Source organism: Carassius carassius, chromosome 17, assembly GCF_963082965.1.
Source record: "Carassius carassius chromosome 17, fCarCar2.1, whole genome shotgun sequence".
In the NCBI taxonomy this organism is placed as follows: Eukaryota; Metazoa; Chordata; class Actinopteri; order Cypriniformes; family Cyprinidae; genus Carassius; species Carassius carassius.
This window is the reverse complement of record NC_081771.1, coordinates 12,181,550-12,253,638: the sequence shown is the minus strand read 5'-3', so window position 1 is coordinate 12,253,638 and position 72,089 is coordinate 12,181,550. Positions and strand designations below refer to the sequence as shown.

General features: G+C 35.6%; 1 protein-coding gene across 2 annotated transcripts; it reads right to left on the bottom strand.

The window, feature by feature from the left end:
• Positions 1-19,540: 19,540 nt before the first annotated feature.
• Positions 19,541-50,377, bottom strand: brinp3a.1 (bone morphogenetic protein/retinoic acid inducible neural-specific 3a, tandem duplicate 1). 2 transcript variants are annotated; one of them, XM_059570913.1, is made up of 8 exons: positions 49,877-50,377; positions 48,936-49,210; positions 38,267-38,454; positions 37,392-37,576; positions 30,463-30,568; positions 29,466-29,702; positions 27,650-27,872; positions 19,541-21,439 (listed from the first exon to the last, which is right to left on the bottom strand). In XM_059570913.1, exons 2-8 carry the CDS (start codon positions 49,163-49,165, stop codon positions 20,323-20,325), a joined length of 2,286 nt encoding a protein of 761 aa, XP_059426896.1. In that variant the 5' UTR covers positions 49,166-49,210; positions 49,877-50,377; the 3' UTR covers positions 19,541-20,322. The 2 variants fall into 2 exon arrangements, with proteins under 2 accessions (XP_059426896.1, XP_059426897.1); XM_059570914.1 differs by having other exon boundaries at positions 48,936-49,207.
• Between the last annotated feature and the right edge of the window lie 21,712 nt (positions 50,378-72,089).

Below are 72,089 nucleotides of genomic sequence, written 5' to 3'. Positions count from 1 at the left end.
AAAAGACAGCTAATTTAAACCATTTGATAAATATCTTGAAATATACTCGCCAAACTGCCTACATGCAGAAAAATCAGTTAATGTTTTTGGTAAAAAACAGTTGTAGCTTGAAGACCGTGTCTGAAAATAGAGTACACATTTATGTTCGTCCTTTAGTTTTGAATCCTTTTTCCAATACAGAGAGCAAGATTCTGCCCTTGTATCAGAGCACTGAAGGCATGTGCGGACATGTGAGGACACAAGCCAGCGTGACAATGAGAGACTTGGCTGCTTCTACGTGGTCTGCTGGAATATTGACAACTCTGAGATAGATTGGTATAATGGTGAAATGATTGATTGGCATCCTGAGGAGGGAAAAATGTGCATGTGGTAGAAAGAGAAGGGGGATATAGAGAGATTTAAAGCTGAAGATGACATTTCTGCACCACTAGCGTTACCAAACTGAATTGAAAACATGAGGACTGTTTTTAATCCGGTTTCTTGAATGCTCTCCGTCAATCATTGTTCAGTTAACAGATAGCCCCGCCTCTCAAAAAAATTCATAAAAAAAAAAAAAAAGAAATTGACAGTGGCACTCAGCTATATGTCAGTGTAAAGTTTGATGAATGCAGTCATTGAATATTAAACAGAATCATTCATCTTCAGTGAGACTGGTTACATATAACTGAATGCATTTAAATTAGTGAGCCATAATCTATGATATGATTCCCAGAGAAGCAAGAAAATAAGTTGCAGATCTCTGATGAAAGAGAGATATATGTGAAGAATAGAAAGAAGGCTAGAAGTAGCTAGATTCCCATGACTCAAAACATTGGGTTCTTTAATTAAATGATGATGAATGAAACATAAGTTTGACTGCAATGTGACCTGATGTACTTCAGACGTTTGTGATTGGTTATTTGATTGCTTTAAAATTCAATGTCACCATCTGGGCAACAAGATAGTCCTCAAAATACACTCCTAACATTAGCATTCAATAATCGTATTCATGTCACTGAAAAAATGGTGAATTGACAGGGAATTTCAATCACTGTGGTTGTCAGATTACCTGTAAAGGTCAAAAGTGGCAGTGACAATATAGAAGTGAGGAATATATCTTCATAAAATGTATGTAAAATGATTGGCAAGAGGATGAGGGAAAAGTTCCTGTATGCCTTCAAAAAAAGCTGTTATTCTTTACCTTTGAAGCAGATCATGAGTTTTTGCTCTTTATGTGAAGCATATCAGCAGGCTAAGAAGTTAACAGTAAATCTATAGTGAGTTTGCCAAGCCGTTTGATATAAAGAGATATAAATATATTCAGCTAACCAAAAGGAATCATTTACTGGAACAGTGGGAAGTTTCCAAAAGCAGACGGAGTTTATATCTTACACCTCTTGGGACCTCGTTCTCTTGAAGGTAATGTTTTACAGGCATTACAACCAAGCACATATCTCCTGGGATTCCAGCACAGGCAAATATCACTTTGCCTCATCCACATTTTTTCATTGCATAAAAAGATGGAAATATGCACAATGCCCTGGTTTCCAAATGCACTTGTGAGTGGTCGTATGTTACAAACTGAGAACAGAATGTATGAAATAAGTAGGCCTCAAACAAAACAAGCTGCTTTTGTCTGAACTACCACTGTTCTTAAAATACAGCAAGAAAAATTATAACACAAATATAAGCCTCAACATAGGAATGGATATCCTGATCTTAGATTGTTCTTGTTTTTAGAGAAAAAATAGTTCATATCCGAACAGACGATCATAATGGCTAAGTATGGTTGGACCTTCCTTGACCTTAAATTATAGTGCAATTGGACTGTATGCTCTGAAAAGACTATTTGCCTGTTATTACGCTAACCCTTGAGGAAATAACTAATGCATTTAAGTGTGGCTGTGTCAGAACAAATATGAGAGCAGCAGTATACAAGTGCTGTGACAAGTCTCAGTTAATCTACCACAGTACGCATAGCTAGTTTTTTTATACATAGAATGGAATAGAATATATATAATATATAGGAATATTGTTACCTAGACTCCACTTTATCAGTGCTTTACACACCTTCTCCCAACAATTTATGTCTTCTGTGGCTGCAGCAAATTAGTGACTTGTGAGTTTGTCTCTTTGCAGTCACCTCCTGATTTCACAGTGTGACCAGATATGTGCTGTAGCCGTGTCTGCTGGCTGTCCTCCTCATCAGCTTCACCTTCCCCTGAAAAAACTGCCCTTACATCTGCTAATTACACACATAAAAGTACTGCACTGAAAACAAACTCATGCAATACACATCTCCAACTCATCTAACACATGCACCTGTATTGTAAGCAGAAACTGTCACATTATTTCACCTTTATTAACATATTTCATTTAAAAAAAAAAAAGCAAAGGGAGCTATAGAGAAGTAGACACCTTGAATATAATTTATTGACTTTCAGAGGGGTAGAAATTTTTGCCAGTTTTTTTTTTTTCAGTAATTGTGTAATTACTTATTTATTTGGTAACTCAACAGTCAGCTGTCTTAAATACATTAAAACAAAATAGTCATTTAAATGCAAATTAACTTTTGTGAATATTGAAAGGTTATTTGAAAACGCTGCATACTGGACAAAAGATTTCTTATGTTTTTGAAAGAACTCTCATACTTACCAAGACTGCAGTTATTTGATCAAATACAGTAAAAACAGTAATATTATGAAATATTTGGTTATTTAAAGAAACTGTTTTCTATTTTAATATTTAAAACATTATTTAATCCTGTAATAGCAAAGCTGGATTTTCAGCAGCCATTACTCCAGCCTTCAGTGTCACATGATCCATCACAATATATGTATACACACACACACACACACACACACATGTATGTATTTTAAATTTCTTAAAGAATTCAGTTTGCCTTCTGTATTTTGTGTCCTTTTATTGTTGTCAAAAACTGAGAAAAAGCCCCAAAACAATGTTTTTTTCAATATTGAGTTGAGCTGAATTTTGATATTTTGTTTGTTGTCTATGTAAATGCACTCCCTGAGCTGATTCTAAGATTGATAGATGAAATGTTCAAATCGGCAGTGACAGCAATCTGAGACTAAGGAGAATGTATTTTTTTTTTACCTCAGGTTTGTCTGCTTAACTGATTCTAAGGTGCATGCTTGTTTTTAGCCTAACAGTGTTGCAATGTAACCATGTAACAGCATCCACTAACAGTGGCAAAAATTTGATTCCTTCAATCTAACTTGAATGTTGGGATTCTCATTACACTGAAATGGAACAAAAAGAAAAATGAAATGAGACAAGCTGTCAGATATTTTATTTGACTGTCAACTCTTCCCTGTGGTACTAATCTCATACAGCACTGTATCAATTACCTCACATGGAGGAAAAGAGAACATTGAAAATGATGGCGACATCTTGGACTTTGGCGGTCTGGGATTAACTGAACTGTTTAACATTTCATTTCTGTTGCCTATATTCATCAGCGTGTTTATTCATCAAAGTTCATCACCCCCCTGTTTTTACATGTCATACCTTTTCATTCAGCTATAGATTCATCGACCAGAAGAGAGTATCTTAGATACGTAAACACATACAAGGTTTGTATACATAAATCAAGCTACTTTAGGAAGAAAATCACCATGTGCAAAGGTAAAATATTCAATACCCTCTCTCTGCTTACAAGCTTATATGCACCTCATCCAGACGTCTCATCCATCTTTGAAACAATAGAACTCTCTCAAAGACTGGTGCTCGTCCCCGGTGGATAATTGACAGATTGGCTGTCTATAATAGGTATAAAAAGTCAACATCCTCAAGCTGACAGAACAGTTCTGAGGAGAGAAAATCTATATTTATTTTGGTCACATGATTCTTTCTATTGATCTGTCTTTAACGAAAGGTAAGCTGCATTAATCAAATGCAAAATGGTTGACATTTGAATGAGACATTATGAAATGATTTCTATTTACATCATTAGATTCCTCAAATATCGTATTTGACTTGTCCTTTGAAACTTGAGAATATGGGGACCTGTTTATGTCATTTATTCCGCCCTCATGTTGTTTTTTTGTCACACAATGAAAATCAGTAGGGTCCAAAAGAACATACTCCGCTCCATTCCAGTGATGTTCATTGTAGAGAGAGAGAGAGAGAGAGAGAGAGAGAGAGAGAGATAAAGTTGTTTTTAAGTTGTTGACAGGTCTGGAATTACATAAGGGTGAGTAAATTATAGAATTTCCATGTTTGGGTGTAGATGCCATTAAGCTTCACTTCGCATATAGCTGGGATTTTGACATATGTTTGTTCCAATGTAGCCTTTTCAGAGAAGCTTAAAGAAAGCAATTAGTTTGATGACTGTTTTTTATACCCATCAGCAAAATGGCCTTTGGTACCTTTGTTTAGGAGTGCTATACCATATTTATGCTTCAATGAAAGCCTAACTTTGAATGTGTAGCAATTAGCCCACTGCATTCCTTCAGCTTAAAGATACGCTTCAACATCATCTTGTTTTTACTGTACATGTGCATTGTTAACTCTCTGGGGGCATTCTTTGCAGAAACAGGATTTAGTAAATGTACATTTGGGAATTTCCACAAACATTTATCTGGTTAGACATTAGTGCTAAATAAATTCATGTGAAACAAAAGATATACTGAGCCTATGGGGATCATTTAATAAATTAATTTGGATGGCAACTGCTGAATACTGAATTAATTGCACTGGCATGTAAATGGTACATTGGTATTTATTTTGTCCCCTTGTTTACCATCTTGCATGTCAAATTGGAACTATGTGAATATTTGAAATGTTTGTTGTTTATGAATTTAGTTATGTCATTTGTGTCGATGTTTATGTAGCATCAAAGTACTTGGACACTTAAGCGAAACAATTTACAAATGTATGTTTTTTTTTTTTTTTTTCATTTTATATGAGAATATTATACCAAGTAGCATGTATTTTAAAGAACAAGAAAATCAAAAGTTAACTATTAATATTCAGACATTTTTAAGTTTGTTGAAAAGTCTCCATATACATACACACTTATTATTTATTTATTTTTTGACTACAGTATACACCGTACACACACAGACACACATAAATATGTATAAATACAGACCCCCATTCCCTTAGGCTGAGTGAAGTTTTTGCATGACAAAAGCAATGGACAGTACTTGCAAGTGAAAAATAGAAATGGTTTAGAGCCATTGCTTCCAAGCCATTAAAGTAGGCACGCTGCAATCTCCTGCAATCATCTGTGCTATTTCTCTTGATATTCTGGCTATGCTGGTGACGGGTCACAGGAGAGTAGGTGTGTGATACAGTCTGTAGCCAACTCTCCAGAGACTCCTCTGATAGTGCTGGCACGCTCTGCGCCATGTGATTGCTAGTGTGCTATCAGGGTGAGTTGGGTATTCAGTCACATCTCTATCAAAAATAGCAGCTTTCCAATTTTGGCTAATTTGGCTGTTGTTTTACATCATTTTAAGCTGAAAGCGCATATTGCATCTGGATTAATGGTAAATTTGAAACAAGAATTTTCAATCTGGCCAGCGTAACACTGCACTTCCTTACATCAGAGAGAAGAACCCTCTGACATGCACAAAGAAACATGAAAGTGCATGAAGAGAATATAAGTATGAGCCCAAGTCTTTGTTATTGCACTTTGTACGTGCACAAAATACATTTTTCATGCCCACTGTTCTGTCATGAGGGTCCTTGTGAATCTTCAGAAATCTGAATTTTGAGTCTCTAACTTAGTTATTTACACAAAGACATGATTTTGTTAGCTGTTTAATTCCTCTGACTGCCGATTAACTATTTATATGACAAATGAGACAGTTTAAGTATTAAAACCTAAAAACAGGGATGGGCAAATCTTACAAAAATATGTCACATTTGACCTCAAAAAACAAGGAAAATAAAATATGTGATTTTTTTCACCCTACTCAGATGCATTTTATTATTATTATTTCTTATTATTATTATTTAAATCAGCTTAAAGGCATAACAAATGTTAGCTTAATATACAGTATGAAAACTTTATTTTTTATTTATGTGCTTTACATTTATAATATATATATATATATATATATATATATATATATAAATTATGTTTAACATTATTAAAAAAATTCAATATACTGCACTATAATGTACAATAGGTATACATATAACTATTTATTTTGGGTGCAAATATGACCTAGACGTGTTCTTGACTGGATTTATGAGATTTACTCATATGCATTTGAGTTTCTATATTTTCCTACAAAATCATAAATATTCAAGGACTTCCTTTGAGAAAAAGAAATCCCGGACATTGTCATGATTAAGGCTTGCTTGTTCATAAACACCTCAGCAGGGCATAAATCCACACTCCCCAAAGTGCTCATTTAAGAGCTCATAAATTTTACATTTCCTCTGTCTAAACCGGTTACTACAGGATTCACGCTATGTGAGGCAAAAAACAAAGCGATATTATCAAGTATTTTTACCCTCTAATTATTCTGCTTGTTATGCTTTACGGTACTTCAAGCTTAGAGTCACACGCACAGCAAGTGTGCTGAATATTGGCTTTTAACGTAAAATGCACCCTCCACACCAAATGGATATATAGCCTAGTACCATCACGTCCGAAACCACTATGTATTTATATAGCAAGTGGTATAATAGAAGATAAATTTCAAGGCATCTGTTTGTCGCTGTAAGCTCCTTGAGTGAAAACAACCTTGTGTATGATCTCGTTTTCATCAAAAGCTAGCAGGGCAACAAAAGGAGATGAGAGGAGAAAGAGTGCCTTCAGATGTGCGTAGACCACCTGAGGTGTCACCAATATCTCTCAACTTGTGCAAATCACCTAATGAAGACAGCTTTTGAAAGATACAGCTTCTTTCAGGTAATTAAATAAAAAATAAACTTCTTCCACCGAGCAAAAAGCAATGCTTTCACATGGTGTGCGGAGGATGCAAACTTGAAGGGTCTGATTCAGTAATAGAAGGCATTTGCTTTTGAAACCAATGTGAAGGCCTATGGAGGAATATTATGCAAGAACTGTTTGCCTACCCAAATTTTTGTCAGTGTCTTTTATCATTCTATGGATTTCAAGTGATCTTTGAACTTCTATTAATGCATACTCTATCCTTTTTGCCTTTTGAATGCCGATAGGTTAAGGAAAAATTAGGAGGGCTTCATCGATTTTGTCATTTTATTTTTTTCCCAAAGTGAATGTAGCACTATGGTCTCTATTGAAACACTATCAAAGAACACAGAAAATCAAATCAGAAAGAAGCGGAAGAGGAATATATCTTGCCGCTAGAAATGCTCATCTAAAGTTGGGGATACAACTGCTAATTTAGGTCCTCACAGGAAAAAGTAAGCGCTCTTCAAAGCCAGCCTGAAAGTCTTTGTCTGCTTTAGCGTCAACATTCCAGCATGTTTCTCCAAGGGAGAAGAAATAATTGGCTGCATTGTGCAAGGTATATGTGTCAGGTCTGATAAGCGATACGGCGATGATGTACATGAAGACATGAAAGAGACATTGAAGAAGACTCTCTTTTGAACCTTCAATGTGTTGATAAAATATGCATCCATATTTAATGTCTTGATATGAGATATTGCAGAAATGTGGGTGAAAAATCTAGTTTTTCAGACGCCTACACCTGCAACTTTTTCCCCTGGTGGCTGTCCCTGTTTGCGAGATGTGATTTGTGTGCTTTCCTCTGTTAACGTTTCTATTATGCTAATTAACTGTGGTTTAACACTTCTAAAGAGACTTCAAAGCTCAAGGTACGGAAAGTTCTGACAAAAGAAAGTGGCAGGTTGCAATATTTTTAATCCCTACTGGCCACTTTTTTTTTTTTTTTAAGAAACTTTTTTTTTTTTTCTGACAAACACTTTTTCTGTTTAATAGGAGAGATGTTAGTGTGACAACAAAACATTTTTGTAAGAGTTAGTGACATCCTGCAACATGAAAAAAGGATTAGAATGTACTTGTACATGTCTCTTATTTATCAAGAACAGATAATTGCCATGACAACTTGATATTTTTGGTTTTTGAGTAAAGATTTATTATTAAATGAAGCAAATTATACACATTCTGCATTTAACTCTTGGTGATAATTGTTTAGAGTAGTACTGTAACTTAAAAATCCTATAATTTTTAAATAATTAATCTTTTTTTGTATGTCAAAAAACGGATTCATTTGTTAAAATGATCTGACACATTTTTAACTAAAGTCAAAATATGATTATAAAAATTATATAATCTGGCCAACTCATCTTGAACTAACATGTTAGAAATAGAAAGTGTATCCCTGAAGCTAAATTCAGACAGGGCTGAATAAAAAGAAATGAAATAAAAATCTCCCTTTCTCACAGTCATGGCAACCTGATATTTTTGGTTTTTGAGTCAAGATTTATTTTTAAAAAGTAAATGATGAAAATTAAACATGTATTCTGTCTTTACCTTTGCGTGATATTTATTTATGCACTATACAAAGAGAGGGGATTATATGACACACACACACACACATACACACACACAAATACTGTAGACTTGGCTAACAAAATTTGGTGTTCAGAAATAGTATTTTCTTGCAAAATTTTCATTAATCATCAATCTAATGTATCTAACATTATATGTATCTTAAACCCCCCAAATTATCAAATAATTAATACTCTTTGTTTACACTTCTATCGAAGATGCATTGCCTACTGTATACATGTTTATTTTTTATTTTATTGAATAAAAAATATAGGGAAAATGATATAATCTAGCCAACTCAACTTGAACCAATGTGTTAGAAATAGCAAGTGTTGCCCTGAAACTGAATTCAGACAGGGTAAAAATAAATAAAAAATCTCCTGTTCACAGTAGAGTGTCAGAGAAGGTATTGGCCATAAATGATTAATTCAGAATTTAGCAACAGATAATGAGGATTTTGGGCATGTTTAAGAGCAAAGTGTTCTCTTATTGTTACAGTATCCTGACATAGCTTCATACCTACAAACACTATACCCAGCAAGCTCCAGAACATGTCACACAGAAAAGGAGGAATGGGCACTCGGTGCGTTCTGCAGTGACAGCTCAGAGTAGTTTTAATAGGCTGATAAAATGCTGACTTGAGCACACAAAGAAGCTGCGGTGGTTTCGCAAGTGCTAGGCTGACTGATGGAAACTGGTCTCTGTCACAGGTTTTATCACCTGATATGTTTCTCCACCGTATTTTTATGTTTCTGAGAGATAATGAGGAGCAGGCTGAACCTATACCTTGGCCTTATTCCCGCTTTCTTGAAACCAGTAAAAATGAAGTTTTGTCATTGAAAGTTGAAGTAAACAATGACTTTTACACTTGCAGGTTGTAATTGTGTTTATTTAGATGCTATGTTTAGTGTGCTAATTGAAATATTATTTAAAGTGTCACTCATTTTCTCTCCTGACCATAATGCTTTGAAACCTGTGATGAAGTGAACACCAGAGAGCTTTCGTCTGTAACGATAAACGGATCTAGCTGCTAATTAAGCTGTTTTCAAACAATTTGATATCCTCAGGAGAGACTGTCATCTATACATTTGCAATACCTCCAGGACATCAGCATAGCTGTCAGTTTACGTCCACCATAATGACTATAATCACGCCATGTGTAGCTATTGTTCAGAACCTCTCTTTGAGAATCTTTCTTTCTGTCTCCTTCCACCATTTTCAAAAAGAAAGTTGATAACTTTCATTTTTACTAGAAGTTAGGAATATTGCTTTGATTTGATGCCTGAAACTCCTTCTCCAGCAAAACTTGACTGTCTGACTGTATTACAACACTTTTCTTATCACGTTTGTTTGTTTAATTTCCAAAACTCAAATGAAGCAAAATTGGTTTTGGTTGAGGTTAATAGATAAGATAATAGTTCAAATATAGCATAATCCACTATTTGTTCTATAGTAACAGCCTCCAACAGTGACAATATATTACAATAATAGTACACACATATAAAGTTTATAAATACACACACATATAAGTTTTAATTTGTAATTATATTTATTAATTACAAAACCTAAGTAAGTTTTTACATTTTACAATGAGATTTTACAAGGGTAATTGACTTGATCAATAGTACTAAATTACTAAAAAAAAAAAAATAATTAACAATTTGATCTAATTTTTTATAATGTAATTTGTTTTCTATGATGGCAAATCTGAATTTTGATGACACATGTTCCCTGAGAAATCATTCTAATATGCTGTTTTGTTGCTCAATAAATATTTATTATTATTATCAATGTTGAAAATCAGTTTTATGGAAACTATTATTATATTTTTTTATTTTTCAAGATTCTTTGATAATCAAAAGGTCAAAACAGCTATTTTTGGTAACAATGTAAAAATATTCACTAAATAAAAAAATTTGCCTACTGATAAATGGTGTTACTGTGCACAAGAATGTAAACTCTGGATTAAATTCCAGCACAACAATTAACTAATTGATTCAGATTTGTGACAGAAGGCAGTGCTGTCATAGCCGTGTGATTGTGAAGAGTGTTGACATGTTCTGCCATTTGCTTTTAGAGCTGGTTACAGGAACATTGAAACCTTTAGCGCGCTACTGCATTGCTCCAGCTTTCAGGCATCCATCAGAAGCCGCTCATTAGGGGGCTTCCCTGACTCCTGTCAGCCCGGGAGTCTCTCTTGTGTGGTTGAGCAGCCATCACACCATCACCATCCTCCCACCTCCGTCTTCTGCTTGCTATCTTTCCTATCTGCACCAGGCTTGTTAAACAGAGCCCCACATTAGTCCGGCTTCTCCCTCCGTAGAGGCTCGCAGGCCTGTCAGCCCCGAGGTTTAGTTAATCACTCAGTGAGATCAGCCCTGTGCTCGGGCCCCGGATGCTAATAGAGCGACGAGTGAGACTCAAACACAACATGAGGGCCTCGTTAGCACAGCAGGTATTTAAGGAAACACTCCGTTTCAAATGAAAGGATCATTTGTCTTCGTGCAGAACCACTGGGCCCTATTTGAGGGATGGCTATGCGTCGTCAGCACCGGTGGCATTGGGAGGCTGGCTGGCACCCTTGACATCATCAATTTGACGTTTAATAAATATTTCTGTGGAATAGCTGTATATTTTATCCCCAAATACACAAGTCATTTTGTAGCGTTGAGGGATTTTTGCTGACTGCCTGTTTTTCCTTTTTTTTTTAAAGACTCAATAGTGATAAAATATACAGTAACTTCTCCCTGCAGTCCAATTTTGGTCCAGCTAACTAATTCAAACAGGTTCTCATAACTAACCCCATGGCTTTTTTTTTTCTCAGTAGACAATTAATAATATTTAATTTAGTATTTTACATGAATGATACTTTATGACAAATTATATATATGAATAAGAATTTTATAGTAATTTATACAGTCTTTAACTATATTAGCAAATTTTTCTGTTTACTGAGGAATTGTTTTCTAGGAAGAAAGTCTCTTTGGATAAAAGTATCTGCTAAATGACTAAAAGTAATGTAAATGTAAATTCAGTTTAAATGTTTGCAATTAAATAGGTATGTATTGATTTTCATGTATATATCATAGAATAAAAATTTTATCTTGTCATATATATATATATATATATATATATAATATATATATATATAATTTTACATATTTTGCTTTTACAAATACATTTCCAGATGATGTCTTTCCTGTCTTTCTTTCTTTCTTTCTTGAGGTAGAAACTCAATTGTGCTCAAATTTAACCTCTCCCTAAAGTCCAATATTATTCCAAATTATAGTGCTGGCCAACGATGATCAATGCAATTCAAACAGGTCCTCATAACTAACCCTTGTGTTTGCATTGCAAAATCAATACACCTGAATTAGAAATCAAATCTTAAAGTCAAGAAAAAAGTCGCAGGTATTCCATAATTTTTTTTTTTCAGCTCTCAGGCTCTGAATCTATTATTCTCCAGTCGAAGATGCCACAAACACACTACTTTATCTATTAATAAAGAGCCAGAAGTCGAACACTTTTAAATGCACATTGCTCTAAAAAAAGACAACGTGGTCCCCACAGGCAGAACGGTCCCTCAGGTGGGGTCTCAGTGGTCTTGGGTGTTTTTATTATGCCATATTACTAGATAGAGCATCACAGTGTTAAAATGTCGTATATGTGCCATAATGAACTATTCCCCGACTTCCCTCGCTGTTTCTTGGGCATTAATCCACCAGCTCTGTCATGGCAGCACCGGTCCCTTCTCTCATTAGTGCTGGCAGTTATCAGAATGCAAATAATGAGGAACTGCCCGCCAGTCAAACTACATATATAACAGAGCAAAAGAAAGGGGATTGGGAGTCCAAGAAGTGCCAAGAGGGAAAAGCAATCATAAATGAGAAAATGCCCAGGAGAGCACTCCTACATGCACTAACTGCAGGGGAGCACAGTGACAAGCCACACGCCTTCATTTTCTCTGGAAACGGTGCTGACTTTCCTTTCAGCGCAATGTGCCAATCAGCGTATAATGCCACTCTCGTCGATGATCAGAATTAGATGGGGACAAAAGACTGGAGAACGGTTTGTGTCAATAATGTTCACCGCTCATCCTCAGAATTCCCTTTCATTTTGTTTACTGTATGGAGAAACGATGACATGCAATACAAACAATTATTTTTTCCACCCTGTTGATTTCATCTGACACATTCTCTAGGGAGGGAAAAAGGCAATTTTCTGTATCTTCAAGGATGTCTCCGCATGGCATCAGGGTGTCTCTGTTGGACGATTGTGCGTCAAATCACTGCAGTTATCGCAGGTGGTATGTACAGCTGCTTAACCGATGTGCAGCTATACTATGTATGCATTATGAATTCGAGGCTTTGACTAACTTAGTGCAATGAAGCTTAAAAGCAAATTACAAAGTACATCAAACTCTTTTTTTCCCTCTCAAATTAAATGTTTCTTGGCTCCGGATGACATCCATAAAAGTGGCATTTAAAAAAGACTGCAAAGTGCAGACTGCTGCGCTGAAATGAATTAGATACTAGGACATTTTCCAATTATTACTACCTTCAGAATGTGATACACAATATATAAGCTTTATTATTGCAGTTCACATAAACCTTAAAGCCGCAAAGTAAAAAATGTCGCAGGGAAGCGTCTGGATACAAATGAGGTCTGTGCATAATTCCTCACGCTCCTAAAAAATGTTAATGGGGATTGTCTTAATTGCCTTCTGTGCACACTGGTGCATGTTGTACAGAAAAACACCAATCTGACAGGAAAATTAGAGTTGCACTAATTACTTATGAAGCACTTTTACACTCTCAATCTGAATGTGTAGGCAAAAAAAAATAACACTTTTTTTAATTTGAAAAATTCAGGTTGTCTACCTAAGAGGAACATTGTTCATCCAAAAAGTTAATTAGCCTAAACTGTATTTACCCTTTGGTAATCCAGTGTGTCCAATAAGAAAAGATTTGGAGAAAGTTATTATTACATAACTAGCTTACCAGTGGATCCTCTGCAGTCAGTGCAATGAATAGGTGTCGTCAGAATGACCAGTCCAAATAGCTCATAAAAAACAAAAACAAAAAAAACAATCCTGTCCATCAAATTAATATTTTGTGAAGTGAAAGCTGTGTGTTTGTAACAAACTAATTCATCATTACATTTTTTTTTTTTAAGTTCTTTATCCATAATATTGCTTTCTTCAGTGAAAAGGTAATCTTTCATGAGCCCTTTGACCTCTTTGAGTCAGTTGCTCCATCCATGTGCCTTATTTATTACATACTGCAGTCACATCTTGTTTGTGTTTCAATCCGTCACTTATTCTTGTTGAATTTGTCTTGGAAGACTTTTACACCTGGTCTTTTCATCAACGGATAGCTACCAGAATAGCAAAAATGCACAAAGTGTAAACAAACACCCTATGTTCTCTGTTATTATGACTCTGTCGCATAGATTAGAACTCTAGGCTTGGAATCTTCAGCATGTTAAACAGAGTATATAGGCAGACTTCATTTAGATTAATTAGTTACAGTACAGAACGTAATTGTCAGAAAGTGTTTATTGATATATATATATATATATATATATATATATATATATATATATATATTTATATATATATATATATATATATATATATATATATATATATTGGAGGGCTACAGATCAATGAGAAAACTCTTAATTTTCGACATGCCTGAGCGATTTTTCTCTAGAGCCTGTATCACCATCATTAGCCACATCTGAATGCCCTGCTTCCAGTTCATTAAATATGCTGAAACGGTTTCAACACTGGGCCAAATCTGTGTCTCTCTTGATCCAAATGGAGCTGATGAGCTTTGATTGAAACTTGGATAATTCCATCGAGACACACATTTATTTTTGGCCTATAAAATCATTACTTTTTATGAGGCCCTTTCCACAATTACATACTCTCGATGTTAATATAACTTTCAAACAGAATTGCTTCTTTATGTGCTCAGATGCTTGTAGTCCATTAATTTAGTTTTATTGCCACTAAATTAGTTTCACTTACCCCCTCAGGCAGCAAAATGTAATGTGCATAAATATAATTTATGCCCCTAAACATTTGCACTACAAATATGCAGCTCACACAAATGTCAATTACCTGCCATGTGCAGCAAGCGCTCTCATATAAAATGGATGCACTTTAGACCATTTCAAGTTAGGGGAGAGTTATTCATGTTAGAAATGACCCCACACTGCTAGGACACCTTGTGCTAGATAAGATAAAGTTACACAGGGAATGATTTTCATGGAGATTTTATTTTTTGTGTTACAGTGTCACCTTCACCAAAAAAAAAAAAAAAAAAAAAAAATTGTTCCTACGCTATTGCACTTTCATATTATCTTTTAGTGCAACCATTACATTTATATGGGAGAACATATTCCTTTCCAATAGGCTGGGGTTCAGTAAGGAGATGGTGTCACTTTGGGAGTTTTTCTTGATTGTGCTTGTGTGATGAACTATGAAGAACACAGAATGAGGTTGCAAAAATTGCTCTTCTGGGGAACATTGAGTTTTCAATAGAAGGAGTAAAAACAAACAGTATAGACAGTCCACGGATCATAGATATTTTAGAGAAGTTGTATTTGGGGGTTTCTTTTCAAATAAAAATGCATTTTGGCTTTATTTTTTGGTATGTAGTAATGGACTGTTGCAAAAACCTAACATTATGAGACCTTATAAATTAACATAAATGTGAAATGAATGTGGTATTCTTTTTAAATGGGCTATTTCTGTATATATACACTAAATGCTAGATCTGAGGAGACCATACATATATTATACATTTTAATAAAACCTATAAAATATTAAACCTTCTATTAGCTGACTTTAGTCTTCTTTAATTGTAGCTGTAAGTGCTTGAGTAGTAATTGTAGGTGGTGATTATTGTGCCATTGTGACGGCAGCTTTTCTCACTTCGTAACTGTGAATTTAACACCAATTTGCTGTAGAAGTGATGTAGAAAGACTGACCCTTTGTTCTGACCCCTTTATAAATGTGCTCGAATAAACAGCTCTAATGAAAGTTGAAATAGTAATAGTTACAAATAAAAATTACAGTTTGTTGTATAAAGTGCACACAAGGAGGAATAATAAGAGGCTAGTTCACTCCAAAATAAAAGTTCTGTCATTATTTGTTCACCCTCATGTCATTTCAAACCAAAATTACTTTCCTGTGTTGAACACAAAAGCAGAGTTGTATAAAGTACCTGAAAGTCATACTCAAGTAAAAGTACAGATATCTTACCAGAAAATGACTTTGGTAGAAGTTGAAGTCGTCGTTTAGAATATTACTTGAGTAAAAGTCTTAAAGTATGAGATATTTATTGAATTAAGTACAAAAAGTATGTAAGTAAAAGTACAAGTAAATGCAAAATGGAAAAGAAGCAAATAAATATATAAAAATGTTCATACACAGCTGGAGTAGCAGGATTGTGTTCAATTTGAACTATTTCTTCCATTTTGTATTTCTGGGTAAGAATAAGAAGCACTTTGTCCGGTACTTAGTATCTTTCCTTCCAACATAAAACAACATTTCTGGAATCTATTTCTGAAATGTATTTACACAGTTTATGTATCTCAGAGGGGACATGGATCATTTAAACTTCAGTTACATATGTATAAATAAGCCTAATGTTTTGTTTTTTAACATAAAACAGTGAATACTGATGTTTGAAGTAATTTAAAACATGAAAAAAAGTCGAAATGTGACATTAAAACCGCCAGTAGGTGACAACAAGTGAATGTTAGAAGGTTAGTTCACCCAAAAAGTAGTTCAACCATAAAAAAATTATGCAATTAAAAACTCACCCTCATGTCGTTCCAAACCTGTAAGTCCTCCGTTCATCTTCGGAACACAGTTTAAGATATTTTAGATTAAGTCCGAGAGCTCTCAGTCCCTCCATTGAAAGTGTGTTTACGGTATACTGTCCATGTCCAGAAAGATAATAAAAACATCATCAAAGTAGTCCATGTGACATCAGAGGGTCAGTTAGAATTTGTTGAAGCATCGAAATACATTTTGGTCCAAAAATAACAAAAACGACGACTTTATTCAGCATTGTTTTCTCTTCCGGGTCTGTTGTGAGCGCGTTCCCTGCAGTGTAGTGATATCCGGTTCGTGAACAAATCACTCGATGTAACTGGATCTTCTTGAACCAGTTCACCAAATCGAACTGAATCGTTTGAAACGAATCTCCATTAAGCATTAATCCACAAATGACTTAAGCTGTTAACTTTTTAATGTGGCTGACATTCCCTCTGAGTTCAAACAAACCAATATCCCAGGGTAATTCATTTACTCAAACAGTACACTGATTGGACTGCTGTGAAGAGAGAACTGAAGATGAACACGAGCCGAGCCAGATAATGAACAAAAGATTGACTCGTTTTCGAGTCAATATCTGGTTGCATCAGTTTTCGGATCACCAGTAATGATGGGAAGTTCGGTTCTTTTCTGCGAACCGGTTCTTTCGGACATTTCGATTCAATAAACCGGTTGAAGAAAACGGTTCACCGGTTCTTTTGTGCTCGATGTAATGACGTCATTGGTGATGATTGCCCTTGATTCAAGCCTGCGGTTTACCCATGCTCATAACATTAGCACAGAATCAGTTCAGAATCAATCACCAAAAGAACCAGTTCGGTTCAGACACGCTGTGTGTCAGTCTGCTTCACACTGAATCACACATGCGCAGTATCACCAGCTCCTTGCTTCTCGAATCGGACGCGTCCGACAGAAATGGTTCTTGACTCGAGAACGAATCAATCGTTTGTTCGTTATCTGGCTCGGCTCAGTGTTCATCTTCAGTTCTCTCTTCACAGCAGTTCAGTCAGTGTACTGTGAGTAAATGAATTACTCCGGGATATTGGTTTTAACTCAGAGGGAGTGTCAGCCACATTAAAAAGTTAACAGATTAAGTAATTCGTGTTTATTGGAATGCGAACCGTTTCAAACGATTCAGTTTGATTTGTTGAACTGGTTCAAGAAGATCCGGTTACATCGAGTGATTCGTTCGTGAACCGGATATCACTACATTGCAGTGAACGTGCTCACAACAGACCCGGAAGGGAAGACAATGCTGAATAAAGTTGTAGTTTTTGCTATTTTTGGACCAAAATGTATTTTCGATTCTTTCAAAAAACGGACCCTCTGATGTCACATGGACTACTTTGAAGATGTTTTAATTACCTTTCTGGACATGGACAGTATACCGTACATACACTTTCAATGGAGGGACAGAAAGCTCTCGGACTAAATCTAAAATATCTTAAACTGTTTTTCGAAGATGAACGGAGGTCTTACGGGTTTGGAACGACATGAGGGTGAGTCATTAATGACATAATTTTAATATATGGATGAACTAACCCTTTAACGGGTGAGTCATTGAGATTTAACCGATTCATTCAAACAGCTGATTCATTCAGGAACGAAGCATCTGACTTTGTCAATGAGTGAATCACTTAATCATTTATTCAGCTGATTCATTCAAAAAGATGATTCATTAAATAAGTAAACGCCGTCCATTGCTCAGAGACACAAAACAGTGCTGTGATCTGTTTGGAACTACTTTTGTTGGCAAATTGAGCAAAAACAAGCAATACTATGTCTAAAAGTGATGTATTGCTTTATTGAACTTGTATAAATTTATTATTTAATGTGTTCATGCATCTGCAGAAAAAAACGGTACTCTTTGTGTGATATAGATTAAATTAACTATGCCTACATTAAATAAAAATTTAATAGACTAATAAATTAATGTGTGTGCTGTGATTTTGTGATATAGCCTAATTGATAACGTCATATTGCACATCATTACAATAACAATTAACATATTATCGCAGACGATGCTGTATGTCTCACACCCCAGGCTCGACTTGAGTGGAAAAGTTAAATAATTTGCAATTGTGCGAGGCGCGCAGCCTCCAAGTCTCCAAGTTTTCCAAGTGAGTAAAATACCGAAATGTAAGTCATTATTCATGGATAATCTTCCACCCTGGTAGGCTGTTAACCATTGTGATTGGATCACTAAACCTTAGTTCTCATTCACCGCAATTGCACCAGAACATTGTTCAAACTTTCTCCTTTTGTGCAACATAAACAAAAAAGTAAAAAAAAACTATATGTTTTCAATGACACTGCACCAGTGATTAAATAGTGACAGAATTTTCATCTGTGGGTGAGCTAATCCTTTAAGAATGAAGACTGCAAGAGAAACCTCAAAGAAAATGATCTCTGCTGTCTCCTGGCTAACATGCATTTGTTTACTGTAAATGCACAATTTTTGTATTTGGCTAGGCGGAAATCATTCTCCTGTCATTGTAGAACTGGATATGCAGAAAACAGATGTCCCTCCAGATGTGTCTGATGTGCAATATGTCCCAGTTGTTCATCACAAAATTTTCGTCATCATATCTGTGAACTGCATTCCTGATAACTGCTTTCTGTAATGATTAATTACTTGGCCCCTTCTGTCGCCCCTTTAAATGCATGTTTTTGCCAGGCCCTTTCTTGAGACATATCACGGCTGACTTATCAATAACTCATGTAACTTTCGGTTATCTCTGAAGGAAAAAGAGTTGTTTAACTTTTTCATCATTTGTTCCTTAATGACGTGGCTTACTTCATCTCAAGGTGATCTAAAGAAAATAAGATGAGGGACTAGTCATCAGGTGTTTATTCCAAAAAGCAGTCGAGGGCTTTGCTTTTAATGTGTTTTTTTTTTCTCCAGACATGCAAGTTGTCAAGCTTTTCTCATAGATGAATTGGCTCTCTCAAGGAATCATTTCTCAGAAAGAATTGCCTGCCAGCTTTTTTAAAAAGCATATGGATAGGTGAGGAGATGTACTTCTATTTACTAAAAACCATCTATACAGAGAGAGTCTGAAATATTTTTGAATATATTTTAAATATATATAAATATATACTTATTTATTTAAACTCTCAAGACTGTACATGTGTGTATAATTTAAGACTAACAGATTCTAAACAAAACCTTTAAATAAAAATATTTCATAAATTCAATGTGCAATTCAAACAATTAAAGTATTTACAGACGGCACATAAAAATGACTTTTATTTAGAGTATTAACAATTTCATGTTCTATACATTGTATGGACATTACCTTTGTAACTTGTCACAAATAATAGATTTTATAAAAATAAATGTACATGAAACAGCATATATAATAAGTACCTTGCTAACGGTGTTGAGATTTTTAAACCGCTTTCCTCCTACATTCATATTCCAACCAATACCATAAAAATACTTTAAGCATCAACAAAACCATCTATTGTTGATTAGGATACTGATATTTTTGAGAGTTACAGTGTTGACAGACAGCATAGAAAAGACAAAAAAAAAAAAAAACTAAAATAAAGTCGGAATTCTGCCCAGACGCAGCAGGAACCCTGATTACACTAACAAGGTTTGGCTCACCATGTGTTTACGGTCTCTGTTATGCTTGCAGAGAATAAAGAGGTGAAAATAAAAGTCAAGAGACTGTTCCCGGATGAGTCCTACCGCACACATTGTTTATCAGGACAGGGTTAATTTAGCTGATGCTAAATTCTGCAGAAACAGACATGAGGTCATCACGCAATGAGTTATTGTAAATCATCATTGCAGTTAAGAAAAGAAAAGGCAAAGGGTTTGGCCATTCTTCTTAAGTGGCCCATTACATCATTACATCAGTGCTTCAAACCAGAACTGTGGCATCACCATCAACACTGTATCCCAGCAGATGTCCAATGTTTTTTTTTCTGAATGTACTGTATATCAGGCCATTTAACTACAGTTACTGAAATAGCTACAAATATACTGCTACCTTGTAGTGCCTTTTTAGCTACATAGTTTGGTAGTTTCATACTCCTTTGAGTTGGGCTGCTTGGCACTGAAGGCCTGAAGAGCAGTCTGGATTCGGACCACATCAGTGGTAGAGAGTTTGAGACGGTGGCGTAATAAGCAGGCGAACAGATCCAGAGGTTGCTGGCCCGGTGGAGAGAGTCGGTTGACCCGGTCTCGGATCTCCAGCAGCTGGAGCAAGGCCGAGTCCTGCGAGCCCTGCGTGTATGGGTAGTCCAGCTGCAGGATCAAGTCCTGAATGGCATCCGGATCAAAGTGCATACTGTATCCGAACACCTGCATACTGTTGATTTTCATGTAGCCTAGGTTACGGGACGAGTCCATGTATTCCAATGGCTCGAAATGGACGCTGCCGTTCCCTTGAGCCGATCCTGTTTTGACGCGGCTCCTAAGGTAAATGTGTACTGTCTCAAAAAAGGTCTTCCACTTGTTTCCCAGAGTCAGGGTCCAGTTATAACAGTCAAGCGGGATGTCTAACTTGGTCCTTTCCCAGTCAGGGTAATTGTTCTGGTCAATTGGCATGATCCAGCTCTCAGAATGACTACCTCCGAATGGATTGATGTAGACGGACAGCACAGGTTCCAGGGTGCTGTTTTTAGTAAGGCATATCTGCAGGGAGATCCCTAGGAGCATGTGAACGTGGCTAGATTTGAACTTGTTGCTCTTTAGCGTCAACAGCATCCTCTTCCTCCAGCTGGGATCAAACCAGTTGTTGAGTCTGACGTCATTGCTTATGAACATGGCATGAATACTGATCCGCCCGTCCTTCTTTTGCAGCAGATAGCGCAGCTCCATGTCCTGAAGGTCCGTCTCGAACCCAATGTAGTTGTCGGTAGAATCCGGGATGGTATTCCTACAGGTCCCTTGGCTCAGCATGTAGCCGGGATTGCAGCTGGCACAGCGAGAGCGGTTCTCGTAGGAGCAGGAGGCGCAGTGAGGGCCGTCGCCTACAGCGCACGGGATAACACCCTGGCAGGACGGGTGCTCGTAATGACAGGAGCAGGTCCGCGTTTCCTCCATGTAGGAGCCTATCTGATTGTTCTCACTGCAGTACATGATGGAGAGGATATACCTCAGCCAGTAGCTGAGAGGCCTATGGTGAAGGAATGAATGTGATAAGTCAGATTGTCTCCAAATTTGTAAATTATACTTAGTTTCATCATAGATAAAGTGTAAAGTTTAAGTACTGAAAGTAGCAACATTGAAGATGTCACAAAAATTAATCAGGGTACTTGAAGCTCATAGGAACATGTTTTATTTTGCTCAATCTCCAAGAACCTTAGAGCCTAATGAAATAGTAGCTGAAATAGTGTATTTGTAGCAATAGCCAAAATACATTGTATGGGTCAAAATTATAAATTTTATTTTCTTTTTCTTTTAGATTATTAGGATATTAAGTGAAGATCATGTTCCATTAAGAAATATATCAAAACATCATTTTTGATTAGTAATATGCTAAGAATTCCATTTGGACAACTTTAAAGGCGATTTTCTCAATATTTAGATTTTTTTTGCACCCTTAGATTCCAAATAGATTTTCAAATAGTTGTATTTCAGACAAATATTGTCCTATCCTAACAAACCATACATCAATTGAAAGCTTATTTATTCAACTTTCAGATGCTGTAATGCCGTTTAAAAGAAATTACACCTATGACTGGTTTTGTGGTCCAGTGTGGCATTTGTTCTTTGCACATCAAAAGTTAAATCAAAAAGATAATAATCTACCAGATTGGAGTAACTGTGTGTGTGTGTGTGCGTGTGTGTGCGCGTGTGTGTCTGTGTGTGTAAAAGGAAAGCAGCTGAACACTAAAGTAAAGTATATACTGTATAAAATGCCCTAAGCTTGAGACATGAAAGTACTTGATTCTTTGAAAAATACAGCTTGTTTTTTCTCTCTCTCATAATAGATAGTTTTAGAAGAAAATTTGGAAAAATCAATGCTTACCCTATACACTACATTATTTCCAAATAATTTCATCCATTTTATAAGCATGAAAAAATGCCATCCTCCAAAAATTAACATAACATGCATATTCAGACACTGTAATGAATTTCTCTGAAGCCACTGGCAAATGAACTCAGTGGAGTGGATCAGCACGATCTGTCACATGAAGTCAAATTGTAAACATCAGCTAAAATCTCCCATTTTCCATTTCACTTTGTTTTCCAAACACAATAACAGTACAAATTCAACTGGTGCAGCATTTAAAAAGTTAAAAAAATAAATGACGTCTGTGTCATTGCACCAAGTCTATGAAATTAAGCCATACTGAATGCAATTTTTGACACATATTAATGTCACTAGTTAAAAATCTTAATTGAAAGATAAATCATAAGCTTAAGAGGATGACACTTCTGCATATTTAAAGGAACACTCCACTATTTTTGTAAATAGGCTCATTTTCCAACTCCCCTAGAGTTAAACAGTTGAGTTTTACCATTTTTGAATCCATTTAGCTGATCTCTGGGACTGGCAGTAGTACTCTAGCTGTAGCTTAGCATAGATTATTGAATCTGATTAGACCATTATCACCAAAGAGTTTTGATATTTCTCCTATTTAAAACTTGACTTAGTAGTTACATTGTGTACTAAAACCAATGGAAAATTAAAAGTTACAATTTTCTAGGCCGATACGGCTAGGAACTATACTCTCATTCCGGCGTAATAATCAAGGAACTTTGCTGCCATACCATGGGTTCAGCAGGTGCAATGATATTACACAGCGCAAAGTTCCTTGATTATTACACTGGAATGAGAGTATAGTTCCTAGCCATATCGGCCTAGAAAATGGCAACTTTTCATTTTCCATTGGTTTTAGCACACAGTGTAACTACGGAAGAGTCAAGTTTTAAATAGGAAAAATATCGAAACTGTTTAGTTGTTTTGGAGCGAGATGCTAACGGTCTTATCAGATTCAATGATCTATGGTAAGCTAAGCTAAAAGTGCTACCATCAGACCGGAGATTGGCTGAATAGATTCTAAAAAGGTAAAACTCAACTGTTTAACTCAAGGGGAGTTGGAAAATGATCCCACTCTCAAAAATAGTGGAGTGTTCCTTTAAGGCCCAAAATATTTTTAATTCTCCTCTGAACTGGCTTTTAGATAAACAACTCATTATTTTCAAGGCTTGACTTATGCAGCAGCTCTTCTTTTCACAGTTCGAAAAATCTATTTCAGCAATTTCAGAGTCCTTTTTGTTATGCTATCCTGTGAGATAGCTGAAGATTTTCATTGCATGGAATTTCTACTTGCGCAGAGAAAAACAGTTTACTCTGGATTAAAACATAAGTGATGGCAACAGAATGTATAAATATTCATGGCACCAGGCTGCCTAAGAGACAGTCAGTATGCAGGTGGTTGGCAATGGAGGAAATCTCAGCAGCCTGTCAGCATATTTCACTGACAGCGAAACGGAAATACACACCAGAGACAAAACATGTGCATGCACATTCATTCCATGAGAAAACAATTGCTCCAAAATTTCCATATTTTTAGACCCTAAAACATCCGATGGAAGAACAACAATAGCTTAAATAGGCATTTTTGCTCTTCTTATGGAAATTACAGCCATGAAGGAATATGCATTTGTCAGGCAGTATAATCACTTAAAACCAACTATCATATTCACAGTGTAATGTATTTGATTATTTTAAAGCACCAATACGGTTTAAAGGAATAGTGAAAGACAAAGTAATATGCAAACATAAAGCAAAACAAACAATCAGATAAATAGGAATGCATTTTATGAACAAATTTATCAAGTTGTTGATAAATTCTGCCTGACAAAAGGAATGAAAAAAAAAGTAATTTTAAGGAAGTGTGAAAATCAAATAAATCAAGTGTGAATGATGAACTGACAGAGAAAACAAAACAGTAAATCAGAAACTCAAAAGCAGTCTAATAAAATGTCTTTTCTATTTGTCTGCTTTATTCTTCTTGCTGCAACTTGAATCATATGTTATCAAAGAAGAAGGATGCTCTTGAAGATAGATCAAGGCAGATTGTAGAAACATTTCAAACGCATGCTGTTATTGTTCTCATGCCCTAGACTCCTCAGTCCCAAGATAGGAAACTTTGGAAAGTATAAGTATACTGTACTGTACATTTGGACTTGAGAGCTGATGTTATTCTCATATATGGAAATGTTTGTTTTCACCAGTGCTGCAAGATAAAGTCAAGTGCATCACTTTTCCTTTGTTTACTTCACATTTTAACTAACAGGTTTATAAGATAGACTAATATTAAAATAATCATTAATTATGCATGCTTAATAAGCTAATTAATCATGTAATTATTTCCTGAAGCAACTTGCAAATTGTTATTGTTTGTGCAATGTGTGTTAATTCAATGCAGACACTAAAATAAAGTTCAAATGTTCACTCTAAATTGCTGTAATTTAAACAGCAATTGTTTTTTCCACTGCAAAAATTTGCCATTTCATTTTTTTTCTTCAAAAGAGTAACATTATACATTGACAAAAGCAATATTTGAGTTAGACTATACCATTTTTTAAGAAAATGCCTTTTAAAAATGTCCATTGTTATTTTAATACCGATTAAAATCTATATCAAACTGGTGCTGTATTCCAAGAAAATGTAACACCAATTTTCCAGAATATTATGCTAAAAAACATACAAAGATATTTCAGGTATTTAAAGGTAATTTTTTTATGTAATTGTAGTTATTTTTTTTTACCAACTAATATGATCTATAAAGTGTATAACTGTTGCCACACACCAAGAAAATATTACACAAATCTTTGTGTATACTAAAATATATATATATATATATATATATATATATATATATATATATATAAACTTTTGATATAAACTTGCAGTTGTGATTAAGTCAGAATTGAATATAATCTCAAAATTTTGAGAAATAAAGTCAGAATTGTGAGATACTCTATAAACTTGTGTAATAAAAACTATGATTTCCTTTTTTCATATCAGTAAAATTGAACATTGAAGTAAGCAATATTTCATAATATTACTGCATGCAGTCATAAAAAAAAACAAAAAAAAAAAACCTTTAAAAAACCCCAATGTATATTCTATTATTTTTTTATGCTGACCAAAAATGTTATCAAATAGTATGATCTTTCATTTATATAACTATTACCATGCATCAAGAAAATATATCACAAATTTTCCAGTATTCTAGATGTTTCTAGTGCAAAATTGCAAATCAGAAAATCTTATTGTCTCTTCCAAGGAATAAAGTATATATCAGAGGATTTCTATACGTTGCTGGATCTGCAGCATCTGTATTACATGTTGTCCCAGAGCACCCAGCCAGCGTAAGTGATAATATGGGGATATCTGAATAGTATGTCTTTGAGATGTCAATATGAATATTAATGAACCAAGAACTTTCAACTGTGAAGCTGATCATCGCTTTAGGCTTCGTGTTCACCTCATCTGACTCAAGCAGTTTCCACTTGACTTGGCTGCCTGCGTGGTTTGCATAATTCTCATTTTTTCAGCCCTGACCCTCTACCATTTTTGAACATTCAGTTTCAGACCTCAGTCTTGAACTTTCTCCTTCCCCAGCCCTTACCAAAGGCACTGCATTATCATGCCAGTGCAGAGCCCATAAATTACCTGTTTCCCATGTCTTCCATTAAAACACAACCTGCACTTTAGCCTAAAGATGGGAAGATAAAACCTATTCACCCGCTAACTCCTGAAATGATTAGATGGGACAGTCTCTATCATTTCAGAGAGGCTGGGACTTCAGCCAAGGAACTAGACTTAACACAATTATGTTTGCCACTATTGCCCTCAGATATGGACTGAGTAGTGTGTTAAAGGCATTTCTTAATTAATTAGTTCGGAGGACATGCATTTTAAATCTCCTAGAAGTTCATCCATTTGGAAAAAGATCAAAAGAAAGATTCAGTGCAACAGCACAATATATGCATGTGACATCGTGATGAATAAAGATGTTATAGCAGAACTCAGGGTTTGGCCTTTGGATTTTCTTAACATTTTGTGATTCTGTGAAGAAAAAAAATAGTAATAATAATATTTTACAGTAAGGTCTGCTAAAATCAGTTAATGCATCAGGTATCATGAACTAATAATAAACACAAATACATTTACTGCCTTGGGTAATATTAATTTTGTCATATATTGATATATTTTTAATATTTCAAGTTTTATAAGCGTCAAAAAAGGGGTTTTCAAGCATCAAAATTGTAAAAGTTTAAATAAAGTTTAACACATTTATTATAATGTATCCTTTTTATATTAGAAAGTGTAAAGTTAAATCAGCCACCAAAAACAAATTCATTGTCATTTAAAATCTTTACCAATTGTTGACACTATTCCACAAATCCACCAAATCCAACTTTAACCCAAAACGTTTTTAATCATTTAAAATGTAATACAATTTAGTATGATCACTTTTTCTTATATAAAGTAGAGGTCAGGATAAGTACATTGTTTCATTTTTACATAAATCTGTTGCGCTGAATGACGATGGAATATGTATTTAAAATTATTATATATATATATATATAATAAAATTAATTTTTTTTTTTTTTTTTTTTTTTTTTTTTTGATGCAGACACCAAAATTTGGTGTCTCATAAGCAAGCATTGGTTATATGAACAAACATTTATTAAATACTGTTGTTATTTTTTTATCAATAATAATAAACTGCCTTAATGTTTGTTTTTATTATTAATGCCACAACAGCTTTGCTGTTTTCAAGGTGAAAAAGAAACTTCAGTAATTAACATTTAAAATCAACAGAATAAAACAAATCTTAAACTAGAACTGCAGTTTAAAAAAAATGCTATAATATCTATATATAATTGTTTGTTCATGATACCTAATTACTGTTAACAAACAGAACTTTATTGTAAAATGTTACAAGAAAAGTCACTGAATCCTTCAGGAAGAAAGTATTTTTACATTTTAATCCCTTTACAGGCCCATTTTCCTAAAAACTCTTAAAATAAATTTGGATAAATACTTTACAATCCTTTTACAGATCCATATTTCTAAAACTAAGAATAAGAAAGATTTTCTGAAAATGAATTTGATAAAAAACGTTTTCAATGGGATCAACAGAATAATAATGCTGTAATTGTTTGTTTGTGATACCTAATTAACTGACATTAAAAAATGGAATCTTGCTGTAAAATGTTACCCAAAAATGTCTGTTCAACCCTGAATCCTTCAGGAAGCAATGACAAACTATTTTTTTCACCATTCATCACTTTACAATCAATTATAAATACGGACATTTCCATTTATAACCCATTAGGAACATGGCTCATCTCTTACCTCTCTCTGGGCACAGATATTTTGGGCTGAGTCCGACACCTTTTGCAGAGTTTGAAGAGTTTGCCGACAATCCGGTGTGCTTTGCTGAGCAGCTGTTGAGTGCTAGTCTCCAGCAGTTGAAACCGTTGCTGAACGCCAGGGTCCATCTTCCAAAAGTACTGCACAGCAGATGTGTTCAGAGCATAGAACGTTGGTAATCTCCTCACAAAATTTTGGAAGTCCTCTAGAAAGGCAGACAAGTGTTGAGAATAAATTACTGGAATGACTTTGCCTCATGTCGGGGAAAAAGAAATCAGTCATGTTTGATAAAAATGAGTCAACAGTGAAACTGGGGGTGGAAGGGGAGCAGGTGGAACGTTATTTTCATTCCTTTGATGAAAATTGAAAATTGTCCTGTGTGATTGAACACTGATAGGCGAGGACAGCAGGGTATTTTCAATGAATTGCTAAGAAACGCTAAGCCTTTTCTGAGAGGGACTGGCTGATTTTGAAGGAGCACGTGCGGTTCGACTTCAACAACAACAAAAACATTAAGTTCTGACAGACTAGCAAGTTGTTAAAGCAAAGCAGAATCGTCTCGGCCAAACAAATGTCTTCATTTTCATTCGCGGCAAGAAAAATCGATAGCCGTGTTATGATGCTCAATGCCCCAATCAATGCTACCTAACATCTAACAAGAAATGATCTCAGTGGCTATAATTAACAGCACAGATCCTCATTATAGCCTGACAATTTCAGTCTGTGCAGAATTGGATTTTTCATGCAATCAAACATTAGATAATTGAAAATATTACTAGTTCAATTTTTAGGTATCATTGATCGGTACAAGTCTCCAAGTTTTGTTTTGATGAGGAATTTCATTACAAAACAAAATCTCTGTGATGCACCAACTGAACAGAGAAGTGGACTGCTAGATGATCTTGCTCCAGCAGATGATTGTTGTTTATTTATTTGGTTTGCAGTCATTAGGCAGTGGTTTTTCACTCCCTGCTGTTGCTGCAGGAGGTAGAGCTCCAACATGGCTGTGATGCACTCAAAAATCTGCTCTGTGCTGGCTCAGTGCCTAGCTTAGGGACAAGTAAGCCTGCCAAGTCCAAAACGCTGGTTTACCACAATGACAATGACACTAGATCCCAGGAAGCACTTCCCACTACTTCCTTGTCAGCCATCAAATGTTACAAGGTGACAACAATCACTGTGTAATGTCACCCCACTATGTGTCAGGGATATTCACAGATCTAAGCGGCATGATGGAATTAACTTGATGCTGGCATGCCTCGAGCTTTACGACTAATTTCCAAAAAAAAAAAAAAGAACACTAACCATAAAATCTCATGCAAGACAATTATGCTAAGTTTTTCACCCCTAAATGATTCTCATTCGCCTATCCCCATATGATTGTATCCATAAAAATAAAATTTTCCATGCAATTATTCTCCACGGGGACTAAGAGATTTAACTCAAAAAGGAATAAAAGATTCATAAAAATGTTCCATCTGTGTTATTAAGTTATAAAAGACTGAAATTTAAGTCATTATTCACTAAGTTAGTGAGAACTCCCAAGAACCATATCAGTTATGAATCCAAAAAACATTCAGTCAATTCATTCTAAGTTCTGAATCAAATAAATAATATGTTCATATACTGCTACTGCACTTCTCCCATGAGCATGACAGAACATACATTTATGGCATGCTTGTGTCCTTTTGTGTTTACAGAAGAAATTAAGAAATGTTTTAATTGATTTTAATCATTCACCATGTTCCTTCAAAAAGTTACTAATACATTTAAAAAATGTAATATTGCGGAATCTTACCAGACTCTTCAAACTCTTGGTTGGCTTGCATCCATGATTCTCTGATGAGTTTCAGACTGTCCTGCATAGCCGTCAGGTCTTCACTGGGACAGTTGCACTGGGGATAATCAACACTGCATTTGCACCAGCAGTCATTATCCCGGCACACAAACTCGCCCTCGGAGTGGCAGCCAATATAACTGAGAGCCGCCTCCACGAATCTGCTCCTAAGGTATTCTGGCAGAATGGCCTGAAGCCCTAGAAGAAGACAAAATTGAGTCTATAAAATACATAATATGCATTAAACAATGAAACCAGTATACACTACCTTATAAAAGTTTGGGATCAGTTTTTTTTTTTTTTAATAAATTGGAAAAAAAAAGAGTAAAGATATCTATAATGTTACAGAAGACTTCTAATTATAATCATCAAACAACAATAAAAAGTATCACAGTTTTCTCAAAAATATTAAGCAGAACAATTGTTCTCAACATTGATAATAATAAGAAATTTTAATGAGCATTAAATGGGCATATTAAAATGATTTCTGAAGGATCATGTGACATTGAAGACTGGAATGGCTGCTGAAAATTCTGCTTTGCCATCACAGGATTAAATTACAATATAATAAAATACAAATCATTAATTCTTTTATTGTAATTATGTTTTCATAATATTACAGTTTTACTGTATTTTTGACCAAATAATTCAGCATTGGTAAGCATAAGAGACTTGTCTAAAAAAAACATTACCAATCTTACCAACCTTAAAGTTATTGAACTGTATAATAAAATACTAGTTTAACAAACTATTTTTAATATTATAAGTATCTATAATTGTCTTTCAAAACATCTTTTCATAAGCTACATTTCCTTGAAATCTTAAGTGTGCTTTTACAACAAAAGAATATTTCTGTGGACACGCTGCTGCCTCTTTTTATTATCAGCATAGAATTATATTAAACAAGTGATAATATCATTGGAAAGTCTGGGATATAGTTAAATAATACATGCACTACCTTGTAGATGAATCTTGTTTTCAGGACTCTGAACCAAAACGGAACTGACAGAATCGAGGTTGTCATAGTTACTGCATCCAAGAGGGCCTGTCCTTGTTTCGGTCACCTTAAGGGAAGACAAGAGAAAGCACATGACAATACTCTGTGCAAAACAGACACAGAAATGACACTCAGGCCATTAAATATGCAGAGCAGGCAGATGACTGTCCTGTGAAATCAAAGTAACATAGATTTCTCCAGCGCTTCTACAAGCTCAAAAAAAAGGCATATTGTTTTAGATACAACTACACAGAATTGCAATGTAATAATTATATTGTAAAGGAGCTGTCCAGAACTCTTCACATGAATGTTATTGAGAAAGCTATATAGTATTATTTGGACCAGATTCACTAATGTATTGAAGGGCAATATTTCTCAGTGAACGTAATACACTTTCAGTGTACATAAATAGTGAAGGTTTATGGACCTGTGGCTGAATTCGACTTGAATTATACAATCAATTTGGTACATATCAACATAGATATTTCAAGTCAAACATAGCTGCCGTTGTGGAACTATCTATTATATTGAAAAGCAGAGTATATACTGAAAAGAAATGCTACTGTAAGAAGAAATGGTTGTAGGTCAAACGAACTAATGTTCCAGAGCAGACAAACAGGTATACGTAAGAATAGAATATCCATGTCACTGACATCACACTGACAAAACTATCGACACAGTATCTTTGTTCCCATCCAAGATTTGTGTTAAAATGGTGCACAATCACAGCTCAATCATTCCTGACAAAAGCTGCATTTTTTTTCCCTGACATAAGTCACTGTATATCAAGGCTCGGCTGACACATGGGAAGAAAACTCACTGCCTGTGGGCAAATATACCTCCCTACCTGTCACTTTCAAATTGTTCTCTGTTCTACATTGTCTTCTTTAATATTTCCCCCGGTGAGTGAATAAAAGTCTCCATGTCGTGTCTGTAGATTAATGGTGACCCGAGATTTCCATCAGGCAAAACTAACTTTTCTTCTTTTGTGTTGGAAGAACAGTTGCCTTTGTTCGACATCTACTCGAGGGTCACTGGATAAACGGTGAATAGGATAAAATGAGACAAAGTAAACACCATACTGAACCCTCCAAGCTGAACGCAGTTGTTGTCATGCAAGTGAACCACTGAAAATGACTGAGGACCTGAAAAAGCCAAGGAAGCATTTCTAATGTGTTACACAAGCAGCAAATCCCCATTATCGAGAGCATCTTTATTTAATTTCCATTCAGTGTGTTGAAATAACTTTCAAGCCAGTAAGAGTGGTGAAAGCCGAATCAGGAGGAAAAGCACAAGTTCAGCAAGCCTACCGCTGGCATTTCCATTCCTCTTATTGACGCGTTCACGCAATTAATTAAAATCCAAGGAGCCTCTACAGGGATCAGCAGATTAATTTCTAACAAAGACAGATGTCCGACTTAAAGGGAAAATTGACCAATTGCAAGTATAAAGATGGGTTTTTCTATGCATAGCAATGAGCTGGGCCTCAACAAGGGCCCGATGGAGCGGAGCATGTGCAGAACTTGGGCTTTCTATAATGAAACAGAGAAAAATGGAGAACTGTTGTTGTGGCTAGTGCATCTGAATTGGAAATTCTGTATTTTCCTGAGTGTGCACTATGTGCCATTCATTAGATCCTGAGTACAAACCATGTGGACTGAAAATTGTGTATTCATTCCAAATTATCTGCAGTGTTTTATTTGTGCTGACTATATCAGAACTCCTAGAAGCAGGCTTTAATGAGATTAGTAACTGGCATAAGGGTCGCTTTCAGTGTGGCTGCGACTGAAGGGATGTGTTCAAGGAAATGGGTCAGTTGTGACTTGTAATTCACTCTCAATCACTCTGAAGTTCATAAGACTGTTCCCTCCGTCTTTATTAAAGAAGACCTGGCACCCACGCTCCTAGACGTGTCATTCTATACATAGTTACTGTGCCACTCTTTTGTCTCTTGCTGCCATGCTAAGAGACTAAAACACTGCACTGGAAATAGAATTTAGGATAATAATCACAGCTCATACGCATAACTTTTAAAGCAAAAAATATTTCATATATATATATACAGTATATATATATATATATATATATATATATATATATATATATATATATATATATATATATATATATATATATGCATACCCTGGTGTGTAAATACAGAAAAATTTTCCACAGAAAAACACGACAATAAGATGGTAATAAAACTGACTAAAATGATTTGCTAAATAAATATTAGCCATCCATTGCATTTCTCAAAAAGTAAATGAGGAAAAACAGACAGTTCTGTAATTCCCACCTGTGATTAATCCAACAAAGACTGCGGAAAATATCACTGCGTAGCCACATATTTGAATAATAATGGATTTTAAGATGCCGATACCAGCTTTTTTGATACGCTAGAAATGTCATTAATGTTTCATAAGCACTGGAGCTTATTATACAAATGCTTTATACAAAGTTCCAGCTAGAATGGGGTCTGTATTTAATCAGAGAGAATTAGTCAATAGGCATTTTCCAATTTGCATCAGGCATGTTTTTACACTGCATTGAAACAATCTTTGAGATATTCGAGCAGCTGTTTTCATAAAAAGGCCCTTTCCGGTGGGTTAGCGCACCCTTCATTTTAGTAGGCGCAATGGGGAAGCTTATCATTGGAGGAAAGTGTGCATTAGAATGCAATCTCTACAGAAAATAGGACTTTATTGAAAGCAGCAGGGAATCCTCGGCAAGGCTAGAAGTGGTTAATGCTCTCAGCTTCAGCTTGTGAAATCTTAGAATGAAACACAAAGGCATGCTCTACAAGAGAGCTTCATCTGCGTGCATTAGCTGGAAATTCTTTTTGATTTTTCAAGCGTTCTTTCCTCGCAGCCGGATTCGGAAGTTCTCGCTTTGGTTTATGGCAGTTAAGAGGGAGAGACTAGGGGAGGTGTAGAGGTGCTGGCAGAGTTTTCATGCCTCCCAGCTTGTGCTCGGGATGCTTGACTGATGACCCAGGCAAACGTCAAAGCACTACCAGTGGCAAAATGCCCAGCTCTTTCTCCGAATTATAATCATTCATAAAGTTTTCTACAGTTCATATACTCTGCCAATGAGTTGGTGGGAAAATTCATATCATGCAAAATGTATTCCATTGCTAAACAGAGAAAAATGTGGTATGAGTATGCAATGCATAGAAGTATGCAGAATATAAAATTTGTAAAAAAATAAATAAATAATTACTGTATTATTGAGAAGTATTAAAAATAATGTGTAGTAGTATTAAATAAAAGTTCTGTCATCACATACTCACCATTATGTTGTTCCAAACCTGTATGACTCAATTTTCTAAAAAATATATGGATTTTGAAAATTTTTTGTAACCAAACAGTTTAGGTTCCTACCGGAATGTCCTTTGGACAAAAATGCAAAGAATGTCAATGGGAACCAAATCTGTTTGGTTGTCAATTTTCTTTTTTTTATAACCTATTCTGTGTTTGGCAGAAAAAGTCAGGTTTGGAATAACATGAAGATGAGTAAAAGATGACAAAATTTTTATTTCTGGACGGACTATACCTTTACAGATGCTCTGTTATGCCTATTTTTACAACATGTTATTTAAGTCTCAGGTGTCCCCAGATTGTGTCTGTGAAGTTTTAGCTCATAATACCCCACAGATCATTTTGAAAATGCATATTTTGAGTGGAAGCAGAAACATGCTGTTTTCATGCATGTCTCTTCTAAATGCAATGAGTTTCTGCTCCCACGCACTTTTCCATAGTAGGGCTTTGCCTTTACAGTCCATACCTCAGATACAATAAAAACACCTTTTTGGTTATGATTATCATGTCTATAGTGCTGAAATCATGAACCATATTAGTTTAAACTTCTGATATATGTTTTTCTGAGCACACGCATACAAAGCACATGCACAGAAGGTGGCTGCCACATGGCATTCAAGAACTAAACTAAGTTCTCTTTCATGTCTTATTGTGCTTAAACTGTTAAAAACACAAAAACAATCAGTTATGTCTGTGAAGGTAAACAGCTGGGAAAGATTCTTTTTTTATATTAGATCTGTGTGGCAGAAGTGTAATATATAGTAAATAAATCAATAAATCCAGTGCTCTCTTTTCTCCTCTGAGTCTGTGGCTCTAAACAGTGTTCTGTGCTCATCAGTGCAGCCAAAGACAGAACAGTTAGCATGCTTTGCTCGAACATTCGACATGGTGTTAGAACTGGTACAACGTTGTCACTTGCGAAAAAATGGTGGCGTTATATTATATTAAGATGCCCTTTCTTTTTCACGTGTTCTGGGTTGGTAGCTGCACCGGGGATCTGATTAAAGCAATTAAACCTGGAAGGAGTATACATTTTCATGATATGTCACCTTTAACACATCAGGGTATACTATATTATTATCCTAATATGTTAAATAAACCAAATGTGTACAGTGAAAAACTACTTACTTTTTATTTCAAATCAGTATAGAGTAGCATTTGGTCACAGATTAGTCTTAATTAACCTGACAAATATCTCTGGACAGATTATAGAAAAATAAATAAATACAGTGGGTGACTGTGAAATGTATTGCACAGGGGGCTCAGTAGGACATAATTTATTTCTAATAAGAGTGACAAACAAGTCACAGAATGTATGAGTAATATAAAAATGGAGTTTGTTTCTGTGCAGTGTCTCTGTTAGATCTGCTACAGGGGGGTATGATTATATAATCAATATTGGATTGTTCAAATGAATTGATTAATCAGAAAATGTATATTTTTACTGATCTCCATTCATTAAATAATCAAAGTTGTTATGAGTCCTTGACCCATTGCTTAGTGTTCATCCAAGCCTATAAATTCTGACCACTTGGCATGATGGCTTGCAAGTATATCATGAGAAGGCATGTCAGGTGACATCATGCAGTCGGACATTAAAATGCGCAGACCTGAATACTCCAACCATCCTTAAGAATCTAAACATGCTCTGATTGTTATAAACCTCAACTAACACTCCTCCTTCCTCTAAATCAAAATGAAATGCTTTGATGGATGTCAACTGGCACTCACCGCATTTTCTGTCCACCGTCGTCTCTGACTGTGGAGGTTAAAGATTCATTTATTATTGGTGGTGCAGAAAATCCTCCTCATAAGTCTCTTATTCATTAGAGCCTGACACCTCGCTTATATTCAAAATGGCTGACAAATGGGCTGGGCTCTCAAAGAAATTATTGAAATGGAACAGATCATTTGTCACACTGATGCATAATTCCACCAGCACCTTCATATTTATTTATTTATTTGCTATATTGCCTCTATACCCTCCCCCAAGAAAACAGCTCTTTTATTTGAGCAGACCACTCTCGCTCAGACGTTGTATCGTTGTATCTCAGACACAGAAAGACTGGCCAGTTTGGTGTAGAGAGCCTTTGTATTCACATCCGTCTTCATCCACGTGGGGCAAAAATCCATGGGCTAAATTAAAGACTGCTGATCCTGAGAATATTTCACATCAATCACCTGAAATGCCAGGCAAATAAAGGCATCTAAAAGGATCTCCATCTGCTCACTTCCATCAAGATAGCTTATAAGCTCTTAAGCTAAGACACTTGCTGTCAGGAGGCAATGTGTCTTGCTCCCAGTAAATACAAATCAACTACAATAAAGTAGGGTTGGGAACAGAGTTGCATTTTTTTTAATACCGGAACCGACTGATGCTGTCTGTTCTTCTTCCGATGCTGATTGAATACCATACTAACAGTGTTTACCGCACTACTAATAGCACTATCACAACACGGCTAGTCCAGTTACAGAAGGACTCATTCTCATAAATGATGATACATGCAGTGCAACCAGTGCAGTCCGATTCTTGAACGAATGACTCTTACGAACCGGTTCTTCTTAGTAAATCAAACACAAACAGAGCTTGTGACTAACAGTAAAACGTTAGTCATATTAAGATTAAGTAAGTTTATACCAAAATATTAAGCAGCAAAAATGCTTTCAACGTAAAAAATAAGAACAAATGTTTCTTGAGCACCAAATCAGCATATTATAATTATTTCTCAAGACTAGTGTAATGGCAGCTTCACAATTACATCACAGGTATAAATTACAGTGATGTAATGGGATAACAGGAATACATTTGAAAATATATTTAAAAAGACTAATTTTTAAATTGTTAATTTATATTGTAATGATTCAGAATATTACAGTTTTTACTAACCAAATAAATGCAGCCTCGGTGAGAATTGGAGAAAAAAAAAACACAAAATGTTTTAGAAATACTCTGGAACAGTAGTGCAATTGTTCCCTCCAAATATCACTTGTTTAAAAGTATTAAAATAATATTCAATGGAGGCAATAAGAAAATGGATTCATTAATGGGATTCTGTCAACAAAGAAGTACACATGACAGATTTATCAAACCACCATTCTAACTTTACCTTTCCAACATGTATTTAGGAGTGCATAGAATCAATGCATTGTGCAGAAGGCATTTCACTCATGTGGGCTGCTATTTCAAGCACAATCACTGACCTGACACATATTGCTTGTTACGGGTAACTTGTTTTGGAGAAACTGATATATGATGTGTCAAAGAGCTTAAACCTGAATATGTTTAAAAAACAGTGCCTTTCACAGTTTAACTTACTCAAATCTGTGCTCACACACATCACTTTGTTCAAACCTGTGATTCATTAATACCTCTTAATTTCTCCAACCAAAAGCAAAAATAAGGAAAAACTGCCGTGCTTCTCTATCATTTAACCCACTTCTTTTGATCTCCGAATATATGCAGCTGCAAAACAATAGAAACAACCAAGCTCAATTCAAACTCTTATCCAAAAATAAACACTCAAACGGGGGGTCAGGTCCCAAGGTCTGTGCGCATCTAGGCCACAGGGTTACCTTGATGGCAGTAGAAGCAATCTGGAGGTGATGCAGTTTGCGCAGAGTGCTCTCTCTGTCTATGAAGTAGGAGGCAGCCAGCTGGTGCAGGGCCTCCAGAGTCACAGCCGTGCCATTTGAGTCAGTCAGGTCCGCCGTCCGGCTTAGCCTCCTCTTGTCCACAAATATAGTCAACGCCTCCTCACCTGCAACAGGGCAAAGCAACATAAAAGAGTGAGGAACGCTGGGGAAAATGGCTTCATAAAGTAATAAAAAAGAATGTTTATGTGAGGAAAAGCGAAGCAAGGGAATTATCTATACAGTGAATGTCTAAGATGAAGGGAATAGAAAATGGTAATTTTATCAAATAAAAGATAGCACTTATAAATAATGAATAATTTCATTAAAATGCTGTTAAAACTTTACATAATGCTGTACAGATGCATAGTTCATGCATATGATTATATACTGTATATGAAAATGTAGCAATTAAAGATAAAGTTTCATGTTAAAGTCTTTAATCAAATCTCATTTATACGGCTGTCAAACTAATGAAGTATTCAATTGCAAATAACACTTAGGATTATTGAGTTCAGCAGAATGTGTGGATAATGAAAATAGATGAAAATATTGATATATAAGACAGCAGAACATACTGAACATACCGTAGATTTATGCGACAGATGTCTTTGTAATTAATGTTTGTGCAAATGACTATGAGTTACAACTGTTGCATTTATGTGTTTGCATTCGGCTAAAATGTTTTTGAATAGTGGGGGTTTTGAAGAAGGGATGTGTGGTTAAAGTAGGAAGTAAGAATAAAATATAAAAAAGGCAGATAAAAGTCTCTGCCAAAATGCATAAATGTAAATGAACGTTCATCTTTGTTCAAGTACCTCCGAGTGTAGCTGAAAGCAGAAAGTGTGTGCCATATTTCCTGATAATGTTCTCGGTAATGGCACCGAGGCTGGGTCTGCGGCCCAACTGTCTGATGGTCTGCATGAACTCTGGATCGAGGGGTAGAGCCACGCCATTGTCCTCTCTCTCCAGAGCCAGGCTGTTCACCTTCCAGCGCCCAAACTCTCTGCAAGGTCACGCAAAAACACACACACATACACCCTATTTGGAAATGTCCTTCATTTGAGCCACAATTTGAGCAATTTGAGCACAGGAGGGAGAAATCCTGAACATCAACATTTCAACAGCTGGGAGAGTTTGTTTTAATATCTGGTTCAGTGTAAGCCACACAGTTTAAGCATTCTTGAAATTGCCATCCTGTATATCCCCCCCACCCCAAAAAAAAATGTTTAGAGAGGTCTGAGAAACCTTCACGCAGCTTGAGTACAACGCATATTCAAGACCTGCTGAGGAGAAAATGTGATGACTGCATGACCCCTGTGCCTGCAATTCAAATCATATTATGCATTCTCTTTATTTTTTTTCCAACTTCAGCTTTAGGAATTGCTCTGGACTACTTTAAAAGCTGTTGTCCTCTATATAATTGTGCAATTTATTTAATTTACTTTTTTTTCCCTGTGACTTTTGCACTGAAGATGGGCTCATTGGGACTAATCTGTAACAATGGCAAGCTTCTTTCTTTCACGGATAAAAGGTAAGAGGAGTCTTTTTTTTCGATGAGAACAGCTGGAATTTTGTTTGAGCAAATCAGCTGCCACTATCCTTTTTCTGTCTTTCATTTACAGCAAAAGCTGCTTAGCACATTACAGTGAAATGTTCCTTATATAACTTTTAGCACTGCAACTTAAACTTCTAAATATAGAGAAAACTTTAAAAGAATGATTATCACTATATTGAATTGCTTCCACTATGTTACTATTAATTTGGTATGATAAAAGAAAATACTAGCTAAGAAATGCAGAATGCAAAACACAACGTGTCAGTGCTGGCCTTCATATTTTAGTATATTACAGGGATAGTTCACCCCAAAATTAAATTTTTTTCATAATTTACTCAGTGTCAAGTTGGTTCAAAATTTCTTTTTCTGCGGAACACAAACAAATACATTTTGAAGATAACGGTAGCCATTAACTTCCATAGCATTTTTTCTCCATATCATGGAAATCAATGGCTATCGCCATCTGTTTGGTTATACATTCTTCAAAATATCTTCTTTTTTTTTTTTTTTTTGCTCAACAGAAGAAAGAAACTCAGGTCTGGCACAACCTGAGGAGATATAAAGGTAATACTCTATGTAATACAACTTTTTAATATAAAGGTATTATTTAATATACTGCACTTCCCACAGTAAATGCAATTACTTGCAGTTTACTTATTTACTTAACTAAGAAAGTACTGTTATATATGGTAACTACATGGCTTAAGGTAAGGTTTAGGGGTAGGTTCAGTGTTAGTACCTAGTTATTACCTAGCTATGGTAATAACTATAAGACATACAGTATATGAAGAACAGGACTGTAATATAAAATTGTACCCTAACAAGATTACAGAAAATGGGGAAAGACATTTTAACAACAATGTGCATTTAACAATCATTTAAATTTGTATTAATGTAAAATACTAAATTATTTAATTTAAAATTAATTGCATTTGTTTACTCAAACTGAAAATATTGTATGCAGATCTCTAACCTGAAAACTGATCTGATGAATAAACCTCAAATGGCAAAATTTAGCATACCCTAGGGGTCATTTCGCCTCATTATACCCTATATATATAATATTACAGAATATAGCTTGCTAAGTGAGTATGTAAATAATAACAGATGGCACTTATTGACAGTGGAAAATGAAAGCGGCAAAGAGAATGAGACAGAGAAAGACAAATGGAAGGGAAGAGGGACCGAAATGAAGAGAGAAAGTATGATCGACACTGTGTCAGAACAAACGTTCTTGATGGACAGTTATGGATGGAGCTGGAGGCTAATCCAGCAAGGAGCCCACGCTGCAGTCTCACAGCAGGAGAAGGCATTCTGAAGAACTACCTGCCAGACTTCCCCACAGAGACCCACGGCTACACGGAGTCAACAGTGAGAACATGCTCCAGAGGAAGCAGTCTGAAGCCAAAGGGAGACCGTGAATGTCACAATACAAGCAAATGAGACCAGCTTGTTATAATGTCGGAGGCAGTGCTGAGTTTGAAACATCCAGATGACTCTTACATTTGGTATTCATTAAGAGGAATGAGTCGGATTTATGCAACATTTTTGCAATATTATGCAACACGCTCTAAATGAGATTTGTGGATATGGAAAAAAGGTTTTGTGTTCATTTAAATTACATTCGATAATTAAAGTAATTAGTTTCAAGTTGGCTAAAAATGTAATGTGATTAATTATTAAAACATTAACATAAAAAATTTAATTGTAACTATCAATCATGCTCAGTTCCATATGTAATTTCAGTAATACAGGATTTTCCATCCATCTAGTTTGAACTATGATATTAATGTTTTTGCAGACAGATACTACTGTAGGTATCACTCCTCAACAAGCCACATTTACTGAAAGCAAGAAGTACAGTTCAAAATGAGTAAAAAGCTGTTCTCACAGAACACATTTTCACATTCAAAAACAGTTGACCTAGAAGTGCAATGGAATGGAACAGAAATCAAAGGGTCTCAAGGCCCGCTTTAAAAGTTGGATCCTTTTTAACATGGCAGAGGGCACTTCTCACCACAGTTTTATAATTTTTTATACAAGTGGAAGAAAAGTGGAAAGAGAGAATTCATAACTGCATGCAACAAGATGCAGTTGTATGCAAATAAATGCTGTTCAAAAGTTTGGGGTCAGTGATATTTTTATTCTGCAAGGACCTTTATAATTAAAAGATTCTGTTTTAAATAAAGACTGTTTTTTAAACTTTCTAATTATCAAAGAATCCTGAAAAAAAAGAAGTATCATGGTTTCCACAAAACTATTAACAGCACAACTGTTTCCAACCTTTATAGAAAAAAATAGAATAAGATAATAAAAGAATAAGAGCATTTTATAATAATAATATTAATAAAAATCTTACAGACCTCAAACTTTGCAGTGATATTTATTATGTAAGCTTGCAATACATTACATAGACCATTTGTATCTGCGAAAGCCAATTCATCTGAATTTGCACTCTGCATTGAAAATATATGTGCATGTTCTTTTGCATTTTTAATAACATTTGAGGCTGTTATTTCACTATGTTGACCTACAAATCGGTTAACGCACTCACAGCAAGAATGGATGGCATTTGTGTCAGGCTGCAACACAAACAGTCCATAAATTCTAGAAACTCTCATGTAATAAATGCTTGTTGCACGGAAACATGTCAAAAGGTGACAGTCACTGATTGAGAGCCTGTTAGTCTGTCAGCATTCATGGAGAAAGCCATGTACGGTAGACGCATAACACTGCAACATTACACACACATGCAATACTTGTGGAGAATTGTGATTTTTTTTTTTTTTCAAAACTTTCATTCTGACGGCACCCATTCACTGCAGTGGATCCATTGGTGAGCAGGTGATGAAATGTTTCATTTCTCTAAATCTGTTCTTATGAAGAAACAAACTCATCTACACCTTGGATGGCCTGAGGTTGTTATTTTATTTATTTATTTATTTAATTTCGCAAATGTTTTTTTTGATTGCACTGTTCCTTTAAAGATTCTTTTAAAATATATTTTCAAAAGACATCTTATTACCAAAGCTGTATTATGTGATGAAAATTACAGTAAAATAGCAGTATTTATAAAATTTTAAATACTTACATTTTAAACATGCTACAGCTGAATTTTTAGAAGCCATTACTCTAGGCGTCAGTGTCATGTGATCCTTTTATTTTTATTTTTCAGTATTCTTCGATGAATAGAAAGTTCAAAAGCACACCATTTATTTGAAATAGAAATCTTTTGTAACTTTCCTTTAAAAATTGTATATACTGTGTCATAGTCTTCCACAGTGCCGTCGCTCCCTACACGCAGAGTACGCAGTCTGCGTAGGGCACCAACTCCCAGAGGGGGCACCATCCCAGTTGCTCAAAAAAAAAAAAACTTCCACCATTCTCCCATCCGCGCTCGCGACCGCTTGCACCTCATGTTTTCGTCTGAATGTTCATAATTGATGGATGAACATATATGTCCGGGTAAAGGACATCAGCAATCCGGCGCAGAGAAAAGAAAACTAAAGAAAGTAAAACAATAAAAAAAAAGTTGGCTTGACGTTAGATGTTCCAGAGTCTCAAATTTAGGGACCGTCTCTAAAGTTACATGCGATATTGGTATACACTTTTCTAACGTCAGTAGCATTTGAGGAGAATGACTTACATTCATAACAACAACTGTAATTGTTCATCTAGGTGACAGCTATAAAGCACAATTGAATTGAATGTTGGATATTTATTAAAATAAACTGTAAATCATATGTAAATTATGCTACTTTTTCACATGGGCTCAAACGCAAATTTGAAGCTCAATAGCATTTGAGGAGAAAGACTTGCAGTCATAAAACAATTGTAATGTGTTCATTTAGGTGTCAGCTACAATGCACACCTTATACATTTTTAATATATATTAAAATAAATTATAAATCATTTAGGTAAAAAATAAGCCCATTTATCACTTTCAGGCACATTCCTGTGAACGTTATTTTTTTTTTTTTTTACGAAAATTACCCATGGTTTTAACAATAACACCGCAAATCATCGTTCTTGTTGCCATGGTAACTGCAAATTAACCATGGTTTTGTTACTTCAAATAATAATTTACAAAGTATTAATATACTGTAATATTTTTTTGATGTTGTTGTTGCTATAAAAAAGAGCTAAGCCATCAATAGCCTTTAAAATGACTTAAAATGCATTATATAAAAAAACAACGAGGCAATAATGATTGGTTAATAATAAAACTGTTAAAATACATAATGTAGCAAATACAAAATAAACAATTTATGTACGTTATTACAAATGCCTACAAAGGGAGCCAGATGCCATGTAATTGCTGCTGTTACATTTACAGGAGAATCAAATCCTTGTTTAGGCTACTGACCAAACATTTAATTCAAATAGTCACTTAATCTTTCATTTTTGGCAACATTTATGCTATAGATGAAACACCCTTTATAATTTCTTCAACAAAAAACATGCATATCACAACCCTTACAAAAATAAACCATGGTTTTATCATAGTAAAACTGCTTAATTTCCTTTTGCATGATTTCTTAATGCTTGAGACTATAAAATAAATTAGAGTCATAATAAAGTTATAGCCATAGGTAAATGTTCGAGAGCTACAATTGTAATTTGAAAATAATACAATTTATTAATTTAGTTTTTTATTTGATTAAAGTTATTTTTTCACCCCTATATTAGGTGTTTTTTTCATCATCATATTTGAGGAAGTGGGGCACAACAATACAATCCTGCTTAGGGCACCCATTTGGCCAGCAGCGGCCCTGGTCTTCCATTATGAACAACATATACTTGTTTTAACACAAAAGGTTGACAATACTAACAAAACCTTTTTCACAGCTCTAATTTCAAGTCCTATAAAATTATTATAGTAGTTGGTTTATTCTGTCAACTACCAGCTGTGATTATATTGTGCTCCTAACTTGATTTTTATTTCAAGACTAACCTGAGGCAAATTGAGAGCTCAGGCTACACCTCATTAGTTGTGTTTATCAAACACTTCTTCATGCTAACATTAATCTGATGTAAACATGCTCATTAAGGCCTCACTCATTCCAACGCATAAGTCATTAGAAACTTTTTTGGACCTAAATTTAGAGCTAATTGGTCAACAAAGGACATTCGCTATTTATTCAAAGAGTATTTCTTCATATTGAAATATTGAGTCATCGAAGCCCCAGTCATCATCGCTCCTGTCAGTGGTGAGATATGACTTAACATATGCACCTCTGTGAGCTTCCATCATTCAATTCCCATATGGGAAGTCCAACAGCTCATCTCTCTCAGTCGAGCTCTGGCCCTGATAAACTGAACTAGAAAAACAATCTACCATAGCAATGACCGAGAAGCCAGTAGGTGTTTTGTCCTTGATTGTGTTTCCAATGCAAGTGCAAGCATACTCAGGGGATATACATGTCTTGAAACATAAATAATGAGACGATTAGCTAGGGCCTGACGCTACTAGCCTGATATCTCTCTCTCCCTCTCCTTCTGTCGATCTCTCTCTCTCTCTCTCTCTCTCACACACACACACACACACTCCCACCCACCTTCTCTTGTTCTCTTATATACTGTAGTGTGAATAAGGGTATTCTGGGACACCAATCTCTGTTGTATGCATTTCTGATCTATGATAGCTTTAGTAAATTCAGTAATACTTTACTGACATTTTTCATATAGAATTTATTTAAAAGTATTTTAGATGTTTTGACATGCCCTGATGTTTATATATATTGTTTATATATTTATATAAAGTTTATATGTTTATATAAGCTGCTTATAAAATATTAATGACTACAGTCTGATTACACTTTATTCAGCACAAACTGTGCTTTAATAATATGTGGCCAGCATAAATGCACATTTGCATTTTTTGCATGAATTATGTCCCGTAACTCACCTCATAATGCATTGTGTGATTTCATGAATACTTATAACCACAGTTATAATACATTATCTATGCATTGTAACACTTTTAGAAAGTATAATGCATTAAAGCACATGCCAAACAACCAATTTCAGATGTAAAACTGAATCTGCAAATATTGCAACCTGTCCTCCAACCAATACGCTCGTATAGGTCGTTTGTCCAAATCCCTGAAATACGACCCATCAGAGCGTATCCTACAATTGCACCCCTATCGGCAAAACGTTGTTTTCATATTAATGTTTTGTATTCTTTTATTTGCACTCTGGTTTGTGTTTCGTGTAGCTCAGTTGGTAGATTATTGCGCTATACCTTGATATGTAATCATGCTATCATGGGTTCGATCCCAGGGAACGGACGTTTACGAAAATGTAAATATGGGTCGTAATAAGGTGCTTGTACAAACGACCTATATGGTCGTTTTTTATTGGAGGACAGGCTCATACCTTTATAATGCATTTAAAGGCTTCAAATAAAATGTTACCGTATATTCTATTTGGGTTGTTGTATGTTAAAGTCCTATTTGTTGGTATGAAGGTCAAAAATGCAAAGAATGCACAATATTGCCATAATTCACCCAAGTTGCTAGCATATTTGATTGCTTTTGGAACTACTTCCCTTAGTGATGCAAAAACAAACAAAATAACTGACCATATTGTGTGTAAAATGTGTTCTTCGAAATTAACTTCTTGTTCAGATAACCTTTGTAAAAGCAATATTGTGCTGTTGGATTTAAATTTAATTCTCCTTGACTTGTATAACATATAACTGATGCAGGAAAAATTATATAATAAGGACAAAAAAATCCAACAGTAAAGAAGAGAAGTGTAATGCAACCATTTCACTCCATGAATGAAAAAAATTACTTGTCAAATATGCCATACCAGAAGCCCTTCATGTGTTTAATATGGAATTCCACACCGGTGAACATCACAGTCTTTGCTCTGGTTTGATTTCCAGGACAACATCAAGATATATCCGTTTGATAAGAGCAGTTCAAATAATTTCTACAGAACCTAGCTGTCAGTAATGTCCTGTACACAGTACACACACGACTGCATTAAGTTAAATATCCTTCTTAAATAGCACAAAGTAGAGCCACTAATTGAGCAATCAATGATCTGAGGCTTTTATGGAAAATCTTCAGACATTATTGTCGTTAGGCTAAACATTTTCCATCCAAATCTATTTGAATGCTGAAAAGGCTGGAGGCTAATAGACCTCTAATGCTTCAGCCATTAATTGCACTTATGACTTGTAAATTTTTTAGGATGCATAATAATTCAATTATATTTATTCCTCGTAATTGGAAATCTTGATTTATTGAACACGGTCCTTATGCAAATCTAAGCAGAGGTCTGGCTACTGTATGTGCTATGGCTATAAATGTTTTTAATTAAGCATTTTACAATTTTACTTTAAGATTGATTACATTAATCTTAAAAAATGTGAGCCATACAACATGTTTCCATATTCCTTTCAAATCCCTTAATATCTTCTATTGTTTACAGTTTTATATATACAGACATGTATACTGAAGTGATAACTTACTAATTAATAAAAAGGTAATAAAACTGTAGCACCATCATCAACACGAGCACATAAAAGCAGACATTAAAGCCATATAGCTAAACTCTCCTGCTCTGCATACATAGTTCAAGATATTTAAATCTGTGGCCATTTAGCATCCGAAAACACCAGCATTTATATTTTAAACACAACCACATTTTTTTTAATAAGACGCATTTAAATCTTCCTAATACTTTTAATTCCAGTAAAAGATCAAAAGTACACATGTCCTGTCTAATTCGGATGTAAAAAGCATCACAGACTCTGTCGACTTTACACATAAAGTCCCATTTCAGAGTGCAAGAAAACTTCAGCAAGACAGTGTTTGCGTGGGAGAATTACTGCTTATCCTCATTGTTGCTCACACAGCTCTGGCTAAGCCGACAATTGCTGTCACCTTGTGCTCATGGAGCTTCGCTAGCATCTTTGGGAGGAACAAGTGAGCACGTTTCTGCTCCGGCAACCTTTACCACTGCCTTTGGCTTGTTGTCCGCCTCACCCACCCATCCTCCCGTGCAGAACCCTCCCATCACACACTTGTCAGGAAGCATATGTCTGGTGTTTTATGAGATCCCTTTCATGCATCTGACAGGAAGGATAGACACTACTGACTCTTTACTGTACCCTTGGGCTCTGTTCAACCTTTGGCATAAGGTAAATGGGGAGAATGAGAATATAACATCTTGACACAAATTTACCTTCAATCTATGTCACCACACCTACCTATGTTACCACAAGTTCCTTACAAAATACAGTAGGTTTGTTTCTGCAAACACAAACAAACTGCAGATGCTGATGTTGTACAATTTTGAGGCGAGGATTTAAGAATTTATTATCCAGACTTCAGATTTTACAAGCAAGCAGGTGGGACAGCTGCTAAAGATTTATTGTGATCGTGTAATGAACACACAGGTTCGAGTTGTTTAATAAGAAAGCAGCACTAGACCGTAAAAGAGAGAGAGAGAGAGAGAGAGAGAGAGTTTTCAAAGTTATAAATAAGTTATTGAAGAATGTAAAAAAAAAAAAAACACTATTTCAATCATTCTACTTCAAAATTTCACACTTAATTCAATGCGTTACCATTTCTTTGTAATTATTTGCAAAAATGACTAGCAATCTGAGTGAAACTTGCTTCTGGATTTTTTCTCAGTGTACAAACCAATACAACACTGAATTCAAAGTACTCTAAATAGACCAAAGAAGAGATGATAGAATGCCTGACACGTGCACACACGTATATAGGCTTATAAAACTGTTCCAGTGTTACACATCATCTTTTCTCAAATGTCTCATAGAAGACAAAGAGTGTTAACAGGCCAGGACGCTGAATTGATTCTCTCTCAATTCAGATCTGTGGCAGATGCAAACCTGTCCCTCTCTGTACTGCCATTGTGCAAGCAAGGTACTTAAAAGTAATTCAGGTACAAGGGATGTTGGGACAGGAGCCCTGTCTAGCATGCAAAGTAAAATCAGGTAGACTCGCGCTAACCAGCACACACACACATGCGCACGCGAGCTGCAGGTTTCCGCCAGCAGGGGGAGATCTGACATTGAGAAAGCACAACTGTACTTTTGTTGACTCCTATAGCATGCCTCTACCAAAAAAATAAATGAAAAAATAGTCAGTGGAGCATCCACAGATACACATGTATGTTGAGGAGAGAACGTCTGACTAACCCCAATGTTGCCATCTCCATCTGCGCCTGGCAGTGTGGTCCAACAGCCCTGCCAAATGAGCGTGTCAGTAAGGTTCAGTTCAGCCAACACTTTTCCCGCTCTTTTTCTCCTCCCCTTTTGGGCTGTTTATCACTTCATCTAATCCTCAGCTCTAACTCAGCAGAAGTTCCCGCAACGCCTCACCTCACATCAGTTGCAAGTAATAATCTGGTATTAAAAGTTTCGAACCACACTTTGAAACTTAAACTTGGAAAAAAAAAACTCTTAAAGTGTCTCCTCGTGAAACACATTGTTCACCCAGCATATCAGTAACATAATTTTTATCATTTTCATATTATCAGTAAATATTTTAACATTCATCAGTAACATTTTAGCATTTTTGAAAATATTTAATTACTACCTAATCACTACTTTCCCCCCGTCCATATCATCTATATATGTTTACCGTATATATGTATACCAAAATCACACACACACACACACACACACACACACACACACACACACACACACACACACACACACATATAGTTATATATATGCATATGGAAGTTTCTTTTCTATTCTATTTCTACAAACCGGTAAACAAAACAAGCCTGCCTCTATCAAAGTCTCTTGTTAACTTTGTTATATGGTAAAATGTGTACAAATAAATGAAAAGCACCATATAATTCTGCATACCATGAAAAATTCCAACACATACTACACACCAGTGGCAATAAATGACAGAAGTAATTATCCAACTCACCTGTAAATCTTATATTTGGTTGTGAAGCCCTGCTGATAACGCTCCACAAATTCAGCAAATTCCTGTGAGTGATGAAAAGGCCCTTTATCTGAAAGGAGCCACCCAAATGGACCAGCGGCATCATGGGAGGCTGCCACAGGGGCTAGAACCCAGCAGTGAAGGCTTAGTACAACACACACCCATAGACTCATCAGATACGCCAGTCTAAAATCAGTACATTGGCAGCTCATGCTTCACCCTGCGACTCGACATTCTCTCCAAACTTTCCTCGCCTTCTGAAACAACAAAGACAGTACAGTAAATTCAAGTGTGTATAAGTTTTACTGACACCTCATTTTTTCTAATGCAGCTGTAAAGATATTTTCAATCTTTTTCCAGGCCAATGGCATTTTTTCCAAGGTTTTCAATCTAGGGTTCCTAAGGACTAGGAGTGGAGATGACATATAAAAATATATTCTTGATAATTTCTAATTCTTAACTCATTTTTGTTAAGGACTATATAATGTAGCATTAATAATTATTGCCCTTAATGAAAGTTATTATAACATGTTACCGAAGGGGGAAAAAATTGCTAGCATCTTTTATATGGAGATCGCTGGGTCGTCTGAGAGTTTGGCTGATGGTCCCAGTGTCTTTAAAAATTTAAATGCCTCAATATAAAGTATAAAAATAGACTTAAGCTATTACATATATTTCCATACATAAGCATAATATATATCATATTGTCCTTTTCAAGTCATAGGCTACTGTGTTTCAGAAACATTCTTCTCATCAATAGAGTAAAAATAAGTCACATGCATTTCTCTAACGCAAATAAAAGGATTATGTAAAGATCATGCTTGTGGTTATAATTATGTTTTAAATTAAATCTAATTTTAAATATTGTATTATATTTATACTTGCAGTTTACGTTAATTGAATCATATTTATTATAAGTTTACCTTCTCCAGGTGTCCGATGTTTCAACCACTGAAGTCAAAAACGTCTACAGTTCTACAGTTAAAAGCAAGTGATTGTAAAAGCAAAGCATAGGGAGATTGCTGAGGGTGACCTTTGAAAATCTGGCTCAGTTCAACTTGTTTTAAATATCATCGCGAAGCGAGAAGAGCTCTGGAAACCCAGCATCCCACTCTCTGCTTCCGAAATCGAGTATATTTCCAACGTCTTGTGCCGTATAATCCGGGTGAAGAGAAGAAAAACTATCGCGAGGAGAAGCGGTCGCTCTGTCTTCACTCTTCTCTCTCCAGGTTGACAGGTCTCTTATGAACTGGAAGTTACGGTGAAGCAATCCCATAACCATTAACGACTGACGCGATTAAAGTCTACTGTTTCCCTCGGTCAACACATTAACTTTACCCGGTGTCCAAGAAGCACTAAATAAATGTAGACTCCGGAGGTCCACTCTATGGAGCTGCGCGTATGTCGGATGCTCAAACCCGACGCTTCCCATACACACCATGAAAATATCCAATTTATTTCAGAGACAAGCCTCCTCTACTCCTCATTGGCTGCGAGCGGGCGAGAGGGGCGGGGTTTCGGCGCTGAGAGAATGTACTTGGTATCAGGGTCACAAAGCGTTTGAACATTATGTGCTTGTTATGAAAATAATATTATACTTATTTATGAATGGGATCTTTATGATACAAAATAATTGCCTGCTCTGGCTGCAGGATTGACATTATATTCAGTCAAGTCGTTATCAGGCTCAAAACTATATTAGAACATGGCTTAATAGGTTTAAATTGAGATGTATTGGCCTTATGGTTGCATTACTGTTATGCCATATACCTTCTGAGCTCAAAAATACAAACATATTTAATACATACTTTCAATTTTGTATATACTTTAAAAGGGTTGCAAAATAATAATAATAATAATAAAAAAAAAAAAACAGGATGTTTGGCAGGATGGAAAATAAGAACATTGATTATGAGTTTTCATGTTACAGGAACATGGAAAAATCTGCGTCATCTAAAGTACATATTGCTTTTATTTCCATTTATTTTGATTATGTTCAATTTATTGTGATATTGCAAATGATAATAATAATAATAATAACCAACATGATTTCCGTAAGATGTGTGGGTTTCATATTTTATCTGAATATATTAAGAAATCAACATTTCTAACATAAATAATTGCAATTTTTACAGTTTTTTTTTTCAAAACTTCATACTTAACTATGAATTAAGGTTGCACTTGTTATTTTAAATAAAATAAAATAACCTCTACCCAGACAGATGAATAAGGGTGTCATATATTATATTATCTCAAACAGTGTACATGATTATGTTCTTAATAAGATGTTTACCATAAAAAAAATTTAATAAAATAAAAAAAAATCAAAGGAGTGCACTGGAATGTCCATGCTGACAGTTGTTTTAAACACAAGAATGAGCAGAAACAGTCAGCCTTTGGCTTCCAATTGATTCACAGTGATCGACCGTGAGAGGAAATGAGCAATCTTGGGAGGAAAGGAAGGGAAAGAAATCAAAGACAAAATCAAATCAAGTCCTCACTGTGAGCGGGTGCGAGAAATATTAGCACCATTTTTTGCCGAGATGTTTTCAGATGATGCAGATAGTGAAAAGACATCCACAGGACCAGCGGCAGATCGGTGGATAGTGCAGAAAACAGCTGTTTGACAAAGCTGAGACAGCACTCTTTAAAGCCAGTCGACTGCTGAAGGCGGAGTTGAGATCTAGATCGTTGTAGTGAGCGAGATCCCAAAGCAGGAACATTTATCAATGCATAGACAGGAAGTCATTACAACAGGTAAATATTCACTTAAAATGCAGCCTTGATGGAGTCAGTGATGTGTTGTCTCGAAGAAGAGTAATCAAGAAAGCAAAGTAAAGATAATATTTTAATTAGCTACCATATTAACAGCTGAAGCAAGGTATTTTTGCATATCTCGTTGGATGCATTATGCTTATTCACTTTTTTCCTAATTTCTCTCTCCTTCCCTCACTCTCCCTACAATGGCTTCTGCAAATAGGTTAGACTGTGAAAACATAAGAAGTCTTTGGACAATATAATTGCAGGCTAGAGAAATTCACTCCAGCAAACAGTTCGGCACTTGCTCGCATAATTAGCTTGAAGACGCCCATTACATATTAACTAACTGTGTGCAACCAGGTAAATGTGATGTTTATCAATGTAGCATGTTGGCAGCAGAGGTTTCACTGGCTATTAATTGTCATAAGCAGTGTGTGATTCTTTAGTCTCAGCCATGTGTAGCTGAAGTGTCAGACTCTCTTCTGGCTGTATGAATCACCCGAATAGTGATGAGGCCAAGCCAGTGTCATGCTCTCCTTTCCTAATGACTCTGACATATGAGCTTTGTTCCACAGAAACAAGCACTATTGCTACAGCTAGAAATGTCTAATGATGATGTCTGAAAAAAACATTAACCCTCACTTCTCGATGCTTCGTGGTCAATGTGTAGGCCCATAAATCAATCTACAATGTAGCGGGTTTGTAATTGGCTTTGTTTAAAAGCTTGCTTGCAACATCCCATTCTTATAAAGATACAATGAGTATATAACTGCCAATATGCCTCAAAAAATGGGTGAAAACCCATAAAAGCTTAATTTTCCTTGCTCAGTGTGCAAATACATTGCATACAATAAAAGCCAAACATATGAGTTATTATTCTAATATTTTTTTCTGTTCTTTGTGTTAAAGGAACAGTTCATCCACACATGAACATTTACAGAAAATGTATTCACCCCCAGGCTATCAAAGATGTAGAAGAGTTTGTTTCTTCATTGGAACAGATTTGGAGTAATTTAACAGTACATCACTTGCTCACCAATGGATCATTTGAAGTGAATGGGTGCCATCAGAATAAGAACCCAAAAAATCTCTCTCATAATTACATTTACATTTATTCATTTGGCAGACGCTTTTATCCAAATGAGGACAATGGAAGCAATCCAAATCAACAAAATAGCAAAATGTTTAATTTAATCCATATTTATATATACAGTATATACTTTAATTCATAATTCAGATGATATGACATTTTTACTGGAGAAACCAATATACTAGAGGATTTTTATCAGCTGTTTGAATGCTCGTTCTGATGGCACCCATTCACGTTTGTCCCCATCTGCCTTCTTTGTGTGCACTGACAGTATCTGATGTAGCCTACTGTGTGTTGAAAAAGATAGCTCCGTAAAAAACTAAATTTTTTAAGAAAAAAAAAATCTTAAGCATTCAAACATAGCAAGTCAACCTATTGTTGAAGAAATAAATAAATATATAAAATAAAATAAAAAAGATGGATAAAGGAAAAAGGCACAGTACAAAGGCATAGTACTGTCATTCAAGACCTCAGGTCATTTGCTAATGGCATGTTTTTTTTTATTTTTTTTATAAACCACTGAAGAGATACATTATTTGTGTGATGTTCTGCCTTCAAAATAGATCCATCTTGATATTAGATTTTGTCATGGTTGAGAGGCAACACAATCTTCCCTTCTTACTCGTGGCGTGACTTTTTGCTCGAATAAGGTGGACTAAAAAGAACTTGGTGGCATTTGTCTGGGGAATGAACAGATTGTACAGGTCATTGATAGAAAATGGCATATTGCAGCAGAATGAATTGTATTAGTTGCTTGATGAATGGCACAGTCCATAGGGTGAGCCTGGTGGACACCAGTCTGGAAATATCAAATAGCTCAAGAGTTTCCTTTTTATTTTATTCATACTGTATGTTCTTATAATAGCTCCATTATAAGTATGACAATAGAAAGAAATTGAGATATGTATGGCTAGGCATACACACTGCAGTAGTTCTCAACTGGTGGTTCAGAGTGTTGTGCAAATATATAGTAATAATTGAACTCATAAAAAAGGCTAAAATTAATATGAGTTCACTTGCTTAGTGCAGCTAATTATTATTGCCATTATTTTATTTATTTACTTATTTTAAATAAGTTTGGCACTGTCTTATGTCCCTATTTTGTAAGCCTTGTAGCAAAACCATGTGAGATAAGATGTGACATAGATGACCATAGATGTGACATAATTATTGTTTTTCCTGCTTAAATGTTTCTCTTGGAATAAAGATCAAAATGATAACACCATAATCTTCTCAAACAGTCGTTAAATCTTGCCAAAAGAGAGGCTTAGTTATTAAAGGACCGTTTAATAAAGATCTCAGTTTGATCATAGTCTTTCTTTGCCATCTGTCTTTAAGTAATCTGTCAATGAAAAGGTTGGCAGCATTCTTGGTTTGGCTCGCCATCCTTTACCATGCAGCCAAAATAAATAAATAAATAAATAAATAAAATAAATCAGAAAAACAATCAATTCCTTAACAGACTACCACAGTGCATATTGTGACTAGAAAACACACAATATTGTATGAGTGATCCGATGGTTCTCTAACATTCAGTATTATTAGAATACAGTATCTGTATCACAAAATGCTTCATCAGTCTAAGCAGTTACATCGGGCAGACGTTGTATAGGAATATTTCGGGTTAACTGTAAGTTTACTCGTTATTAGGCCATCCATTTATTTTTAATGAAGTACCAAACCACATCAGTAAGAAATCATTTTTTTTTGATCACTTTGTTTTACCGCCGATTCATTTACAAAATTCAAATGATATGAGTATTTATGCAATTTTAACCTAAATCACAGCAGCGTCCATCTGTGAAAGACGTAAGCTGTCAAAGTGTTAGCCAATCATAGCATTGGGCATTTACTTCCAATGCTGCGTCCGAAATCGCATACTGCGTACTGGGTACTACATTTGAATTTGAACGTACTACTCGACCGTTAGAAAAGTACGTTCTATATAGTATGAATGTGGGTAGTATGAATGGAATTCGGACGTACTACATCCGCCATGTTGACATTGTCACGTGACATATGTCGTCACAACAGCGCGTAAATTTAAAGAGCCCAATCTACTGAGCCAACATGATATAAAATCGGTGATGTTTTTCGTTATTCTTACCGCTTTCGTCTGCGTTTTTACGTCGTTTGAATTAACAATTCAGATCATGCCTTCGTTGACAGCTTGTAAATCCTTTACTAAATATAAATTTAGCTTTTAATTTTCTACCTCAGAATAACAGCAGCTACATCTGTGAACAGAATGACAGCCTGATTTTATGTAAGGATATAAAGTAATTTCTTGTAATAAATAAATACAAATAAAATTACACAAAAGAAACAAAAGGAACATAAATTAATTAATAAACTTGAAAGAACGCTTAGACAAATACACACACATATATACACATAAATACATTATAGAAATATACACAGAAACACACACACACACACACTTATATACACACATCACAATATATACATAAATACATACATAATATATACATTATAGACAATATACACACACATATATCTATATCTATATATATATATATATATAGATATATCAGCAAAAATGTGTAACCTATTGAAATTTTATTCTAAAAAACAAAAACTACATATTTACAGACTGTGAACAGCATCATACAGGCTGCTGTCAATGGCCTTTGACATCCAAGAGCTGCATAACATTGTGCACAGAATGAGCAGGTCAGTCATGGGGATTTTGAAGAGGCTGATTGCCTTCTCCGCCACAGATGAGCTGGAGGCAGTGGAAGCAGCTTTTCTTCTGGTAGCTGGCACAATAGATGGCTGTCACATACAAACTGAACCTCCAGCAAGTGAAGCCCAATGTTATTTCAACAGGAAGCGGTTTCATTCTGTTCAGTTGCAGGTCACCACCAGGGGAAGTACCTTGATATGTTTGTTGAGTGTCCCGGGTCTGTGTATGATGCCAGGGTGCTGAAGAACAGCCCTATTTACACTGGAGACCTGTATCCACCTGCAGGAAAACACATCCTGGGAGATGGTGGGTATCCTTGTTTGAGTGCACATATCTGCCTCATCACTCCATACAGAGAGCATGAACAGAATCCTGCACAGGTTTGATTCAACACCAATGATGCTCGTGCACAGAACATTGTTGAGAGAGCCTTCAGGATGATGAAGACAAGCTGTGCTCCATCTTCTTCTTCTTCAAGGCCCTGGAAGTGAGTCCTGTCTTTTTGCCAGATGTTGTTGCTGTGTAGTGCTCCACAACCTCCGTCTTCTGAATGAGGACATTGCGGATCCACAAATTGTAGAGGATCATGACGATGATACACTGGAACCTCAAAACACAGAAGCCAGCACAGGAGAGCATGTGTGGGACAATCTGAGCACAGCTGTGTCACACCGGACGACCGTGTGCAGCTCTTCAAGAGCATAGTTACCTGTAGGACAGTTGAACAGGTTACGACTCTGCAAATCACTTCATGTTCTCATATTGCTATTGTTTAAGCTTCTGTAAGTTATGAAGGTAATTTTAAGACTGTCAAATCGAGATATAGATATATTAGTTATTTAAGAAATATATATATATATATATACTATAAAATCACATAAATATGTATAAATACACATGTAAATAGTTAAATTTAAACGTATGTGTATTTATATATACACATAAATATATTACACTCATAACTGGGAATTAATATTACAGTTATTTGAAAATCTAGCAACATATCACATAACATATCATACCAACATATTTACAAGTTTAATTTTACAATTGTATTACTGTATCCCTGGGGTAAATTTTTGATTTCCACTGTTTTTCACTCATTTTTGATACCCAAATTTAAAGTCCTCATCTTGTACACATACAGTTACTGAACTGAAGCTGCTGAAGTTTATTTTCCTGACATTATTATAGAAACGTCTTAAGAAATTCCCTTTTGGTGTTGCTTTAAGCTCTATTATACTACTTTATGAAAATGTTAATGTGGTTTTGTCTGAAGCTTTGTGCTCTTATCCATGTAGAAATGAAAAATAAATAAATAAATAGAGAGAATAATTTTAAATGTGACTTGGTGTATGGGTATTTCTCTAAAGTGTGGCACCCATTCTCAAGACAACATTCTTCAGATGTTAAGATGTTGCTTGTTTAAAAAACAACTGGAAACTGCTGCAAAATCAGTGTGCACACAACTGCTACAAAAGTTATTTGCTATTAAGCACTTTGCAACTGACAAAATAGCAACTGGAAATACCTGGAAATTCATATTATAATAAAAAAACAGCATAAATCATTGATGATCCTAACATAAATACATGTAAAGAGTGTGTGTAGTTAAGATTAAATTTAATTTATATACTTACTGAATTATGCTTTCCAGTGAGTAGGGTTTCATCAGTCTCTGTAACATCAGAACAGGATTTACACATTACTGATGATTTATGATCAAACTGAGGCACCTATTAAGTTAAGTTAAGGTATCCAACAATTTTTATCAACACTAGTAAAATGTAAATTAACTCGTTAAATTTTTTTAACTTTATCTCATTAAATTACTTAACGAGCCGTCTTTAGAAAGCATCTGTATTTATCCATAAGGTACTTTCACTTCAAAACAGCGGCGTCACGATTTTCCGTTATTTTCGAATATGAGTATGACGAGTCCTCTCCCGTGGCCTCATGGGATAGAGTAGTGCCCATCCTATGCATACTACGGAATTCGGGCGGAAGTAGTAGGCCATCCGGGTACATTTCGCCTACTGTTTTTCGAATACTAAGAATTCGGACATACTACTGGCTTCGCATACTGTTTTTCGCCTACTATATAGTATGAAAGTATGCGATTTCGGACGCGACCCAAGTCTACAATTCGCTATGCCTATTCAAACAGAACATTCTGATGTTCTGAGGGGGGTCAAAAACAGGACAGAAAATAGCCTATTACTTCTTAATTATGATGTTTGACATAACAATCTTGGTAACATTTTAAGTGGACCTCAGAGAACAGTACAAAATAAAAAAACAGAGGCAGTTCATGACCCCTTTAATGTTAACAAATTCTGTCGATTGGGCTTAACCTTTATTGAACCCAGAGACTAGACCCTGAATAAACTATTGTGGCTTCGAGCTACTTTTATACCAAGTACTCATCTTGCATGCAGATTATAGCTATCCAAAGGAAGCCTTTAACAATTTCCTTTCATTAAGATTTTGATTTATTGAAAGAGGAAAGGACTACTAATTAATCTACGGGGAAAGGCAAATTATCTGTTATTCATCCATCCATCCAGTATATCAGTTTTGTTTTTGAAGAAGTCATTTTAAATGTTTACAGTGGTCTCAGGGCAGTATGTACTCTTGAAGTTCTGTTAACTCACCTTTAATCGAATGGTTGATCTCACTCAGTTACTGAGATATCGGAGTAATTGAATGGCAGTTAGGATAGCAATGGGGATTCGCTTGACTCAAGGGGAATAGCCAAGGCAGAGTCAACAAGGAAGTGTTTAAATGACTTACCGAAACCGGGCCAAGGTCTTGCTGCTCCCTGTGAAACTGTTTATTTGTGTAGCACTTGCTTCAGTTTCTTTCAAAGTTCTTTGAGATATTTGGTGTATTCTATAACAGGTATTCCTGAATTAAGCAATTGTCTTGGTAAACATTATTAGTTTAATCACAGTAATTTAACTTAGAATAGTGTCTGTGGCAACATCAAGGACAGAAGTCAAGGCTGCTGATTTAAATTAAGCTTTTATCTAATGTGCCCATCACCTTTGGCAAAAGGAGAAGTCTTATAGGACATACTTCATTCACTCAACGATGCCACAGTAAATTAACCAAATCCCACTGCTGAAGTGTCAGGTAATGATTTCCCTAATTACTCTTTAATTCAATTTCAGAATATATTGACACCCTTCAGTGGCTTTTGCATCTCTTGTTCCCCACTCTGTCTCACACTCTATCTCTCTCTCACACACACTCACAAACATACAACTCCCATTCTTTCTCTGGAGAGACACTAGACTCCTTTCATGCATCACTTGTGACTGTTATAACTCTCTTTATTTCTTTTATGGTTCATGACCTCTTGCTTTTTTGCTGCAGTGCAACAATATCTTTATTGCAACTATATACATATATATACATATATATATATATATATATATATATATATATATATATATATATATATTTGCAGCCGCTGCCGTGACGCTGTACTTATACGCTTCCAGTGTGAATACTCGAGAGTCTGCTGCTGCAGTGACGATGTAGTTGCGCTCACGCTTGCGGTGTGAAACAGGGAAACCATTTCAAACAATGGGTATAATTCTTTCAACATATGTTTTTATAACAATACACCATACTTTCACCCAAAACGATTATTTAAAACGTTTAAATGGGTAAATACATATTTGTTGCAAAAATAGACCGGACGCCGAAACCCCCGCTGCACTGCTGTTCACGCGACGCTCCTGCCTGACGCTCACGCGCTGCTCCTGGTCCCGGTGTGAATGCACTCATTGATTAACATGGACGCCGAAAAAAATACGCGCTGCTCCCGCGCCGCTCACGCTTGCGGTGTGAACGAGGCGTAACTAGAAATGACCGTAATTCAAACGCGGATCACGTCGGCATTTAAACAGACCTTTGCTCTTAATTCCGATCGGTTCAACGCAATAACGAAATCTGAGCAGGTCTAAAAAATGAAATTGTTGATGCTGCCCTTTACACTTTGGAAAGGTTTTCATTTTCATTTTGCACCAAATGTTGCACAAATGTATTGGAAAATGTAAATGTAAATACAGAAATGCATTGCCAGTTTACATATTGCATTGTCCTTTTACATATTACATTCCAAATTGAATATTGCTACCCATATGCTTCCATATTCATGTAACTTTCAAAACCGTGAATACTGAAATAATATTGCATCTCTTGATTATGTTTTATTTATTATATGTGACACTGAACCACAAAACCATGCAGTCATAAGTAGGTCAAAATGATAGATTTTTCTTTTATGCCAAAAATTATTGGGAAATTAAGTAAAGATCATGTTCCCTGAAGATATTTTGTAAATTTCCAACCATAAATATATCAAAACTTAATTTTTGATTAGTAATATGCATTACAAAAAATATAATTTGGACAGCTGTATTTCTATTTTTTGCACCCTCAGATTCCAGGTTTTCAAATAGTAGTATCTCAGCCAAATATTGTCCTATCCTAGCAAACCATACATCAACGGAAAGCTTATTTATTCAAATGATGTATATCTCAATTTACGCTAAATTTATTTTGATGCATATACTTAAGCCTGCCTTATGACTTGTTTTGTGGTCCAGGGTCATATATGGTGCCAGATTACACTGAAAAAAAGCTTCTGTAATGCGAAATCATAATATGTTGATTGTTTTTATTTATTTATTTATTTTTATTTTATTTTATTTTTTTACAGGAAAGATTGAGGTAATGTAAAGGTAAGATATCAGATCATTTAAATTTAAATCCATAATACTGTATATGTCAGTGTATGCAAGAGTATTTTACTGTATGCTAATATGTAGTTACTATATATAAAAAAAACTTTGCCTATCCGATTATATGCCTTTATTTATTTATTTTTTATTTTTATTTTTTGACAATAGTATGTATGTACACAGTCAATATAAATTTACTTCAGAAGTTTCAATTAAACAGCTTAGGTGGTAATGCAACATCTGTCTTTGAGCACTTCTAATTTAAGTGTATCCAAACACAATTATTATTTCAATAAAGCTTTAAATGTGTATAAAATACTTTTAGAGCAATTACAGGAATTTCATCCCAGACTAGAACTTTTTTTTTTTTTATGAATAAATGTGAATTGAAATGCACTGTGTCTGCTACCTAAATTCAAATTCAGGAACAGAAAGTCATTGTCAATTTAAATCTTCAAGGCCCACAATGCTGATGATACCTTCTCCTGATTAGGAACAAACGTCCCTGCAAGGAGCACCACACAACGGGAGAAGTTGCCGTTAGCCGCAGGGTACATTAGCATGGAAAGTGAGATAGAGAGAGAAGTTAGGATAGCACGCAATATGTTTTCTTCACCTAAACTATTGTGGGGGAAATTAGCATAATGCTGGCCTGGCGAGGATTTTTCTAAAAAAAAAGGGGGGAAGGCGCTGCAGCGAGAAGGAACAGAGGAACAGATCATGACTTAGAGCTGGAACAGGTGCAAATGCACAGCACAAAGGAGGCAAACAGAGGAGTCAGTGTTCAGCTCTGTCAGAGGAGTGAAATATTTAAGGGATTTGGAAACAGTGAGCGTTCTTAGGCCCCCCAGCCATCACTGTAGACTGCTGTGCTTGGCTAGAAAAAAAGAGCTACTGAGGGAATGGCAAAGTCTGTGTGATTCTGTGTCCCTCCTAGACCCAAGCATCCCTAAAACCAACACAGATGATTTAACTTTTATGCTTTTGCAAGGAAGCTGTTATCTTCTATGCAGGGGTCAGATGAAATGTCAAATTCTTTAAGACAGGTTCATGTAAAATGCATTTTCGTAACATCGAATGCTTTGCAAGCATTGCATGTCTTTGCTTCTCACAGTCCACCTTATATGGCCTTCAACTATGTAAAACTAAAAAAGCTTTACTTCTAAATAAATATATAACTAGCCATTTAGGAGATGCTAGTCATATCAGTGGCCTAATACAAGCTTTCTTTTATTATACATGGAACTGATTACAAAGTTCAGAAAGCTACCCATTATTATTACCATTCATCTCAAATGCAATTGCTCTGCAAGACTCCCTGAAAGAACACAACAAATAAGATGTAGGATTTACCTTCACTCAGAAATTGCTATTTAAAAAAACAGCAAGTAGCATTTTAAATTAACAGTTTGAAGTACAAAGAATGTATTTTATTGTATATACTCCAGTAATTTTTGTTGTATTTGCAGCCTCTGAAAATCTTTTTTTTTTCATTGCATGGTGTAATTTATTTAATTTAATTAAAAAAATTATACATTTTTATTTTACCCACAGTGCATGTACCAGCAGTCATTTATAGGGCCATTGTAATCTATTGGTCAATGCTGGTTTTCCATATGATGCGATTTCAAGTTTTCCTTTTTCTTTGGAGTGTTACAAGCTCTTGGTGCATAAAGAAGATCTGTAAAGTTGCACACCACACCCACCTAAAATGGCTCGTTCTAACACGCCCCCACATGTCTACGTCGCGATGTGGGAAGATTTGCATAACGCCGGCCAAATATTCATGCAAAGAGAGAAGGCATAACTTTTATTCTTTATGCCTTCCAGAAGAGGAAACAACTAGAAATAAGTGGTTAAGTTGTATTTACAACACTGTTCCAGAAGAGTTCAGCCCAAATATGTGTGCAGCGCATTTTATGGAGGATGAGGACTGTTTCCTGTGAGAGTAGCCTACAACACCGGTGTCTGTTTCTATAAAGTGGGGCAGTTCCATATTTGCAAGGACAGTCTTGCGCTTCTGAGTCACAGTCTGTTAGCATGTTAACATACTGTATGTAAAAGATTTGCCACTGATGATTCAAACGTGAGTTTTGAACAGAGTACAGTAGCGCTTTTTGTTTGTCATTTTTCTGACCACAAATGCAGACATGGTTTTATGTTTACGCAGCGATCAATACGCAATGCAACACATAAAAAGACATTGTAAGTCATTATAATCAGTATTTATGTCCCCACTGGATGCAACTAATGCCTTGTTTGTAATGGGTTTTATTGTTTTTGTCTTGTCATGCCGTGACACACAACACCACATTATGGTGAGGGGTGTAACATTTCTGTCACAGGCTTGAGGCATTCAGCCAATCACAACTCGCTGGATAGCTGGCTAATCAGTGTACACCTCGCTTTTCAGAATGATGAGCTTTGTAAAAACTGACACGTTTCCGAAAGGCGGGCTATAGAGGAGAACCAATAATGTACATTATGTGGAAAATAATGTGTTTTTTAACCTTAAACCACATTAACTCATTTAATTACACAAAATACACAAAATAATGTTCTTTTTAGCAACGTCATGTGACCCCTTTAAGTTTTTTTTTTTCTCTCCACTCATTGCTCATGTTTCATGCCTGTTGAGCTTCCATTTATAAATTAATTTAATAGGCACCAAGAAAAGTTTTTCCCCCAAGCATTCAGTCTTTAAAAAGTCACACAGAGCAATGGAATTAAGCAAATGAATGAATGCATTATCTGTGTTCAAGAATTTAAATGACATTAAACATAAATTTTAAAACTGCAGCATGCATATTCATGAAGTCTTGTTGTTATTTATATATAGCAAAATACTTCTCAATAAAGTTATACAATTGTGATTAAAACTAATCTGATAGAACAAAATAAAGTTAGTTCTTGTGTTATTATTAGATATTTATGATGAATAAGTTCATCACATTTCTCTTCTCACACCGCGGCATTTACAGCACTGACACCCTTTACTAGTTTCCTTCAGCTCTTCAGTGTTTTGTGTCTGAAGCTGATCTGTATGATGAAATGGCCTCATATGCTTACCAGCCACTGCTTTCTCGGATTAGCTTGCGCTGAATTATTTGTTGACAATTTAATGTTCCAATGAATTTGGAAGATGCTGTACTCAGTGATGCTGAAAGTATATTTTACTGTCTCTAAAAAATGTTTGGCTTTTCAAATATTTTTGTGGACACATTTCAAGTGGGATTTCAGGGTCTAGGCAGCTACAGCACATTGTAAGCATTCATAACCGAAAACTAGAAAGTAAGATTATTTCAAAAGGGGGTCTATAGATGAAAAGTATAAATATACATTTCTGCCAAATATAAAGGTGTGGTACTTTTCCCACAATCATTTACAGTCTGTATTGATCCAGATAAATACATTTTTTCATTGCTGGAAAACAAAGGATGAAGGCATTGGTAGTTTTTTATTTGCATCCAAGTATATTGCGAATCAATAAAAAATGTACTTTTATTTATTTATATATGTTTTCTACTATTTAAAATTCTCTACAGCCTTTACAGTCCTTGGGTTTGTTTTCCAGCTCAATGCTAGTGTTAAACGACTGATGAGATTTAGTGCCTGAGGTTGCTGTTGTTTAGATGGCGAGGCTCATTGAGTTCCTTCGCAAATTTCTGCTTTTAACTGTTGAAAGTCTTATTTTTTGCTTTGTCTTTGACAGTGTGGCCTGTGCTTTCCTGCTGCTGGCAAGAGTACAAGCACATGATATCTCAAGTACTGCTTTTGTTCTGTAGGCACAGTTGTACATTTTACTGTTGGACAATATGAATGGGAGAAGGATTCTTGCTTTGGTCTGCAGAAAAGGGCCCAGTATGTGAGTACAGTTTGTGGTTTGACAATAAATATTTCAGAATTCTTTTACAGAAGTATAAAACATTTCAGAGATATCTTTGAAATAATAGCTGGACCCACATGGAATCTGCAGCCACAGAAAATATAACAGATTTGCAGTCATTCATAAGATTCTACAAATCCCTCGCTGCATACTGTATGTGTTTATTTATTAAATATTTTGGAATGCTCCATTTAACACATCTTACCATGTTTAAATTCAGTAAATCAACAAAATTCAGCACTGAAAATACAGAATGAGGCAGCAGATTCCCTCTGGGTCTACTAATAGCTCTCTCTTGAATTTAAATGCAAACATTATGTACAAGTACACACATCGTGTTCTGATGCTTTGCTCTTTTGTTACTGCCTGTATTCTGTATTAGCATGAACTAAACGATTGGGTGCGCACTAGGTGGAGTGCCATTGGGCCTGTTGTAGTTATTTACTTAGACAATCGGTGTGAAAATGATGAGTACGTTATGCACCACCTTTCAAAATCTGCTGCCTTGCTGCCCAAACCTGATCTCCCGCTTTCTCTCTTTCTCTCTCACACACACGTTTCCTCCTTCTTTTGGCTGTAAGTTTCTGGTAGAAGTCGGTGAATGGGCTGCAGCTCTTGGCTGCAGTTATCTTTGCTGAGCAGGTTGCATGCTTGATGTGAGTTCCTGTGATGAAGTACTCCTGAAGAGGATGTTCATCTGTTCTCTTCATTATTAGTTATGTCAGACAGTCGTTTAGACATCATTTGCCATGCTTGGCATTTCCTTATCTAGTTTTCAGCATTCCAGTAGGTAGAGGCCTATTGTCACTGAATGCCAAAGGGACATTACAGGCAAATGAGCAGTTTGGAGAGTATAAGAAAATTAGTTGAGTAACCAAATTAGGTCTTTGGTGAAAAACAGATCAATCTAATTACTATTGGTAGACATGGGATATATTAAAACAGAAGCACGCATACAACAATGGCTCATATAGAAACGAGGCTCAGGCTGAAATGCACAATGGCTTGTTTACACTTACTGTTTCATTAAGTTGGTGTTACTCACACTGTGATGTTTTATAGCCATCATAAGACACTTAATCTAATGGAGTTTGAATGTAAAAACAGACCACAAAATCACAGCTATTGTCTCTCAGAAAATTATTAATAAATCCAGTTGCTTCAACAGAGATTCTAGGTCTCCTTTTCTTTCTTTTTTAACATTAATATTTCAGGTATGTATATATAACACTTTATTTTAGGATCTATTCTACATCTCCAATCCAGCCCGATACCTAAACTTAACAACTACCTTACTATAGTAATAAGCAAATTAGGAATATATATATATATATATATATATATATATATATATATATAGTTTATACCATATATGTGTTTTTTCATGTCAAAAAAACAAAATGAAAAAAATAAAAATAATAATAATTCTAGGCAATTTGTTAGTATATTTAAAATAAATGTAACATAATTTGTTAATTTCTTCAATTATCAATTGTGTTTTAAAGCATTTAAAATACAGTGTTTTATTTTTTATTTATTTATTTATTGCATGTACACACATTCAGACATTTGGTAATGGGAATTATTCCAAATAAAGACAGGTCACCAGACTTTGTCCTTTGTTACACCAGGCCTTTCTTTGGATGCTTGGGAGACAGGAGGAACAATATTGAATATCACTGTTATTATGTTGCAGCCTGGTGGTATTATATTGGGACAGATTTCCAATGATGGCTGTGTTTTTTTTTTCCACAGTGGAAAGGTAATAAACTACTGTTGTTATTGTAGTGTTATGACCCTCCGTCCTCTCACAAAACCTCTACCATTTTATTATCTATATCTATTTATCAACTGAAAGAAAATGTCAATCTTATGGCAAACTTCTAAATTTGCTCCTCAAAACTTTTACTGACAGAACCATCAGCAGTTTTCTACAGAATACTAGAACAGAATGTGTTTTTCACAGTCAGTGGTCTCAGGAATGGCATACAAAAAAAAATCATACAAACATGTTTTTCAGTTATTAACAATTCACAGCAATTTATATAGTGAAGAGGAACCATCAGAATGAGAGACTCCAATCCATCAATTAACATGTACAACTGTAAACCATTGCTTCTGACCAGATTATAATTCCATAATCAATAAAAACACTTCCTCCAAAGAAAAAGCCCATCCTCTGTTGTTCTCTCGCAGCTAAATGAAATATTTTAGAACTGTTTTGGACTGTTTTGCTTGTAAACTGTGCTTGATCTGTTGCATATTTCTCTCCTAATTCAGACCAGATTACCTTTTCACAAGAAAAACCAATATTATGGATAGAGGAATTATGGATTTGTGTATTACAAACATGCAGCTTTTTACTTCAGATATTAACGCTGGTGCTTAAGTGGGGACCAATATTAACATTTGAAAACTGGGATAAAAGTTTAATAGAGAGAACACAATTGGAATTTGCCCAAAACATCCTAAGGGTAAACAGAAGCACTTCTAATAATGCCTGCAGGACTGAACTGGGTTTATACCTCTTACACATTGAAATACAATAAAGAGCTGTTCAGTTCTATCATCACTTGACTCAATCTGACTCTGAATCTGTTCAATATAAAGCCCTTGCCAATGAACCCCCCCCCCCAACAGTGTCTCATCCTCTAAATACACTTGTGCTTCAACTGATGAAGGAAACTCAAACTGAGTCTGACTCTAATCACAACCCCAACATTCATAAACAAATTGACAAAAATCTGAAGTATACAGTAATTATGATGAAAATTAAAAAAAAATGAAGCATTGAATTGTTCATTCTTGTCTTTAAATGAAACTACACTATATACTTGGAGAGAATGAGATGGCAGTCAAACTAGCTGCAAAATCCAAAACACCATACGAAATGGATAATTTATTGTATTCAGCTGCTTTATTTGATATTCTTAATTGTATATAATAATTACTATTATTAATAGTATGAATATTATATGCTGTTATTTTTTATTGTATTGTATTGATCTTTTTTTCTCATTCATTTCTCATCTATTGTCTCCTTTTACTTTGACTTTTACTTTTATGTAATCATATTTTATTTTGTATTTAAATGCTTTGGCAATATTGTGACTCAAATGTCATGCCAATAAAGCAACTTGAACTTGAAAGTGACGCCATATCAAATTTCTCCAAATCTGTTCCAATGAACAAACAAAGGTAAGAACATTTTGTGGTAAACTATTCCTTTAAATCAATCAACCAATGAATCAATTAATACATAAATAATAATCTTTTTGGATTTCAAAGTTTCATAGTCTGAGGAAGACATTTTTAATAAATAATAAAAAATTAAATCTGCAAAGTCTTTTATCATTTTGTGTTATTTAATATATGGAAAGCACTAACTGTGACTATCATAATCTATGACGATTTTACTGATGAAAATAAATACTTTCTGCAACTATACATTGCAGTCTAATTCTCTCTATCTAAACCCAGTGACATAAAAGTTATCATTTGATTCACCTTCTCTAAAAAGATGTGCCTGATTTCTAGACACTGAGTAACCATGTGTGTGCAGGAACGTCTCCAAAGGCAGTGAAGCTGTGGCCAGCCAGCATCATCTGGATGATGCATAAGCATATAGTGCAGGGTGACTGGCATTGCCTTGGAGCTTGCCAGTGGCCAGTCCCTGATTCCCCAACACTCAGTTTTCCTCACTTCACCATCTCACTGTGCCTCCATGGTAACAAGGCAGCGGTATGTGGGGAAAGTATATTCTGCTGATGTGTAATTACCCTGAAGGTAAGTTGTCTATTTTTCATCCAACCTTACCCCAATCAGCCCTGATGAGCCAATTTAGCTATGAGCATTTCACAAGCCAGCCACAACAAAATAAAACTTTAAAGATGGATGATAAAACAAGGTATCTTGATGAAATAATTATCAGATGGGTGCGATTAATTTCTGCACTCTGTAGTGATGAATAGAGTGTCACTGTAATTTCAGGAGCATCTTAGCATATCCGTTAGAACATGCATGCTTTTGGTGTTTGAATTTTTCATTAATGTTCTGCTGCATTCTCATAATTAATGTCTCCCTTATTGAGTTGTTTATTTTCTCACACTGTAAGGGTGGATCATCTTAACAGAATGTTGCACCACACGCATTCACACAATATCTTCTGAAGAGCACTCACTTACAGCAGAGGAAAGCCGAAAGTACATCTTGAGATTTGTACATAAGAATGGACTTTTGAAAAATTAGTCCTCATGAATTGGATTTGTGAATCTTAACATATGAAAGTGTGTAGTTATCTGACAAAGAATATGAAAGTTTACCAACATGCACCAGACTTAGAGCTACATTCATTCTGTCACTGTAAACTAGTCTTGTCAGAGAAATATTATGACATACACATTCCTCGTTTTATTTTTGCTTTTCTGTATTCATTAGTCCTCATTTTATTTCATTTATGTGACACTATAATGTATCCTGCCATGCTGGGGACACAAAAAGAAGTAGCACGTCACTGAAGATCTGCCGGTCCTGCTTCTTTCAAGCAGAAAGCTCTTCTGATGTTTTTGCATAATGATGCATGAAATAATGTGTAACTTATCTCGTCTGCATTTTTCCTATCTGCATATTTTTAAATGCGTGAAGTTATCAATGTGTTGCAAATTAAAGCAATAGTTCATCCAAAAATGAAATTTCTGTCATTATCATCTCTTTGCCTTCATAATTCTTTATGACCTTCTTCTGTGGGGAATAAAAGGTGAATATTTGAAGAATATACTGGCCACTCTTTTCATATGGATAAAGTTAATGTGGACTGGAACTCACAATCTTCAAAATGGCATAAAAGTTTGGTAACACTTTAGTAAAGGGATCCAGTGTTTTTTTTTTCTCGTTAAATAATTTCCCCTTTCTTAAAGGGGTCATATGATGCTTTTTTTAAAGATCATTATTTTGTGTATTTGGTGTAACAGAATATGTTGAGGTCCTCTATGCCCCGTCCCTCTTAAACACATAGTTTTCTACAAAGTCCAGCATATAAAAAAAATACAGCATTTTAAATTATAATTCAAAATGGCAGATGCCTAAAATGACTGACACTGGAAAATTGGATATCATTCGACTCGACACGACTCACTGAATCTAAAGAGACCAGTTGTGTGCTGGGGCTGGGTCGAAACACTGCAGGTAGTCTCAGGTCATGGTTAATATAACAAGCACCAAGTTTGGTCTCAATATGCCAAACCTTTGGACAAGTGGTGGCGCTAGAGAGTTGGAGTTAGAGACTTCAAATTTGCTATAGTTAATGTTGGGACTGTCCTCTATCAGTGTGCCAAATTATACAACTTTCCCGCAATCGGTTCTATGGGCTGCCATAGACTTGCGGCGGAAGAAGAATAATAATAACGCCAACGATTTCAATAGGTGCCTCGCACCTTCGGTGCTTGGCCCCCTAATTACAGTAGCTGATTCAGAAGCACCAGATTGTCATAGCAAAGTCAGAATTACCTCCTCTCCTAGGTTCACGAAATGGTTGTCTATAAAATGCATTGCTGTTCTGTTGTAAGCAATCTTAAAGATTCCTAAATGCATCTACTTTTGGAAAGCCAAATAAAGTGCTTTTGCTTTTGCCTAGAAACTCACAGCATCTCCCTGACATGGCTGCTTCAACACTAACTGCGGTTACTGAAACCAAGCCTTCTTTCTTTGCATGAACACTTGGGCGGCATTATGCAAACATTTCCGCATAGTGACGTACACAATTGGGGGAGTGTTAGAACGAGCCGTTTTAGGGGAGATGACAGAGTCTTATCTTTGATAAAGAATGTCTCTTTGGATTTGAGACTTTATTTTTTGCAACTTTACTGATCTTCTTCATGCACCAAGAGAAAGGAAAAATTGAAATCCAATCATATGAACCCTTTAAATCAAGCCATTCTCAGATACCTGTCTGTGTGACGTCACACAGACCCTAGCCCCTCCCATGATTGTTGATTAACACTAGCGTTTTTACCTTAGACCCACCCTGAGTGAGCTATCAGTCCTACATTGTTTCGATGCCGGAGCAGGAGTAGACGAGAATGACTCCTAAGCGATTGAGGTGTTCTATTGTTGGATGTAATAATGAACATAGCAGTCATCATTTACTCCCGACATCTGAGCCCCTAAAAATGCAGTGGATTAGATTTGTTTCTGAAGGGAATGCGCCCCTGATCTACCTAAATGCGTTCATGTTCACACAAATCATTTGTGATCCAGCTTCACTTACAGAAGAAGTGAGTATAAGGTTCTTTTATGAATCTTTGCAAATCACCTCTCCTAATAACGTGCTAGCAAGTTCTGCGGCTGAAGTAAAGAGTCTCATGAGAACAGCTCGTCACCCCAAGAGAGGGGTGGGGTGAACAGAGCTCATTAGCATCTTAAGGAACATGCACTAAAACGGGTTACTAGCATCAGCTGATTTTGACAGGAAAAAAGAGTGTTGTTTTACTCTACCATTGAAATTTTTTAAAGGGGTCATAAGATGTGATTTCAAATTTTCCTTTCTCCTTGGAGTGTTACAAGCTCTATGTGAATAAAGATCTGTGAAGTTGCAAAGACTAAGAAAAGAAAGAAAGCGTACCTTTTATTCTTGTTGTAGTATTGTTGTTGCCGCCACCGCCATGTCGTATAAACGCTGTGTGTTTCACTGTGAAAGCGAAACTACTTTGTTTGGCTTTCCAAAAGAGGACGATATCCACTTCGTCATGCCTGGAGCTGATCCATGCTGGTCGCTGAGGAAAAACATCAGCTTTGCACTGTTGATCGCTGAATCGGCTTTCACCGTGGGCGAAGCGGCGTCCAGCCCGGGGTCGTCACATGTGGTTGCTGCAAGACCAAGGTACGCTCCTTAGTAGAATCCGCCAGGTGCACCGTTCTCAAGCCGCCTGCCTCTGCTCATTCAAGCCGGCTGTGGCTCACTTTAGGCCTCTGCTCACTCAAGGCCACGGTGTGTGACGTTGTTCCATTGAGAAAGCGAAACAACTGTGTTTTAGCCTTCCAAAACAAACACAACTAAAAAATAATGTTTATATCACGTTTATAATGGGTTTTATGTTTTTGTCTCGTCGTTCCGGCTGGACAAGGCTTCACAATATGTTAAGAAGCGTAACATTTCGGTCTCATGCTTGAGGCATGAGGGATACCTGGCTAATCACAGCACAGCTCGCTTTTCAGAGAGATAAGCCTTGTGAAAATCTACTCTTTTCAGAAGGCGGGGCATAGAGGAGAAACAATAATGTACAGTATGTGCAAAATAATGTTTTTTGACCTTAGACCGCATAAACACATTTTCATTACACCAAATACACTAAATAATGTTTTTTTTAGCAGCATCATATGACCCCTTTTAACAAAGTATGTTACAGACTTTTCATTAACACCCTATAGAATTATATCAACTTGTGGGAAATGGCCATCCGATGACCTCAGGGCCGTATTAAGACAGTGAGGTGCCCCTGGGCACAATACCTCAAAAGCCCCCCCCCCCCATCAGACATAATTAAGGTGATTTCTCAAATGTAATTTTTAACTTGTCCAACTACCGTATTTTTCGGACTATAAGTCGCACCTAAGTATAAGTAGCATCAGTCCAAAAATACGTCATGACATGAAAAAAAAAAAAACATAAGTCGCACTGGACTATAAGTCGCATTTATTTAGAACCAAGAACCAAGAGAAAACATTACTGTCTACAGCCGCGAGAAGGCGCTCTATGTTTTCAGTGGTAGACTATAGGAGCACTGAGCAGCATAGAGTGCCCTCTCGCGGCTGGAGACGGTAATGTTTTAACTTTAACTTCAATGGGAAACAAGGATTGCTTCTGTGTCATTGTCATCCTGAGCTCATTCTTCACTCATTTAAAAAAAAAACTTTCGATCCCTGGAACATTTTGAACTGTAGC

What these genes read in the sequence shown, in the direction of transcription:
- brinp3a.1 (XM_059570913.1), bottom strand. Translation starts at nt 49,165, where the DNA reads ATGAGCTGCCAATGTACTGATTTTAGACTGGCGTATCTGATGAGTCTA. An exon ending in GCTTTCAGCTACACTCGGAG is followed by an intron (nt 37,577 to 38,266) that starts GTACTTGAACAA and finishes GCCCTGTTGCAG; the next exon opens with GTGAGGAGGCGTTGACTATA. An exon ending in ATATCTGTGCCCAGAGAGAG is followed by an intron (nt 21,440 to 27,649) that starts GTAAGAGATGAG and finishes CCTTCACCATAG; the next exon opens with GCCTCTCAGCTACTGGCTGA.